Below are 72089 nucleotides of genomic sequence, written 5' to 3' on the forward strand. Positions count from 1 at the left end.
TTTAAGACCAGTAAGGTGCAAGGTGAGGCCTCTACGGATCAGACTAGTTTTTCTAGCACATTCCTCGGATGCTCGTTTGCTTGAGATCTGCAGAACCTGGAGGCCAAGTCAACACCCTGAACTTCGTCTCATATTTCCTCAAACCATTCCTGAACAATTTTTGCTGTGTGACAGGGTGCATTATCCTGCTGAAAGAGGCCGCACGTGATCGTCAACAATCTTTATATAGTGGTACGTGCCAAAGTAAAATCTCTACATAACGGCCATGACCGTTTCCCAGTAGAACTTAGCTCAGAACATCACACTGCCTCTGCCGGCTTGCCTCCTTCCCATAGTGCATTCTGCTTCTCCGGGTAAGTCAAGTCACAGGTATTTATCAAGGCACATTTAAAACAACACATGTTGAACCAAAGTTCTGTGCAAAGGGACAGTAAAATAAACACAATACAATCGATTATATATATATATATATATATCTAAACATGTGTATGGAGCAGTCAGCCACTAGATGGCGCATGCAGGCACTTTTACATTTTTTTTGCTGCTTGAATTCCCCTCACTTCTCACTAGGAAAGACCAGCGTGCAAGAGGTCCTTTGCTGTTGTTCTGGGATTGATTTTCAATTTTCCTGCCAAAGTCCGTTCTTCTCTAGGAGACACAATGTGCCTTCTTCCTAGGCGTCTATGTGGTCCCATGGTGCTTACACTTGCGTATTATTGTTTGTACTGAAGAACGTGGAACTTTCAGGAGTTTGGAAATGGATGAACTTGATTTGTGGAGGTCCATAATTTTTTGTCCCGAGGTCTTGGCTGATTTCTTTTGATTTTCCCAATTATGTCAAGCAAAGAGCCAGTGAGTTTGATTGTAGGCCTTAACATACATCCACATGTCAACTCCAGTGAGGCTAATTGGCTATCAGAAGCTAATTGTCTAATTACCTAAAGGCTTCACATCGTTTTCTGGAATTTTCCAAGCTTTTTAAAGGCCAAGTTAATAAAGTGTATGTAAACTAGACCGACTGGAATTGTGATATGGTGAAAAAAAAGTGAAACACTCTGTCTGTGAACATCCATCCATTATCCAACCCACTATATCCTAACTACAGGGTCATGGGGGTCTGCTGGAGCTAATCCCAGCCAGCACAGGGCGCAAGGCAGGGCACACACACACATTCACAGACACCAAGCACACACTAGGGACGATTTAGGATCGCCAAAGCACCTAACCTGCATGTCTTTGGACTGTGGGAAGAAACCGGAGCACCCGGAGGAAACCCACGCAGACACGGGGAGAACATGCAAACAGCGAACCCGGGTCTCCTAACTGCGCCACCGTGCTGCCTGTCTGTGAACACTGGGGGGAAAAATAACTTTTGCATTGTGGAAAGTAGACGTCTTAAATGAGATGCCAAATGTATAGTTTGTGAGTAGAAATGCAATGGAGGGTTTGGTTATGAAGTGAGTTTTAAAGAATTCACGCCAAGCGTATTTAAACTTCTGACTTGAGCTGTAAAAGTAGTGCATGACTGTTGACTCGACTCGACTAGACGTGAGGCCTACGTCATCCTGTAGAGCTCCTTCATGAGTCTGAATGTTTGGCAGTGCAGCACGAGCGCACAATGGCGGATGCTCAGCTCCTTGGTTAAATCTTTTTACAGCGGGCCTGTTGATAGTGCCAGCCATTCCCTGCTTGTACTCGCCTGTCAGATTTAACTCTTTTCATTGTACCTCTCTAGCTTTTACTAATAGCCTGTTATAAAATACTGAGATTATTTTAAATTTACACATTGGTGGCACAGTGGCGCAGTGGTAGGTAAGGAGACCTGGGTTTGCTTTGCTGCGTGGAGTTTACATGTTCTCCCCTTGTCTGCATGGGTTTCCTCCCACAGTCCAAAGACATGCAGGTTAGGTGCATTGGCGATCCTAAATTGTCCTTAGTGTGTGCTTGGTGTGTGCTTGGTGTGTGTGCCCTGCAGTGGGCTGGCACCCTGCCCGGGGATTTGTTTCCTACCTTGCACCCTGTGTTGGCCGGGATTGGCTCCAGCAGACCCCCGTGACCCTGTAGTTAGGATATAACAGGTTGGACAATGGCTGACTGACATTGGTCCGTTTCTTCCATGTGGTATTGTTAGCATTCATCTCCTTCTTCTGACAGACTCATCTCATCATGGCACAGAGGCAACCTTTCCAAAGGCGTGTTGATTTACATCCAGGAGTCCTTTTTTCCATTTTCAGCCTGGCTGCTGCTGGCTCGTTTTTCCCTGACTTTCACCTGCACACTAGCAAATGAGAAGGCAGGAGATTGCCCAGCTTGAGCAAATTTAATTTTGTTCAATGCCCCCAGGGCATTACAAGGTCTAATTACTGGTGTCCATTTTAAATAAGAGACTCCCAAGGAAAATTAGCAGAGGAAACAGCAGGCGTGTGTGCTACGGCAAACATACTCAACATGTAGTAAAGGGAATGACACATTTAAGAAGATGATTACTGTGACTCTGGGCATGCAGGCCAAATCATCAATCAATTCATTCCATCATTTCTGAGGTCAGATTATCCAGTCCTGGAGGGGGCGCTAACACACTCCGCCGGGTACACATACCCACACATGCTGTGTCACTTTTGAATTGCCAGCTCTCCTAACCTCCAGGACAAAATGCTGCTATTCAGTCTTATGCACGCCAGCCAACTGTAGAAATGACAACTTGGTAGCGAGCACGGAGTTAACAGAAAGCGAATACACGTCCCAGCTGACCACTGGCACGGCACATTCATGGATTCTCAGGCTATGCGGGGAACCTGATCCGCCCCAGAGATATTTTACAGCACTCTGTCTTTTGAAAGTGAGCACTGCCTTATGTAAGAGTCTGATAGATTTACCACCGCTTTAAACTGGAGACGTCGTGGAGGACATATGTGAGGAGACCACCCTCCTTATCATGCTAGCAGGACCTTATCTTTTAGGGGGAAGCCACAGTCTTCAGATTTGGTCATTCAGACAGGGGCACACTTTGTGGTACTGGGAATCCGCATCCTGAACCCTGTCAGTGTGCTCTTTGGCCACCCGACTCCTATTGCGTCTCACACATTCCAATTAAGTCACTGGGCCCCGGTGTCACAGTGTCACCTTGTCTCTCACTTTGACCTCTCAGTGTCCCCGAGTCACCTCCCCTTCAGATTTGTCAACTGCCCTAGCAGAGTCAAATATTCACCTCACCTTCTAACTACCTTGCAGACCCTGTAACTGTCCCCACATGCCCCTCAGCTCATACTTCAGCCACTGGCCTGGCAGTATCTCTAAATCATCCTTTAATTCCACAGGTCAGTCACTGCCCCCCAACGGAGTCTCCACATTATGTTTACCGTCCAGCTCAGTGCCACTGACTCACCTTACCTCCCAGCTCAGTTACTACTCCTCCCGAGTCTTTAAGTCACAGTACCATCCTAGCGTAGACACTCCATTCCCAATGTTCTTAGCTAACTGTCTCTCTCAGTTCAGCCACAGACCACCATGTGACCACTGAAGCAGATTGATGTTGGGTTCATCCTGCTACCAAATGTCCTCAACCTTAAAGCTCCCTTGCTGACCTTTAGACAGCACTGAGTTAACTCAACATCCACCTCGGGCACAAGTTGTCAAACACCCTCCCATCCATCCATCCATCCATCTCTAAACCTGACTTATCAAGATCAGGGTCACAAGGAAGCTGGATCTTATCCCATCTAGCATCAGGTGCAAGATAGGAGCAATTCCAGCCCATCACAGGGTGGACACACAACACACACAACACACACACACACCAGGAGTCAATTTAGCGTTCACCTAACCTTGGACTGTGAGAGGAAACTAAAGCACCCTAAGGCAACCCATGTGGACTTGGGGAGAACATCCCAAACTCCATCTAAAGGAAGGACCAAGGACATGAACCTTGGTCTCCTTGTTGCAAGGTAGCAGTGCTACCACAGTGCCACCATGCTGCCAGGCACCCTTCCTTTATTCTGAATTCTATGAGGCTTTTGGCTCATGTGAGTCCTGCTAGATCAGGAGAATTCAGTAATTTCTTTTAAAAGAACACTTGGAGAGAACCCCAAGAGGTCCTGGACCAACAGTCTCATTTTAAAGTTAAAGCCGATGTCACATTACACCACTTCTACAGTAGTTATTGGGGATGTCATACTCCCCGACTGCTGTTTCTGATCTCGTTGCTGGACCATATCCACTTCACCTGCTGAAAACCAATGGCCCTGTCAGCGACTGAACACAGACTTTGCGATACAGTCGCCCCTTTTTCTGACAGCCAGTAATGTGCTGCCTGATGGAGTCGGTGGTGTACAGATGGTTATCAGGTATGTATTCCCATCCCCTTTTTCTAAAAACACGAGACATCAGACAGATGAGCCTCCCTTCTGTTTACGAGGTTCAAACCTCCCACATTCCTTATTCCTTGTCGCTTCATTCTATGCATCGTATTGCTGGGTGAGCCTTCATTGACTGTCAGATCTTATGCACACAGAGCCCGAGAAAAATCGCAGACTGGTTGGAATGAGTCGCTGTGTATGTCACATGACATGACTGTCATTCACAGAAGCGCACTGCCAACTGCCTCCGATTTACTAAGGCTATGCAAATAAAAGCTACGACTGAAAATCGCTGGAAAACTCATCCAATGAGACGTGGCCTTAACTCGAGTTGAAGAAAGAGGCAGGCATGTGGTGGGCGGGGACACTTTCACAATTGAATAGGGGTGTGGTTTCAAGCCTCTTGTTTTTCCATCAATGTGAACATTTGGTAAAGCTGCAGACTTTGATGAAGGGAAGCTGAGGGCAGTGGGGGTGAAGCTGTGGATGCTTATATTCCCCTGACATCACAAAGTGTAAGCCATGAATTAATTTCACTGTCTTTTTGTGTTCATAAGAAGTGCTGTACATAGAAATGCTTCAAAATTACTTCAGTGTTTTCTCTCTCCATTGTCTCCTGAGTGTACGAGAAAATCCCCACATGTGACATACTGTTTGATGTCTGGATATGCAAGACTTTAAGTTTATTGCACCCAACATACACACACACCTGTTTTTGGCTCTCTAGACCTCACTTATGCCATTTTTGGACCGTTTTTGTGCAGGAAATGACATCCTTATGATAAAGAATTAACTGTTAGGTGAAACTGTACATTACCCATCAACTGACCCCCAGGGGTTCATCCCCTAATGGGATATGAGGGGTCAAGACTTAAAGAAAGATGAGGATCAGTAATACTGGCATGTGAAATGTTCTTTTATGTTATTTCGAGGTTTCTGATCATGAATATGATATTTTCGATATTCGATTCTGTACCAGTTTTCCTAGCCCTGTCAGTAGGAACAAGACAGAATACATGTGTGTGAATGAGAAGGAGGTCAGTGGAATGGTGAGGATGAAGGGAGTAGAGTTGGCGAAGGTGGATGAGTTTAAATACTTGGGATCAACAGTACAGAGTAATGAGGATTGTGGAAGAGAGGTGAAAAAGAGAGTGCAGACAGGGTGGAATGGGTGGAGAAGAGTGTCAGGAGTGATTTGTGACCGACGGGTATCAACAAGAGTGAAAGAGAAGGTCTACAGGATGGTAGTGAGACCAGCTGTGTTATATGGGTTGGAGACGGTGGCACTGACCAGAAAGCAGGAGACAGAGCTGGAGGTAGCAGAGTTCAAGATGCTAAGATTAGTGCTGGGTGTGACGAGGATGGACAGGATTAGAAATGAGGACATTAGAGGGTCAGCTCAAGTTGGACAGTTGGGAGACAAAGTCAGAGAGGTGAGATTGCGCTGGTTTGGACATGTGCAGAGGAGAGATGCTGAGTATATTGGGAAAAGGATGCTAAGGATAGAGCTGTCAGAGAAGAGGAAAAGAAGAAGGCCTAAGCAAAGGTTTATGGATGTGGTGAGAAAGGACATGCAGATGATGGGTGTAACAGAACAAGATGGAGAAGACAGAAAGATATGGAAGAAGATGATCCGCTGTGGCAAACCCTAACAGGAGCAGGCAAAAGAAGAAGAAGAAGAAGACCAGTGGTCCTAGCCCTCTCAAAGCCACTCCCAGTAAGTTAAAAATGAAAATTTCAAACATAAGCATCTGGGTTATCATTTTAGATCATTTCAAGGTCAATAATTATGAAAATGCTGTTATTTTTGAGTTGCAGAGTTTGTCTGTTCTCCCCGTGTGGGGTTTTTCATAAGCATGTTAGGCTAACTGGCCCCTCTAAATGACTCTAGTTTAAATGAGCGTGGATTATGCATGGCTTGGCCCTCTGATGGTCTGATGTACCATCCATGGCTTGGTCTTAGTGAGTCCAGTGCTGCCAGTATAGGCACTACCTATCCACCATCTTGAAATGGAGAAATCAGTTAAAAAATTAAAGAAAATAAGAAAAATGTAAAAAGTTTATGAGACTTATATGTATAAAATCTCAATCAAGATGCCTTGGAAGTATAGAGCTTTATAGATCTTTATAGGAATAGATAGACAGATAGATAGATAGATAGATAGATAGATAGATAGATAGATAGATAGATAGATAGATAGATAGATAGATAGATAGATAGATAGATAGATAGATAGATAGATTTACCGTATGTGATAAACGAATAAAGTGAAAAGTGCTGAAGCTCACATATCAAAGTAAAATGGCAGTCCAGCGATCATCAGGCCTTTAATGAATGGCCGGTGCTGACCAGCTTCATCTGCAGGTGTGTATTAATTTCATGTTATAAATGAAGGGAATGGAATTCCTGGATGTAAAAGTAGAATCTGCTGACATTCCTGCTACTACAGTGACACTTGCAGATTTTTCCCTCATGTAGACACGTACATATGACTCAGACCCGGGCGTGAATGGCACAGCTCTGTCCTGTTGGTGGTCTGCTAGGGGCTCGTATTTCAGACTGCATGTGTGAAAGCCACTTGCGCACAGTCAGGAGCGCCGAGATCTGCTGAGCCTGATGCCACGGCCGTCTCCAAATTAGCGCAATCAGGAGGTCTTATTTCGCAGCCTATTCAAGTATATTCCATGCTATAAAAGGAGCCGCTTATATTTAATAAATCCCCCCGTGCACTATTTGGGGTGCTGCTTTTCCACTTGAGTCTGTACTGAGCTAACGGGAATTAGTTTGTACAGGATGGGGGTCAAGGGGTTAACCTGTTTGGGAAGTCAAACTCACCTCCAGGTGGGCAGCTCAGTTTATGCAGAGAGACATAGAGGGCACCCAAAAAGCGCTACGCATGGGAAGAAATCCTACTGCCTGCTGCTTACCACTGTCCGTATCAAGTTTTTTAAATATATATATATATCTGCAATAAGTCTGCTTATTCACTGTTTATTTTTTTTAATTTGGTTTCGTTTGTGAAGTGCCTTGGGACAGTGCTTGTTGTGATAAACACTAGATAAACACTGAATAAAGTAATGTGGCTTCAACTTGAAGTGCATTTGTTGTTTTTCTGTAGCCACCATTAAAATATATATATTTTTTTGTTTGATCGTTTTTTATCATCGTCTCTCTGTTTGCTTTTTGAAATGTTCCCTTTATGTTCCATGATGCCCCCCTTTCTTTTATTTGTACAGGGTTGCCCATGTCATTTGCCTAATGTCTGCCTGTATTACACTCATGTCGTCCTGTTATTACTGTTATTATTATTGTTATTATTTTGTCCCAGTCTGGCTTTCAGTGATACACGTTTGGGCTCTTCTGGTGCCACACGTGCGCAAAAAAACTGGAGAAGGAAAAACATCTTACAATCCATACAAGCAAAACCTCGTTTCCACCCTTTGACAGTTTCGTACTCCTAATTATATCCTGCACACCGATCACGTGCTGAGTACCAGACAGTCACATAACGGACGCACCCCACCCCGGGTGTGCCAACTTGAGAAACGGGGCTACAAGATCCACTCGTCACATCTTCGGGGGACTCAAACATTCCTTTAAGGTCAGATCACTGCATCCATGTAGAAAAGGGTACCCTTTGGGGGGGGGGGATTGGGATTGACAGCTTCCTCAGAGGGCAATCAGAAACGTGCGGGTTGGATGACAACTCACTTCCGAGGTCTGCACAACAATAATAATGCAACAATCGGGTCCCCTTCGTTTAAGTACACCTGGCAGCTCAGAAACCTAGATTTGGCAAAATGAGAGACGTGTCTTTTAATAACATCAAAGAGAGCAGGGCTGATCAACATCAAACACTTTCAGTTTTCTTTACTGATCTCCACACGCTGGCACTCGCACGCGCCCGCGCATACAAGCACACACACACACACACCGCGCGCATTGCGCACTGCGGGGCTCGCGCAGCGCTGACTGTCACCTCGTCTCGTTTGTTTGTTACTGTCAAAGGCAGCTTCAGACCATACGTGGATATTTACACTTCACAACTACCTACATTGCATCTTATGAATTTACCTTATCTGGCTGGAGAGGTAAGTCTTGTGCCAAGCTGAGGAGCGTTGACCGCCCTTTTATATGTTCGGGAGGGTGGAGATTCAGTCGAGTATTAATAGCACTGCGTCTGCGGATCGCACATGACCCTATTTGGCCTGCCTTGTGGCATCTCCTGGCAAGGGGTCGTGGTGATTGGGGCACCTGATACTGTCAGCCGAGCTCGTGGACATAAGTCATACATTCAGGATTTTCCATGATCTTCAAGTAAAGGTTACCGAAATCGCAAGAATGAGGGCATGAGGGTGTGTGTGGGTGGTCATTGGGGAACGTTTTCTATGCTCAGTAAGACAAACGTCTCGGGATAAAAAGAGCGTGAGTAACACAGAACAGTCGGCAATGCTAAATTAACAGTCCAGTCTTATACTTTTAAGGGTTTCTTTATTACTATTAGAACTCACTTAACTTTTTCTGTGAAAGTGGGTCATGACACATGAATACAACACACAGATACATACACACACACACATATATATATACAGTATACATTCACCCATCAGCCACAACATTAAAACCACTTGCATAATATTGTGTTGGTCCCACTGCTGCTGCCAAAACAGCTCTGACCCATGAAATTATGAACCCCTGAAGGTGTCCTGGGTATCTGTCACCAAGACATTTGCAGCAGATACTTTAAGCCCTGTAAGTTGTGAGGTGGCGCCTCCATGGATTGAATTTTCTTTCCAAACACATCCCAGATAGATAGATAGATTTGAAAGGCACTAGATAGATAGATAGATAGATAGATAGATAGATAGATAGATAGATAGATAGATAGATGGATAGATAGATAGATAGATAGATAGATAGATAGATAGATAGATAGATAGATAGATAGATAGATAGATAGATAGATAGATAGAAGCTTACTGGATCTATACGTATGCTAAAAAGCTGATGCCTAGGGGAAGAAAAATGCTGTTTGAAAGAAGACACAGCTAACGGTAACAACATGATATAAAACAACATGATATGAGCATTTAAGTTTTCAACTTGCAAGACAGACATTCATTTTCATTGATGTCCTTGTGTAAGTGATTTGCTATTTAGTCAAAAGAATTCGGCTGGATCTACTTTATAAAATACCTTTCAGAATCACGAAGACCTTGATTAGATCCTCACACAGCCTCCTCTGCTCATGACTAAACAGGTTTAATTCTCTGAGTTGGCCAGAATAGGACTCCGTCTAAAGAGTTTAGTTTTGTTTTCTCATCAAACCAGAGAAACGTTATTGTCGTGATCTCAGAGTCCTTTAAATGCTATATGGCAAACCTCAAGCATGGTGTCATATATGCCTTTCACATAAGGGTGGCTTCTGTCTAGTCCTCCCAACCAACTAATGGAGGGCTGCTGAGATGTTCATCAGTTCTGACTGGTTCTCCCATCTCAGCATAAGGACTTCTGGAGCTATGTTAGAGTGATTATATGATTGTTGGTCACTTCTCAGTTACTCAGTTAGGCTGAAATGCCAACTCTAGGTAGAGTCCTGGTGGTTTTAAATTTCTTTCATTTCACAGTTATTGAGGCCACTGTGCTCCTAGAAACACAAAAAGCTTTACAAACGGTTTTATCCCTTTGCTCTGATCGATGCTTTACCACAATTTGATCACAGAGGTCTACAGAGAGTTCATTGGATTTCACGTCTTGGTTTTTGTCCTGACATGCAGTGTGAATTGGGGGAACTTTTCTACACAGGCGTTTGCCTTTGTAAACAATGCTCAATCAGTTCAGTCTGACGCAGGTGGACTCCAGTTGTACTCTAGACACAACTCAAGGAGAATTAAAGCAAACAAGCAGCATCTGACAACAACCTGAAACACCATGGCAAAGATTCCAAATACTTGTATGAATAAGAGATTTCAGTTTTTACAACAACAACATTTATTTCTATGATCGCTCATATTGAGATCTGGGGAATCTGGAGGTCAGTTCAACACCTTGAACTCATTGACATGTTTCTCAAACCATTCCTGAGCAATCTTTGTGGTGTGGCAGGATGCGTTGTCTTGCTGAATGAGGCCACAGTGGTCAGGGAATACCATTGCCATGAAAGGGTGTAGGTGGTCTGCAATAATCTTTAGGTAGGTGGTTTGTATATGGGGGCACAGCTCTGGGGAAGGCTACAAAAAATCCTGCAGAATTTAAAGTTCCAAGAGCTCAGTGGCCCCCATAAACACCCAGTTGGACAAACTGAGCAATTGTGGGAGAAGGGCCTCAGTAGGACAGGTGACCAAGAATCCAATGGTCACTCTGGCTGAGATCCAGAGAACCCATGTGGAGATGGGAGAAACTTCCAAAAGAAGGACCATCTCATCAACACTCCAGTATCCTGGGCTTCATGGCAGAGTGGCCAGATGGCGCATGAAAGGAAGTGTGGAATTTGCAAAAGGGCACCTAAAGGACGTTTATGTGCAACAAATTCTCTGGTCTGATATAACCAAGATTGAACTGTTTGGCCTCAATTCTAATCATCTTGTCTGGAGGAAACCAGGCGGCGCTCATCATCTGGTCAATCCCATTCCGAAGCTGAAGCACTGGGAGATCATATGGTCTTGTCTGGAGAGCTATACGGAGCAAAGTACAGAGATATCCTTAATGTAAACCTGCTTCAGAGCGCCATGGACCTTAGGCTGGGCTGAAGGTTCACTTTCCAACAGGATAATGACACTAAGGGCAAAGACAGGAGTGGCTCAAGAACAGCTCTGGGAAAGTCCTTGAGTTGCCCAGATAGAGCATCTCTGGAGAGACCTGAAAATAGCAACACAGTGACAGTTTCAATCCAACATGACAGAACTTTAGAGGATCTGCAGAGAACAATGGCGGAAAATCCGCCAAATAAATGGCTGCCAAAAGTTCTTCAACAAAGTGCTGAGGAAAGGGTGAAATGTAGCACAAGACTGCAACATAATGAAATGTGAAAAAACGGAAGGGGCCTGAATAATAAGGCACTGTATTGTGGGCTGTAGGGGGTCCTTCACCCTCAGACCCTTCAATCCCCAGACAAAAATGATCATGACACAAATCTCAGGTTCAAGTAACGTTTTTATGATGAAGGCAGCACCCACAATGCACCAATCGTTTCTGTCCTTCTTTCTTCCAAAACTCTTCAAACAAACTTTCTCCTCCTCCTCCTCCTATCCTAACTCTGTCTCCTTGAGTGAGGCGAGGTGACACCTTTTATGCCAGATCTAGGAGTACTTCCAGTGTCACAACATTACACCAAGGAAGCACTTCTGGGTCAGGAAGAACCCTGTCAGGAAAGGGACACCCATGGGGGCATCCACAGCACCCAGAAGGGCTGCGCTATGAAACTACAATTCCCAGTTCTCCCTGCTGGTATGTGTATAGATGATCCAGTCAAGGGATGCTGCCACCTAGCGGACTGGAGGAATATGCAACCCTGATTTTGTTTTTTTTTTTTTAGTTATTTTTAATCCTTTATTCCCCATATACCCCCCAATTTCTTGTATTTTTTTGGGATCAGAGTGCTGGGTCAGCTATTTGTAGAATTGTAGGTGAAGGGCCCAGCAGAGTAGCAATCCTTCTGTCCCTGCCGGGATTCAAACTGACAACCTTTGACTTACCAGCCCAGCTCCTTTAGCCGGAGAGCCACCACTCCGCTCTACAGGCTTCTCTTGTCTTTCTATTTCAAAGTCCATCTGGGAAAGGGAACGCCATTTATGCCAGTTCAGGATGTTCGTCCACTTCAAGGGTCCATTGGCCCAGTTAAAAAGCCAGGCCATCCCTGCCTTCCTTTACAATACATAAAGTGCCTATAAAAATATTCAGCCCCTTTGGAAGTTTTCACATTTTATTTTTATACAACATTAAACCACAGTGGATTGAATTTAGAGTTTTTGACACTCATTAATAGATAAAGATTCCTTATTGTTAAAGTAAAAAACAGATCTCTGCAAATTAATCTAAATTAATTACAAACATAAAATACAAAAATAATAAGTGTTCACCTCCTTCAAGCCAGCATTTAGTTGATGCACCTTTTATTAAATTTCAGGAAGGCGTCCTCCTCTGGCTGGGGTGCAAATCCCTGTTCAATGTCTTTTCTTTTCTTTGCTGTGCCATTTATTTATATTAATGTTACTTTTGGTAATTCACTGGTCAACAAACACTTTTCTACTGGGAGTCTTTCACCTGTACTTTACTTTAACAGATTCTACTTGCTGACTTCAAATCTGAAAACCGTTTCCGTTCAACACGCCCCGGTTTTTAGTTATGATGTTCCAGGTCTTGGACAACTAGGGGGACTGCACAGTGAAGGCCATTTTGATAAATACCGGTAATTCCACTAGGGGTGCCATTGAGATAAACGAATTTGCACCACATTATTAATAGATGTGAGTTGCTTACCTTGTCATTTTTCATTTTATTTCAAAAGTATTCATTTTTAATTAGTGGAAAAAATATTTGTTACTAATTACCAAGTCTTATATGGCTCTAAAGCACGGGTGTCGAACTCCAGGCCTGGAGGGCCGCAGCGACTACAGGTTTTCATGCTAACCCTTTTCCTAATCAGTGGCCTGTTTTCACTGCTAATTCACATTTTAATAGCCCTGTTAGAAGGATTCAGTCCCCTGAATTGATTCGTTTCCTCATTAAAATGCAGCCAAACAGAAATGAGACGTGAAACGAGTCAACAGATGACCAGCTAAACTGGGGCTTCAAACAACCAATTTCTAGATGAGAAACCAATTCTTGATGTTCATTAAACTTGTTATTTAATTCCATGGCTTTTTGTTGCTCTCATTCTGCCACAGCTGACATTTCCAAAACTGTTGATTTTCTGTTTTTCATAAGAACATCGTCAAAGTGTTATGGTGACCTGAGAGATCAGCCTTACTGAGACCTTCACCTTTATTTGCAGATATTGTGTGATATGGCGGCTTGTTTTGTGTCTCATTATTGTTTGGCTGCTAATTAAAGAAAAAAAAACATCCATCATCCAACCCGCTATATCCGAATTACAGGGTCACGGGCGGCTGCTGGAGCCAATCCCAGCCAACATGGGGCGCAAGGCAGGAAACAAACCCCGGGCAGGGCGCCAGCCCACCGCAGGAAAAAGAAACAACTAAAGTTAATTAAAAGAAGTAATTAGCAGCAAAAACTGGTCACTAATTAAGAAGATGGTTAGAATGAAAACCTGCAGCCACTGCGGCCCTCCAGGACTGGAGTTTGACACCCCAACTCTAAAGCATAATAACACAACTCAGACATGACGCTGCAGTAGGAAATCGCTTTTACTGTTTCCTTAACATTAAAACCTCACACTAGTTCCACTCCATCTGAATTAGTGTGGTGCTGAGGTGTCACCCGTTGCGTGGCTTAACATGACATTACGTTTCAGGACATTTCGTTCGTTAGATTCACCATTTCTTTGAAAATGTTGTCAAGGCGATGGACGGAAACCGCGCAGTGGCGTAACTAGGGGCGGGCGGAGGGGGAGGTCCGTCCAGGCGGCACACTTTTGGGGGCGGCATTATTGGCCAAAAGGCTCAGTACAATTCGTGTGTAAGCAGCAGGGTTCTCAAAAATATCACTCATGAATGAAAAAAGTAAAATTCTGATTTTTACCAACTAATACTTCCAAAATAAATTTCAGACTGTCCAGCCCTTCAAGTGGGCTCTCCAACCTGCAGGGAAAAACCTGGGGGCTGGTGGCAGAATTGGCACTCCGGCCACCATAGAAAACCTCATGCTGTTCCATTCCATCTGAACTAGTGTGGTGCTGAGGTGTCACCCATCGCATGGCTGCACTCGGGTCCCAGTCTGGGGATCCTGATTTGATTGGTCATCTAGTGGGTACGGCGATGCGCTGTATCAGCACGTGCTCCTAACCTCTCTCTATTCTGTGATGGCGTCAGACACAGCTGTTGAAATGTATGAGGCAATAACAAAAATAAACATAAACATTACACCGATAATAATTTCTAGGAAGAAAAGCAACTAATGTACAATTTATCATTTCGTTTCGTTATCAATCCGAATGCGTTCTTGCTCTGCGCAGAAAACATCCCCACCTATCACTTATACACTACACTGGTTCTGGTTTTCGCAACATAATTATATTAAACTAATAATTAGAACACGGCTTATCATTTATTATATTTATAATCTATTTTAATCTTATTATTATCTATACCACATTCTTGTCTAGTTGATGCTTATAAGTAATTATATGCCAACAATTATTGCTGTTTCTCTATAAATAAATAAATCTATGCAAAATTTACTTCAATTTTTTTTCTCTAAACGTCATTTTCATTTTCTATTTAAATAGATCACTGTAACATATTCAGATATGGTGGATGGCGGCAAATTGAAGCATCGCCCCATCCAGAGCGGCACGAACTCGAGCTACGCCACTGATTCGGCGATGCGTTTAAACATTAAAGAAATAAGTTTGGTCTCGAGAAAAGTGAAGACAAAATTAAGGAAGGTGTTTTTGTTAGTAATGAAATCCGTGAACTGATGCTTGCCGAGGAGGTCAAAAGGAAACTGAAGCCAACTGAATCAGCAGCATGGGAAGCATTCGTGCGGGTTGTCCAGGATTTTCTTGGCAGTCACAGTGCAGAGAATTATGCTGAGCTTGTGGAGAACCTGCTGAAATCATATCAGCTTATGGGAGCCAGAAGGTCACTGAAGATGCATTTTTTACATTCTTATCTCGAGGTTTTTCCACCAAAACTGTCAGCGATGAGCATGGGAAGAGATTTCGTCAAGATATAAAGGTGATGGAAAACCGTTATCTGGGAGAATTCACTCCGAGCATGATGGGTGACTACTGTTGGTTCTTGCAAAGAGAGACGGATGTGAAGTACAAGCGCAAAAGCGAGGGCCTCAAACATTTTTGAGCACGCTGACCTCGCTTTTATATTGAGATGAATTGACATTAACATATTTTAACGTGTCTTTGGTATCGTCTTCTGGTTTATTTTCAAAATAAACACATCAAAACAATTTTGGTGGGACATAGTCCAAACTCCAGATATTGCGCTGATATATTACACCGATATTCAAAAGTGTCAAAACGTCGACGATGCGTATCTCAAAAACCTGACGTGCCGTTTTCATATACTAAATCAGTGTAAAAACTTTAAGAAAGAGCTAATCTGAAATTCACAGTAGCAAACAAAACATATTTTTGTAAACCAGAGTTATTTGCCTGTAATATGTTCTATGTGGCCCCCCAAAAGGAGGAGGGAGCTGCCCTCCACCCTATAAAGCCGGAGGGTCTCCCACAGTCCCTGGTGAATTGAAACTTCCAAAGCACAAGAGTCTCAGCAACTTCCAAAAATGTCCACTAGAGGGGAGTGTTGCCCTCAAAACTCTGTCTTGCAATAGAAACACAGAATCTTTATATTGTATAATAGGAGTTGTATTCTTCAGAAAAATGCTCCTTTACACAGTGAAGCTCCAGAGAGCACAAAAAACATAAATGAGTTACCAGCAAGGCAATCCAAGGTGAACAAAAATGCAATACAGTAATCCGAAGAGGGGGCAAAAAAACTAGAGAAGATTGTCAAACCACAAGCACAGAAAAATGATGACAGTCACTCACCAACTCCCATAACAACAGGTAATTTGTGAGACCCTCCGGTTTTATAAGGCAGAAGGCAGATACTGGCAGTGATTGACTGGTGGCCCTGGGGGGGACCACCCTCAAAACACATGGAACATAACACAGAGAAATAAAATAAAGCAAAGAGACATAAAACATGGATTTGAACTCCAGCCAGGGGAGGAACCCAGGCTGAAAAATAACACCTCTGGCAGCCATGACAGCCTTCAATAAGTGTGCACAGGTCTCCTTCCACTTTGTGAATCTTCTCAAGCTCAGGCAGGTGTCATGTTGACAGCAAGTGAACTTCTCTTTTCAAGTCCAGACGCAAACAGACTGAGATCTGAACTCTGACTCAGACACTCCAGGACATTCCTATTGATGTTATGAAGCCCATTTTCTTTGTAGATTTACTTTGAAATGCTTGAGGTTGTTGTCTTGCTGGAATTCAAATCTTCACCCACGGCTCAGGCTTCTTTCAGACAGTATGAGGTTTTCCTCCAGGATTTCCCCCATTTTTTGCAGCATTCATCTTGTCCTCAGAAGCCTTCGAGTGCCTGCTGTAGACCAGCATCTCCACAGCCCGATGCTGCCACCTCCATGTGTGCATAATGATGCTCATTGTAACATGGCTTTTAGTCTGATGGTCAAAAAGGTCAAGTTTGGTCTCATCAGACCATAAAACCTCCTTCCAGCTGACTTCAGAGTTGCCTTTGGCCAAGATGTTGGGTGATGTTTTTCTCTTTGCCACTTTCCAATAAAGCTGTGGCTGGTGAAGCACCAGGACAAAGTCTCTCCAGTCTGAGCCAATGTATCTTGTAACTCCTTCAGAGTTCTTAGAGGTCTCTTGGTGGTCTCTCTCACTTGTCTTCTTTTTGTGCAGTGACTCAGTTTTGGTGGACAGTCAGCTCTCAGCAGATTTAAGAGAGGAGAGGTTAGGAGGGTTCACTGATGCCAAATGATAAAGCAACTCAAGATCTTGGGACATTGCTGCACCCACTACATGGTAAACCAACTCAGGATCCCAGATTAGGACCCGAGTGCAGCCATGTAGCGGTTGACACCTCAGCACCACACTACTTCAGATGGAATGGAGCCAGAGTGAGGTTTTTTTTATGGTAGCTGGAGTGCCAATTCTGCCACCAACCCCTAAGTTCTTCCCTTCAGGTTGCAGAGCCTACTTGCAAGGCTGAATGCAGATTAACGTCTTACCCAGGACAGACCAATTGCAGGTTAAGAGCCTCGCTCATGGGCCCAACGAAGTGGAGTCACTTTTGGCATTTACGGAATTTGAACTGGCAACCTTCTGATTACCAGTGCAGATCCCTACCTCAGAGCCACCAGATTTAAAGCTGTGGCAAGATCTTTTCATTTCTTCATGATTAATTTAACTGGATATTCAGTGGGGTCCTGTAGCTGTTGGTGAAGAAAGATTCACTGATCTGGACTTTGCTGCCGATGCGGTGATCTTCGCGGAGTCAATGGAGGCTCTGATCGGGGAGCTCGAGAGACTTAGTGAGGAGTCTGAGTGTCTGGGCTTGAGAGGGTCCTGATAAAAACCAAAATCAGGGCTTTAATGACCTCTTGGGCACAGACAACAGCAGTGTGTCTGTCTGCGGAGAGAATGTCAACCTCATCGAGTGGTTTACTTACCTTGGCAGTGACATTCATGTCTTCCTATGAAGTCAGTAGATGGATTGGAAGAGCATGCGGGGGGCCATGAGGTCACTGGAAAGGGGTGTGTGTTACTCCTGATATCGATGCAAGAGGGCGAAGGTCCAAGTCTTTAGAGTCCTGGTGCTTCCTGTCTTGCTATATGGACGCTATCCAGTGACCTCAGATGAAGACTGGACTCCTTTGGTACTGTGTCTCTTTGGAGAATCCTTGATTTGACTTTGTGTTGAATGAGTGGTTGCTTACTGAGTCCCAAATGAAGCACCTTACCTGCATTGTGAGGGATCGTCAATTACGGCACTACGGACATGTGGTGCGATTCACTAAGGGTGATCTGGGTTGTAGGACATTCATTGTTGAGAACCTGAGTGGCTGGACCAGGCCAAGGCGACCCCCACGTAACACCGGGCTGTGGAAAATAGAGGTTCATTTCCATGGGTTGGGACTGGACCGCATGTCTGCTTGGTGGGGTGTGTGTGTGTGTGGAGGGGGGGTTTGCCAACCAGAATCCACGGCTGTTTTGTGGTTGGTGTGGTAAGGTGCTGTACCAGTGCATGTTCCCCGACCTGACTTGATATATTTTCTTGTCCCCATCCTCTGACTTTACAATCACCTTTTTACGGAGTTTCTTAGGCTGTTGTTTTGTCTTCATTGTAAAGGTTAGGCCACCATACTGACTTTAACAGTTAGTTTAACACGGCATATCTTTACGTAGGCACTAACCACTTCACCACTACTTATATAGCAATTAGATCAATAAACACAGTATGTTAAAAGTTCAAATTCTGTATTTATTTTAAAATTTATCAAAATTGCGCCTGACCCCGCGAACCTGAACTGCAAAAGCGCCTTTAAAAGTGGAGGGTTGACGTTTTATTCGCTCCCGACCTTCCCGTCGCCCTGCTTGTCTTCTGGTTACCTGATATTCGTTACTACGTCGCCCCCGTGTGGCTCAAATACGTCATTACAAAAGTGCCACCTAAAGATCAACAAAGAAACATTTTAAACACTTTAGTTTAGTCATTCACCATAAGCGGCTTATAACTGAATATTACCAAACAGAATGCCAATTTAACGTGATATAAAAGTCCATCACATGGCTATTATATTTCAAAATGCATATTATTTCTAATTTATTATTAATAGCCTAGTAAGAATAGCAGATTTATGATGGATATCTCAGTGTGACAGTTTCATTTTTATAGGTTATGAGCATTCCACAGTTGTGTAAATCTCTTTGGTATTTTTGTAGTAAAAGAACATTCAAGGAGGATCTGAAGTGCACCAGGAACACTAAGGGAAAATTTAAAAATACACACCATGAAATAGCGGTTGCGGAGGGCTGGCGCCCTGCCCAGGGTTTGTTTCCTGCCTTGCGCCCTGTGTTAGCTGGGATTGGCTCCAGCAGACCCCCGTGATCCTGTAGTTAGGATATAGCGGGTTGGATAATGGATGGATAGATGAAACAGCGGATGCTCTAAACTCACACTTCTCTGAAGTCTTCACACGTGAGGAAGTCGATAACCTCCCAAAGGTAAGCGGGACTACTAAGGAGGCACCGAGTGATTTGGGAATTGTAGAGGGAGAAGTGCTGCTCAGATTAAATAGGCTGAAACCTAACAAATCACCAGGAGCAGATAATATTTACCCTCAAGTTCTTCTGGAGGTTAGTGAATACAGATATAAGTGCTTGACTCATCTTTTTAGGAAGTCACTGCAAACTGGGGAGTTTCTGAACGACTGAAAAATAGCAAATATTGTCCCATTATATAAAAAGGGTGATTGACTATAGGCCAGTAAGCTCAACATGCATCACAGATAGATAGATAGATAGATAGATAGATAGATAGATAGATAGATAGATAGATAGATAGATAGATAGATAGATATGAAAGGCACTACATGATAGATAGATAGATAGATAGATACTTTATTAATCCCAAGGGGAAATTCACATAATCCAGCAGCAGTATACTGATACAAAGAAACAATATTAAATTAAATAGTAATAAAAATGAAAAAAATGAAAAAAAATAAAAATAAAATTAATGTTAGTATTTACTCCCCCGGGTGGAATTGAAGAGTCGCATAGTGTGGGGGAGGAACAATCTCCTCAGTCTGTCAGTGGAACAGGACGGTGATAAAAGTCTGTCACTGAAGCTACTCCTCTGTCTGGAGATGATCCTGTTCAGTGGATGCAGTGGATTCTTCATGATTGACAGGAGTTTGCTTAGTGCCCGTCTCTCTGCCACAGATGTTAAACTGTCCAACTTTACTCCTACAATAGAGCCTGCCTTCTTAACAAGTTTGTCCAGGCGTGAGGCGTCTTTCATCTTTATGCTGCCACCCCAGCACACCACCGCGTAGAAGAGGGCACTTGCAACAACTGTCTGGTAGAACATCTGCAGCATCTTACTGCAGATGTTGAAGGATGCCAACCTTCTCAGAAAGTATAGTCTGCTCTGACCTTTCTTACACAGAGCATCAGTATTGGCAGTCCAGTCCAATTTGTCATCCAGCTGCACTCCCAGATATTTAAAGGTCTGCACCCTCTGCACACAGTCACCTCTGATGATCACAGGGTCCATGAGGGGCCTGGGCCTCCTAAAATCCACCACCAGCTCCTTGGTCTTGTTGGTGTTAAGATGTAAGTGGTTTGAGTCGCACCATTTTACAAAGTCTTTGATTAACTTCCTGTACTCCTCCTCCTGCCCACTCCTGATGCAGCCCATAATAGCAGTGTCATCAGCGAACTTTTGCACGTGGCAGGACTCTGAGTCGTATTGGAAGTCTGATGTATATAGATTGAACAGGACCGGAGAAAGTACAGTCCCCTGCAGCGCTCCTGCTTTGCTGACCGCAATGTCAGACCTGCAGTTCCCAAGGCGCACATATTGAGGTCTGTCTGTAAGATAGTCCATGATCCATGCCACCAGGTGTGAGTCTACTCCCATCTCTGTCAGCTTGTCCCTAAGGAGCAGATGTTGGATGGTGTTGAAGCCGCTGGAGAAGTCCAAAAACATAATTCTTACAGCACCACTGCCTCTGTCCAAGTGGGAGAGGGATTGGTGTAGCATATAGATGATGGCATCCTCCGCTCCCACCTTCTCCTGGTATGCGAACTGCAGAGGCTCGAGGGCGTGGCAGACCTGTGGCCTCAGGTGGTGAAGCAGCAGCCGCTCCATGGTCTTCATCAGATGTGACGTCAGAGCAACAGGCCGGAAGTCATTCAGCTCACTAGGACGTGATACCTTTGGGACAGGAGTGATACAAGATGTTTTAAGGTAAACTAATGGAATGAATTACTAAGGGAAAGATTAAATAGGACATGGCAAACAGCCAGCATAGGATCAGAAGAGGGAGGTCGTGTTTTACTAACATGCTGGAATTGTATGAGGAAGCAACAAAAGGATACGATAAAAGTGGAGCAGATGATATTATTTATCTGGACTTTCAGAAAGCATTTGATAAGGTGCCACATGAGAGGTTGGACATCAACTTAAAAGAAGTGGGAGTTCAGGGTGATGTTTTTAGATGGGTGCAGAATTGGCTCAGACACAGGAAGCAGAGGGTGATGGTGCGAGGAACCTCATCAGAACTGGCCGATGTTAAGAGTGGTGTTCCACAGGGGTCAGTGCTAGGGCCGCTGCTATTTTTAATATAAATAAATGATTTAGATAGGAATATAAGTAACAAGCTGGTTACATTTGCAGATGATACCACAAGAGGTGGATTGGCAGATAATCTCAAATCCGTTCAATCGTTACAGAAAGGCTTGGATAGCATATAGAATTGGGCAGATTTGTTGCAGATGAAATTTAATGTCAGTAAACGTAAAGTGTTACAGGCAGGAAGTACAAATGTTAGGTTTGAATACACAATGGGCGGTTGAAATTCGAGAGTCCACCTTATGAGAAGGATTTAGGAGTCGTAGTGGACTCTACGCTATCAACTTCCCGACAGTGTTCAGAAGCCATTAAGAAGGCTAACAGAATGTCAGATTATATAGCGCCAAGCTTTATAACACACTGGTGAGGCCTCATCTGGAGTCCTGTGTGCAGTTTTGGTCTCCAGGCTACAAAAAGGACATAGCAGAGCTAGAAAATGTTCAGAGAAGAGCGACTGGGCTGACTCCAGGGCTACAGGGGATGAGTTATGAAAAAAAATTAAAAGAGCTGAGCCTTTACAGTTTAAACAAAAGAAGATTAAGAGGAGACATGACTGAAGTGTTTAAAATTATGAAGGGAATTAGTCCAGTGGGTCAAGACTGTTATCATAAAATGAGTTCATGAAGAACACGGGGACACAGCTGGAAACTTGTTAAGGGTGAATTTCGCCCAAACATTAGGAAGTTTTTCTTTACACAGAGAACCACAGACATTTAGAATAAGCTACCAAGTAGAGTGGTAGACAGTAAGACGTTAGCGACTTTCAACATTCGACTCGATGTTTTTTGAGAAGAATTAGGTGGATAGGACTGGCGAGCTTTGGTGGGCTGTTCTCGTCAAAAGTTTTTCTATAATGTTCAAAGAAATGCCCCATTTTATGAATGTTTTTAATTGTACTTTAATATCAAATTACTTACTGTATAAATTATAAATAGATTATATCTGCTACGTGAGCCATTTTCAGATTTGCTTAATCTAAACCAGAGTTGTGGTAAGCTAAATGCCATTCTCTTGGCCCCCTCACTCAGCTAATTGAATCATTTGAACGCTTGCAGCATCTTTGGTATCTGGGAAGAAAACCTAAGAGACAGGGTGACAGCGCAAAGTGCACAACACGAGCGACCAGGGTGTCCTCCATGTCATGACCTCTACCAAGGCTCTGTGCCCTGGATGTTATGACTTTGGCCTACAGGACCTGAGGATGGGGGTTCAAATGCTGCTACTGGCACTGTGTGGCCATAAGGGGGTCACTTCACCTGCCTGTGCTGCAATTGGAGGAGCACAACAAATGTAAGCAAACGTAACTCAAATTTTGTATGTTGCTATGGATAAAGGCATCCACCAAATAAATACATAAATCAATGAAGGCTAACTGATTGCCCCATTGACACCATCAGAGCTCATTCATGCCAGGCGTCCCATTCAGGCTGACAGAGTGCTGGTCAGACATGCCGCTTGGGTGTGCCCTGCTGGGTTTACACTTCTGTTTTTTCTTTCCAGCCTTGCAGTGTCTGGACCGCTGACAAGCACTTCCATTATTATCCATGCCGACGCTGCTGCCAACATTTTGAAGTAAGGAGAGCTAGTCTGTTGAGCCCCTCTTCCCTGTCACACCTTTAACGCATCTCTCAATATGCCATCAAACGTGGGTGTTATAAGAATAGCACAAGGTTTGTCTGTCTCGCTGTTTTGTTTCATAATTTCCTGCGTAAAACTTGGAAAGCGACTGTGCCAAGGTATGTGGTGTTAAAATAAACCTAACTTGTTTGCTTATGAATATGGACTTCTAGGTTGAGGAAGAGGAGTGGTGGCTATTGATGGAAAGATGACTCAGTATCCGCTTTAAAAAACTCTCATCTGGCACTCTGCACCTTTCAGAAGGCTCTCAGACGAACGAGCCGTACTCAGTATTGCACAATGGGAATTGCTCTGAGTGTCCATTCTGAACGACACCCCGGTCAGCAGATTTACTAATGCTCTCTTGATCTTCGGCCATTTCAGCGCACCTCTTAACATATCACAATATTCTCAGTAACTTTATTAAATTATACCATTGTCAAATCCTAAGGCAAAAACCAACCCTGGATAGAGTGCCAGTCCGCCACAGGGTCCACCCAGGCGAGGACAACTCAGAATCACCGAACAACCTGACAGGCGTTTATGTGAACTGAAAAAGTGAGTCGGAGAAAACCCACAGAAGTGCAGTGAGAACATGCAAACTTCACAAGAGAGTCTTAAGAGGCTGCCCTCCTTCACATGGGCAGTGACATCCATGCCATGCTCTACAGCTCTGTGGTGTGCTGGGGAGGTGACATCACTTCAAGAGAGGCCCACCGAGTCAACAAGCGCATTCAGACTCAGTTATGGGGGAGAGAAGGAAGACAAATGTGACGGCCATGATGAACAATGCTGCACATCCTCTCTCTCTGACAAACCAGCATTGTGGACTTTTAATTAATGAATCATTCATCAGAAGTGGGTGAGGAAACATCAGTGGGGCTGCTAAATGCCTCCAGCACTACACCTGCATAATTTCTCACAGCGACTGCTCTGTTGTTTTCAGCCAAGTCAGAGGTTTTGTCTTCTTTTTTGTAATTTGTGTGTTTTTGAGGAAGGTTGTAATATTTTTACAGTGCATTCAGGAAACCCCATCCCTTCCATCTTAATAAAAGGATAAGTGTCTGTGTATCTGTGGCCATGTCTCTGATATTGAAACAGATGGCACATCACAAACATTTGTAATAATAAAAGGCATTTGTCATTCCAACAGATTCCAAATGGCATATAAGCGAGACATGTGTTGCATTCGTCATTCCAACAGACGGCGATTCACAATACTAATGCTTTGGCAAATCTATTTTATTTCATTTCAGATTTTTTGTTGCTTCTACCTTTGTTTTTTTTTTTTTAAATCCTTTGAAATCTTTCCAATAAATGATTCAACCACGTTTGTGTCGTTTTTGGGTTAAAGATTTTTTTTTTTAACAGTTTCACTCGTACTCTTTTTTTGATATTTGCTTGCTAAAAGTCTTTGCCCCATTTTTGGAACCTGGGCTGATCTGAATCCAGCCTGTTGATTCTGGGGCTTGGCTGCCAGTGGTGAGGCCAACTCTGGTGAGGTTCTGGTCTGGTCTGAGGTTTGGACCACCTTTTTAGTGCTTCTTGGTGGAAGGATTAACAACAAATCCAATGAGCAAAACAAAAACAAAAAAGTCAGGAATGAGGAACAAAGAGACAAGAATACCTTAGCTGCAGTTTAACAATGAAAACCTAAACAAAGAGCAACAAAAAACAAATCTGAGTTTAATTTATGAGCCTAATGAACAAAGAGGAACCACACAGGAAGAAGGTTTGACAAGCGAGAACAGAATATTCAGTTCATCAAGTCCGTCTGTTTAGCTAATAGCTAAGGTGTTGAAATATTTCATCCAGACACTTCTTAAAAGTTATCAGGGTTTCTGCTTCAACTCCATACCTCAGTAGTTTCTTTCAGATTCCCACAATTCTTAGAGTAAAGCGGTGTTTTCTGGCTTCTTGCCCTTAATTTGCACTGATGTCCACTTGTGCGGTCAAGCCCATTTGAAGCCCTAGGTGGGGATAAGGGACATCACCCCTGTCGTCTGTAGCCTAGTGATTTTTTTGTGATTTTTTTTTTATTTGATTTCAAAAAATAGAAGACAATAACAAAGTTGTTGAAAGGACATTTTCATATATGGACTCGAACGAAACCCCCCACTACCCCATTCAAGCAGCCTGCGCCCTCCCCAAACCCCACCCAGGAGCGATATAAATATAGTGAATTAAATTAGAATTAATAAAACATGCGGGTCAATGACAAGTCCCAGAGCGTCTGGTCGTTATAATAAGAATTTGATAACCTTGTGTTCCTCATCGGTGTCCGGAGCGCGCGATCCTTCAATAACAGAAATGGTGCCCTTTTGTGGATAAACAGCGCATGCGCCCCTTGGTGTACGGCGCGTGCGCACTTTTACTTTCATATCAGGCTGCTTGAAGATAACAACGCCACCTCATTATCATCAGAGTTCAACGACTGGGTGGAGGCGTTGGATGGGGCTTGTCCCTCTCGGGTTTACCCACTCATTATCGTTATAGTTTGACGAGCCGGGCGGTCTCTACTGTAGGTTACCCTCTGGAACGCACGCGCCTTCAGCAGCAGATACGACGCCCCTTTTGTACATAAAGCGGAAATTATTGTCTTGCTTCTACGATCTATTAGGATCCCGCCAGGATTCCGCTCGTGATCATCAAATAGCAAGGGACAGATGAGATCAGATTTTTCGTTTTGTTTATAATTTTTATAAGGTGTTTGCCAAAAGAAGTGGAGAAAACTGCTAGTGTGGTGAAATAATGATACTGTAAAGTAGAACAACTTGGGGGCTCGACTCGCAACACGCGTCTCCGTGAGAATTACTAGAAGAGGTACAGTATTACTAAAGGAGATGCAAAGCTGCCAAAGCACCAACATAAAAACAAATATTGGGTTCCGCTTCATGGTTGAGTGCTTTTTATTTTATTTTTTTTAATTTCAGCTCCAGTCGCGCCCCCTGTTTGTGGTGCCTACAGACAGAAATCATAACTCACTATGAGGCGGTGAGTTGAGGCCCCAGATGCACTTCCTTCTGGCGTCTGAGGTGCCGTCTGGATGTCTTGCTTTGTGCATCCATTATATTTTGTGCCAAACCAAATGCTTGTTTATTATGGCTGACTTATAAAATTACTCGATATTTTATTCATTTTTTCAGGTAGTTTTTGGTTCTTGGAAATCTTGTGAAAAGTGCCACATCATATAAGATGACACCTGCAAGCAAGAGCAGTTTTCTTTTTCACAGTGACATTTTCATCAAATCCTTTTATAATAAACTCAAGAAAAATGTGGATTGAATGAACATATATCATTCTCAAGCCATCGTAGTAGCTGAGGTTCATCCCAGCAGAACTCACACAAAGCAGGAATCAGCCCTGTACAAGGCTGCAGGTCCCAAATGCCATCATAGGGACAATTTGGAACTTTTCATTAAACCAACTAATATGTCTTTGGAAATGTGACAGGAAAGCTGCAACAACCAGAAGTAAACCCACAAAGTCACCGAGAGAACATTCAGACTCCAAATTGACAATATCATGTATGAGACCTGAAACCAGGATCTGTGAGGCAGCAGCGCTAATCACTGTGCCACCTTACCATTCTGTATAAGATATGTATGCAACAAATAATGGTAATGCACTGCAGCACCACACATTTAAGTCTTTCCAAGCACTCACTGAATATTCTCATAATAGATTTAATGTGCTGGCCGGTTTTGACAATGAGCTCACACCAGTTTTAAGAACTGATGCTTTAGTGTGGTTAGACAGTTATATGTAAGAACAAAGGAAGAACACGGTTACAACATGCTTCACAATCAATGTAATGAATCACCCAAACCATCCATTGTCTAACGCGCTTACTCGGTTCAGGATCTCAGTTAGCCGGGGGCTTTCCAATTTCTTTGAACAGCTTTGCTCCGATTCACTCTTCAGAACCTGCAGGCCTATATGTAGGTCAAAAAAACTCTGTGCCTACTTGCAACCTGTCATCTCAGCAATACATCACATCTATACAAATTATACCACCTAAAACATACAATAACAACCTGATTAGGAAGACAGGCTCCGTTATGGGATGTATTCTGGACCCCTTAATTCAGTGCTTTGTAGCAGCCCCTTTTGGGAGTAATTCTACCTTGGAGTCTTCATTGGTAAGTCTTTACAAGTGTTGCACACCTGAATGTGGGCAATTTATCCCATTCCTTCTCAAGCTTCGTTAGAATGGATGGCAAGTGTCTGTAAACTGTCATCTTCAGGTCTCTCCACAGATTTAAGTCTGGCCTGTGGCTGGGCCACTCAAAGACAGTGTGAGACTTGTCCCAAAGCCACTCCAGCGCTGTCTTGATTGAATGCTTCAGGACAAGTGTGAAGAGTCACCCCAGTCTGAGGTTAAAAGCACTCTGGTCCTTTTCTACAAGGACCACTCTCTGTATATGGCTGCATTCATCCTTACTTCAATTCTGACCAGTCTCCGTGTCCCTGCTGCTGAGAAGCACCCCCATAACATGAAGCTGCCACCACCATGCTTCACCATAGGGCTGGTGTAAGGCAGCTGAGGAGCACTGCCTGGTCTTCAGCAGCCAAGATACTTGGAGTTTTGCCCCATGAGTTCAGTTTTTGTCTCATCAGTTGAGAGAATTTTTTTCTGCAAACTCTCAGACCTTTAAATGCCCAGGCGGGTGTTAACCACTATAGCTCTGCGCTAAGGATCTGCACTGGCAATTGGAAGGTTGCTGGTTCGAATCCTGTAAATGCCAAAAGGGACTCTGCTCTGTTGGGCCCTTGAGCAAGGCCCTTAACCTGCAATTGCTGAGCGCTTTGAGTAGTGAGAAAAACGCTATAGAAATGCAAAGAATCCATTCATCCCTCATCCAACCTGCTATATCCTAACTACAGGGTCACAGGGGTCTGCTGGAGCCAATCCCAGCCAGCACAGGGCGCAAGGCAGGAAACAAAACCTGGGCAGGGTGCCAGCCCACCGCAGGGTGCGCACACACACACACCAAGCACAATTTAGAATCGCCAATGCACCTAACCTGCATGTCTCTGGACTGTGGGAGGAAACCCACGCAGACACGGGGAGAACATGCAAACTCCATGCAGGGAGGACCCGGGAAGCGAACCCGGGTCTCCTAAGTGCGAGGCAGCAGTGCTACCCACTGTACCACCATGCTGCCATGCAAAGAATTATTATTTAATATTATTACCATAGACGGCTGTCTGATGGAGTGTAGAGCAGAGAACTTCTGAAACTCTGTTAGAGTAACCATTGGGTTTTTGGTCCCATTCCCTGACCAATGCCCTTATTGCCCAGTTACTCAGTTTGGATGGATGGCCAACTCCAGAAAGAGTCCTGTAGGTTCCAAATGTCTTCCATTTCATAACTGTCAAGGCCACTAAGCGCCTGAGAACATTCAAAGCTTTAGAAATGGTCTGATCCCCTGATCTCCACTTTGGCTCTGGAGGTCTACAGACAGCTCCTTGGACTTCATGGTTTGGTTTTTGTCCTGATATGCAGTGTGAATTGTGGGACCCTCTATTCACAAGTGTGTGCCTTTCAGTTCAGTTTGCCACAGGTGGACTCCAGTCAATCTGGGGAATACGCCTGAGCATAACTTGGAGTGCCATAGCAAGATTTCAGTTTTTAGCTTTTAATACATTTGCCAACCTTTGTGAAAAGGAGTGTTCACTTTATCATTATGGGTTATTGAGTGCAGATTGATGGGCAGAAATGGCAAATGTATCCGTTTAAAATCAAATCTACAAGACAATAACGTGAAGGGGTCTGAATACTTTATGAGTCCATTGTATACGTCTGTGCTCATGTTTCAAATTGTTTTTTAATTGTTAATGTTTTATATCTCTAGGAATTCTGAAACGCTGCGTGCCGTGTATAATCTCAGAAATATTTGCCCTTTTTTTTCTCCTTAACTTCAGTTTCCTCCTTCTGTGTAAAGGCAAGTGACTCCAGATGTTTAGTGGATTGAAAAAGTTTTCAGACCCCTTTACTTTCTGCATACTTTATTGCATTGTGGATTTAATTTGAAACGGATAAAGTTGCAATTTCTGCCCTTCAATCTTCAAGTGAAACATACAGTACGGTGCCCTCCATAATGTTTGGGCCAAAGACACATTTCTCCTTGATTTACCCCTCTGCTTCACAGATTAAAATTACAAATCAAACAATTCAGGAATGATTGAAGTGCGCAATGTAGACTTTTAGGGGATTTGCAGACGTTTAGGTCACAGCATGTAGAAATGACAACACTTTCTGTACACGGACCCCCATTTCAGGGCCCCATAATGTCTGGGACACAGCAGTGGCAGGTCTATTAAAGCCCTCATATTCAGGACTTTGTCGCATATTCTTGTCATGCAGTGACTCCATTAAGACTGCAATTCATAGGAATCAACAGGTGCTGAGGGTCTTCTCTGGTGATGCTCTGCCAAGCCTCCAAATCCGGCCATCTTCAGCTCCTGCTTGTTTCGGGGGCTTGACATCTTAAATTTTCTCCTCAGCATATGGAAGGTCTGCTGCATTGGTTATAAATCAGACGACTGGCTTGGCCATTCAAGAATTTTCCATTTTTTAGCTTTGACTAAGTATCCTGTGTTGCCTTAGCAATATTTTTTATCATGATCTTGTTGATGGATGAAGTGCCGTCCAGTGAGTTTGTAAGCACTGGGACTTGAGCAGATCAGATGTTTCTACACGCCTCAGAACTCATTGGGCCACTGCGGTCAGCAGTTACAATATCATTGAAGAGAAGTGTGCCCGGACCTGTGGCAGCCATACAAGCCCAATCCATGACACCCCACCACTATCTTTAGCAGATGAGGTGGTCTACTTGGATCCTGGGCAGCTCCTGTTTGTCTGTATACTTTGCTCTTTCTATCACTCTGATGCAGGTTCATCTTTGTCTCGTCTGTCCACATAGGGTTGCCAGATTAGAAAATTAGAAATACGGGACACTCTTAAAATCTCTCTCTATATTACTATATATAAAAACATACCCAGACCAATATATTATATAAAAGTAGAGACATAAGTGAAAAACATAAAGCAAGGATTTTAATGGGTTATGAGAAAAACAAAAGTAAAGTCATTTGAAAATTATTTAATACAAGCTAAACAAAATTCTGTAAAAGTGAAATCATTTGAAAATATTTATTTAATACAGACAACAGATAAATATTATTATAATTATTTGATACAGGCAGTTAGAAAAAAAGTGGGCCGTGGCAAGTAGTAACGACACACTTTGCTGGCAGTCACTGTGTGTTGCAATGCTGATCCAGAACTGCACAGCAGCGCGGCTGGAGAGCGAAACGGCAAGAGTGTCGCTGTCCTCAGCCAACCATCGCAACTGAACAAGCTGCAAACAGGCAGCAAACACTCGTTTCCTTGTTACATTTGGGTCATTTTTATCAAGAGAATCTGAGAAAAGAAAGTGCTTATAAAGTTACAACCAAGTATCCTACCGTAAGAAGGTAGTAAAAATATATTTTTATTACGAAATTTGAACATGAACTAAATACGGGACATTTGGGTGTACCTGAAAGGTCAGTACGGGACAGGGGACAAAATGATCAAATATGGGACATGTCCTGTATATAAGGGACGTCTGGCAACCCTGTGTCCACAAGACCTTTTCCCTCTTCCCATCCTGTTTTTGTGGTTTGCATCTTGCAGTGTGTCCTCTGTATTTCTGTTGACAAAGTCTTCATCTGATAGTCATCTCTGACACACGTACACACATTGACTGTTTCTGTTCTGTCAGACAGATGTTTGGAGCCTTTTCTTTGCCATGGTGAGGATTCTTCTGTCATCACAGTTGTTGTCTTCCTTAGCCTACCAGTCCCTATCTGAATAATGAGCTCACCAGTATGTTCTTTCTTCTTAATGATATTGCAGTTATTTCGGTCACCCTGAGGTTTCACTGATGTCTCTAATGATTTTATTCTCATCTTTCATCCTCATAATGGCTCTTTGACTTTCATTGGCACAGCTCTCATTTACATGTTGAACAATGGCAACTTCAGACCTCAAAGGGGAGAAGCCAGCTGAGGTATCTGATGAAGCAATGAAACCCACCTGAGGAATCACAAACACCCGTGACACCAACTGTCCAAAACACTGTAGTTCCCTAAATTGGAGAGACCATGGTGTGACTGAGCCACGTGCAAATCCCCTTAAATGAAAGTCTTCAATGTGCACTTTGAACCCATCTGAACTGTTTGATTTCTAATTTTAAATTGTGGAGAAGAGGGGTAAATCAACATTACACAGGGCACTGTATAAGCTGGTGTGCACTCCTAAAAATAAAGATGCCAGTGTGGTTCTTCAGGGCAAAGCCTATTGGGGAACCATTTTATGTTCCTAAAAGGCCCATCAACATGAAGTTTCTAGAATGATCTGACACAAACACACAATGAGACTTGAGAAGGTTTGGGACAGCCACCCGTGTATTATATCCCGGCTGCAAAAAAGTAATTCTTTTAAAGAGTTCTTTACTCATGTGAGTCGAAAACAGAACTGATTATTAGGAACAAACATGGCGGATTTAAAGGCTGGTAGAGGAAGTGATGTCGTCGGGGCCGGAACCAGAAGTGACGTCATTGGCAGTACGAGGATTTTTCCCAAGAATGGTCTGGAAGAGATTGAGAGAGACAATCAGTGCACCTCGCCACCCCCTGGTCAGGCATGGAATTACAACTATTCAGGCCCTTTAGTTGTCTCCTATTCGCACGTGTGTGACAGATCCTTTAGGTACTTCGATCTGTAACAGGCTCCATACAGTAAATAAACAAATTTAACAGATTTGTGAAACACCAATGGGCTTGTGATTTTAAAAGACTCTTGCTGCATATGATACCACGGGCTAAGTTCAGGTTTTCTTAATCTGTTTGTGTCCTGCAGGGTAGCCCACCATACATTAAAGATATTAGTTTTTTCCTGCAGATTGTGAAGTTTTTCAAAGCACAAACCCTTCCCTTAATGAAATGGTGCATTGTCAAGCAATATCTGTATGAGGACCCCAACAGCCCAGTAAAGACCCATCAAGTGCCATTAAGAGTGGGGGTGAATGTGCCATGCGATTAATTCGGTGTGCCACCCAGAGGTGCTTCCTGCTTAGCGGCTCCTCTGCTTGAAGGCTTGCTCAGTGGATTTCCAAACAACCAGACTGTTCTCTTTCTTTGCTATCGAGAGATGTGATTAAAGCCCGAGATGGCTTTTTAGGTGAAGTGCGAGGGCTGGCTTCTTGTAGGCGGTCGGTCCTCCAACTCACACACACACACACACACACACACACACAGAGCCCACCTCGCAGCTTCCAACAGAGGGGTTTGTATCTCCTGCGTGCACCCTCGTGGACCTGCCCCACTGCACGCAGCTCCGATAGGTTCAGCACTTCTCACTTGGACAGCATGGCGAAGGGCGCGCTCTTCTTCTTCTTCGTCGGTCTGCTGAACGGCGCTTTCTTTTTCACAGCTGGGCAGCGGCAGGCGGACCGCATCGGGCCAGGAAGTCCGTGGAGGCAGAAGATCCAGTGGCAAAATAACGGACAGATATTCCGACTTCTTACTACCGGCACAGAGTACCACCCGCCGTCCTCCGTGGTGTCAAGGCGCACTGGACCCCACAACGTCTACCTTAGCTCGGACCTGGAAGAAGAGGAAGCCCCGATCAGTAGACGAACTCCCCAGTCTGTCTCAAACCAACAGGCACCGGCCGCGATCCGCCCGTCGGGAGCCAGACAGGCTCCCCAGACCCGCGCAACCTCGGGATCCCCTGGGGCCCGTCGCTTCGCTTCTGATTATCACCGAAAAGTCAACGTCACGTCAGTCACCGAGTTCACCGAGTTCTCTGGCAGCGGGGTCATTCGCGCGGGTACGTTTTCACGTGCCCGTAATGTCGAGCCACTTTTGGAGAGATTCAAGACGGGGGCTTCCAGCCAGGGCACTCTTTCCGGACAGATCGAAGCTAGAGGGCGACAGCAAAGAGAGAACACCGGGGGCAGCTTTACAGAGGAGGTGCCTGCAGTTGATTCTGTGACCCTCAGAGGGGAAGATCTATTGCAGTATTTGCCCCCAGCAGGTTCGCTGGAACAACCGAATGGTGACGCGGGACCAGGCACACGGGATGAGACGCAAGTTCCTTTAGACATGGTGGGAGACGATCCCCGGAGCCCCTACAAAAATATTAGAAACAGCGTCCTGTATAACGCGTACCCCCCTCCTCCTGCTCCTAGAAGCCCGGCTCGACCGCGCAGACCCTCACTATCCGGGTACGGAACCAGGTATTTCCAGAATGGTAAGTTCTTTTTTTGACCAATTTGCCAAGTTCGTGAGGAGCGAGGACTGTGATTGTGAGAACAAACTTGGAGAAAGTAAGCCCTGAAGAAAGACCCTCTGATGAGACGTGCATGCGCACCACTTATTCAGGCAGTACACCTTAATACAAATGCTTTCCTAGGATTTCGATATAACTTTTGGTCTACATGATGATTTGTCAGAATGAAAGTACATTACAATATGCCCCTTAAATACGATTACATTATTTCACTTTGGTAATAAAAATGTAGGACTGCGTTACCATCCACGTTGTCCGCACATGTACGCGTTTTACACACATGAATTACGAATGAATGCCACATAGAATATAAAATATAAAGCAGCCCGCAGATTCAATGAATCCATCGAAATACGCGGAGTGGATCGGACGGAGAGGGCAGCAGACTAAGCTGGAGGGCGAAATAAGAGGACTGGGGATTTAATGGTCAGGTTTAACAAAAATTGTTGCAGTCATCTGAAGGAAAAGTACACACATGGACTGGCATCTTATCTTATCTTATGAACTTGTCTTGAGTGAAGATTGGAAAGCGAAGTTATGGAGTACATTAGCACTTTAGTAGGCGTTTGTCACAGTCAGTTTTCATAGAGAACCTTTCACAATGAGCCTCATCTGCTCTATTAGCTGTGGTAATGGACGGGAATCCGCGGTGTGTCCAGGTCAGTGCCCTCTATGTTTCGCCGTGTAACCCTCAGACAGTCACGTATCTTGTCTGTGTAATAAAGAGGCGCAATACATAACACATTCTCAAGCTTAATCCCCACCACTGACACACCGTGCCACCCAAAATCAACTCATTTAACCTGCACCTGTATAAATGATGGAACAAGCACATCTTATGGTTAAAACATAAATTGCAAGTGAAAGGCGCTATATAAAACAGGAACGTTTTTCAATCAGTACTGGACAATATTCCCAGCACCGTCCTCACTACTCTCTGAATCACTGGGACTGGTTGGTGGTGTGTGTGTGTGTCCATGTTGGAAGAGCTAATCATTCAACTAAAAAGGCAGAAATACGGAAACAACTGAGCTGTACGTGAACAGTGCCTGGGAGTGAGGCTGAGTATTGCAAACTGCTCCATAAAATAAAGCACTTTCAGTAGATATGACAGGCGGTGTGGCCTGATGGTTTGCCATTAGATTATTAATGGCTGTGTTTTCAGCCCAATGCTTACCACTGACTTGTGTGTCTGTACACTCACTGAGTAAATTATGAAGAATACGTGTACCCCTGCTTATTCATGTGATTATCTAATCAGGCAGTCATGTTGCAGTCAGCACCATTATGCAGATCCAGGTCAGGAGTTTCAGTTAATGTTCACATCAAAACCCAGATTTGGGGAAAAATGTGATCTCAGTGATTTTGACTGTGACACGATTGTTGGTGCCAGAAGGACTGGTCTGAGTGTTTCTCTTCCTTCTGATCATCGGGGATTTTCATGCACAACAGTTTCTACAAAAGAAACCTGATAGGGCAAGAGGCCTACAAAAGACCTGACAGTGTTCCAGTAGTTGAAGTAAAGGCGCTATAAACAATAATAAGGTTGAAAGGTCAATTTCCATCATTTACTTGCTATATAATCCTGAGTAAGTCACAGTGGGGAAAGTTGGAAATATTCTGCCAAATACTGTGACCTGATTGTCATTATTGAAAAGCACCATTTAAAATTTGAGTTTGTCTGATGGCGGCTAAGGCCCACAACTATAATCCACCACCAAATTAGTGTGTGACTCACATAATCTGCCTGTACTCCAGTTCAAGTAATATACATTAAAAATCACCTTAGGATTGCTCTTGCTATAGAGAAGCACTATATCTACCTTAATAAAAGAAGAAGTGTCAGTGTGTTTTTATATCTGTGTGTCCATCCAATTGCTGTTTCTATCATTCCAACAGATGGCTCATCACCAGTATTAACACTTCTTTTACAAATCCAGTACCAAATAACATATAACAAAGACATATGCATTGCTTTTGTCATTCTAACAAATGGCACATCACAAACATTAACACTACTTATACAGACCCTGTATCAAATGGCATATAACAGAGATACATGAATTGCATTTATCATTCCAACAGATGGTGCATCACAAACATTTGTAAAAATAATTACTACAAATATTTGTGATGCACCATGTGTTGGAATGACAAATACAATGCATTTTTTTTTGCTTCATGCATTACAAAATACATTCCAGTAGATGTTTCAATGCGAATGTCATGTTACTTAGACTTAAACCCGTCTTAGATGGGTAGCACAGCTAGTATAATATTATTTGTTTGATATACCGCATGACATTCTGGTAAGACATTGCATTGTAAAGCACAAGGATGCCAAATTATTTTGAGTGACTGACACAGCACATATCCGCAAGCAGGTCACCTAAATGTAATCACCTGAGATGTAGAAATATGGAAACAATTGGACTCTACTATTGTGAGATAAAGGATGGCACAGTGGCATAGTGGTAATGTTGCTGCCTCACATGAAGGAGACCGGGGTTGGGGGTTTCCTCCTACCATCCATTGACATTCAGGTTAGGTGGATTGACGATGCTGAAATGGCCTCTGATGTGTGTGGAGTGACGCTCTGAATTGTTGTGCCCAATGCTTGGAGGGGTTGGCTTCAGCGTCTCTCCAATCCTGTTCAGGATATATGTTTGAAAATGGATGGATGAATGGATGGATGGATGATTGCTGCAATTTATGACCTGAATTTCATAGAAGTGTTGTAAGTGTATAAATGGGCAATGTGGCCACTTTACAAGGGACCACCATTTAGATGTAGGCCTTACTTTCATAGAACATATCATATGTGTAGCTCATTTACTTACTCTATTGGACGTTCAGGCGAGGTTTCACCCAAAATCATGACTTTAATTTTATCGTGCGCCCAGCGAGATTTTGGCTGAAATGTCTAAGCAGATGGGACAGCCTGGATCCTCTTGTTGTAGCGGGGATTTGTCAATAGGCTGACTGACACAAAGCTGACAAATGGCGCAGCTTCATACAGTGCTGTTAATGCAGGGTCTGCCAAGCAGGATGTGTGCATTGGTGGATCAAGCGAGCTTCATCTATAGCCTAACAAACACGACCATGTCAGAAGTAAAGTAGGATCAAAGGGCTCCGAGGAGAGTATAAGTGAGATCACGTCTCCTGTCAGATGTCATATTTGTGTCTGAGCCCAGTCACTTCAAGGTGTGTGCTGCTTTCCATTTGGTGATTCTGTTGGCAGAGCTTGTTATACATCTGGTCGGCAGCAGAGGGCAGCATACTGTATACTGTACTGTAGGTATGCACTTACGCAGATTGTGCAGATTAGCATTTTGTAAAACTCTGCAGCACTCCCATCGAAGGTTGCAAGATGCCTCCAATTCCTTTTTACTGCTTGAAAATGATCCTCCTTTGACTTCCTTCATCTCTTCTCAGGGCTACCTGACCTGGTTCCAGATCCCTACTACATTCAGGCAGCGACTTACATCCAGAGGATGCAGATGTATGCACTGAGGTGTGCTGCAGAAGAAAACTGTTTGGCCAGGTACAACACCACACCCCATACCTGCCATGTAACCCATCTGGGCTCCTTCTCCTCTTCAAGCCTTCCTTCTTTCTTTTTACATTTTAGGTCGGCGTACAGGCCGGGTGTGACAGACATTCAGTTCAGAGTTCTGCTACGATTCCCTCAGAGGGTCAAAAACCAAGGAACTGCCGATTTCCTACCCGTCAAACCTCGCCATCAGTGGGAGTGGCACAGCTGTCACCAGTAAGAGGCCACCACTGTTCTGTTCTATTATGGGCTTTACTAGTAGAGTCACTAGGGGGCTAGATGTTTGGGGTTAGGTCATCTATTCATCATTATGTTCTCTAGGCCGCTGGACTGAAACTCAAATATGGTTTCACAAAGAGTAAAGAGAGGAATATGTTTACCCACTGAACTTCTACTGATGCCTCAGGTTGGACAGCAAATCTCTATGTAGACTTTGTCTGTCAGTGACCCAGTCGTTGCCTTCTTATCCTTTTCTTTTCAGACACTACCATAGCATGGATGCATTTAGCAACTATGACCTCCTGGAGGTGTCAACGGGCCGCAAGGTGGCAGAGGGTCACAAAGCCAGCTTCTGCCTGGAGGACACGACCTGTGACCCAGGGTTCAGGCGCCGCTATGCCTGCACGGCGCACACTCAGGTGGGACTGCCTGTTGAACAATGGGTAACAGTTATAAAATGAATTGTGATACCTGGCATTGGTGGTGGGGTCGAGCTTTTGGTGCTAATTATCAGGAGTAATGACGACATGAGATTTCTGAATTTGTCAGAGTGCACTCTGAATGCGCATCTTTCATTAATGTGCTACTACAGGGCCTGGGACCTGGCTGTTACGACACCTACAATGCTAACATCGACTGCCAGTGGATTGACATCACTGACGTTCGTCCAGGAAATTATGTACTTAAGGTAAGGCCACATCGTCCCTCAAATCAAATCAGATAAAACCAAATGGAATTCATTTACTGTAATTGGCAGGGCAGCATGGCAGCACAGTGATTAGTGTTACTGCCATGGATTCACTTTCTACCCCTGGCACTGCCTGTAAGGAGTTTGCATGTTCTCCCCATGTACTCGGCTACTTGCAAAATCCCAAAGATACGCCTTGTAGCTAATCTGGTGATTATGAAGTAGCCTCAGGGGCTTCGACACACCCATCCACACTGCTAAGATTTTGCTTAAAAATGCATACGTTAGTCTCTGTTTTTGCCTTTCAGCCACACAAACCTGACATTTTTAACCCTCAAAAATGGAGACTTTTGAAAATGCTCTCCAGAACTGTATAATCCTGAAAACGCCAGCTTGGAGCTGCAATGTGGATAGGTGTAGACGTTGACTTCTACAAATGCAGTGTAATTGCACTCTGATTGGTTAGTGCTTATTATGTGGCCTTTCCCTGATTGGATCCTGCTCATTACAACGTCTGAATAGTCACCCTTCAGAGATGAAAATCACATTCCACCATAGCACACTTAGAAGAGTTGCTTTCCATGGCGCTTGTTGTGTTGCTTACCTGTATGCGTCTAAATTGTGTTTTACACTGTTCAAATGCTGCTTACATGCACAGAAGTTCAAATAATTTACCATATTATATCATTATATTTACCATAAAATTTGAGTTTAAGTGTCTCCTTCATGAGGTGTTGGATTGGTTTAGAAATGTGACAATCAGGGAGCCATCTTCTTGTCCCCACTCAATTTTAAGCAAACTTCACTCCTGGTTGTCTCCAGACATAAATATTATACGTCTGGCTCAGCGAGACTATGAGGTCCCCAATGCACAAAGAGAAAAGGGGAGAAGAAGGATGGGCCACAAGGCACCGAGTGGTCACTTTTGCTGAAAAGCCCAAGGTAGGGTGTGAGTCTGTCTCAGAACACCTGCCTGCGCTCCTTACAGTGAGGCCAATTTAGAGGAAACAGCGGACTTGAATGACTTTGGATTGTGGGATTGTTTGGAAAAACAAAAGACCATGTAAGAGTTTAATCAATTATATTTTTATCTCTTTTAAACTTTATTGTTTGGAAAGCTTTCACTGGTAATGTCTCAACCAGTATCATTTCAGATTTGCATTGCCGTGACGCCATTTGTTTGCAATATTATGTGGGCACCTGTGCAGTGCAGGCATTGACAACACGACAGATTATTTAAAAATGAGACATATTCAGATTGGAGTTTGCAAATACTAGAAATAAAAGAAAGCCTTATCTGCAAGAGGAGGCTAGCTTCTTGTGCAATCTAATACTTTTTAGCTTTAATGATCTCCTAATCCTCTGCTTATTGTTCACTTCACACATTTGTCTATCCCTCTTGCTTGGTTGTGGGTCTAGTTTAAGTGTAACAACCCCTGCCTGTCTGGCTATTCAGAACTGGCCTTAAAAACCTCACATCACTCGCTCAGATATTGTAATCCCATCCACAGGCAATCATACAAGCATGACAGACTCAGGGAGAATAAGCAAGCAGCATCCAGACCAGGATTTGAGCCCTGGACTCTGAGATGGCATCAATAACATTGTGTTGCTATATTTTATTTACTTAGTAATTTATTAATTGCTTACATAGGCTGAGAAAATGGGCTGATAGAGTGCATTGCTGCATCCACCACCCGATAAACATCCCAGATTGGGACCCAAGTGCAGCCGTGCAATGAGTGACACCACAGCCCCACACAGGAACAGTGTCAGGTTGTTTTTCACAGTCACTTGAGTGCCAATCTTGCCACCAACCCCAAAGTTTTCCCTGCAACTTGTAAGACCTGCTTACAGGGCTGGATTCAGGTTACCATCATACGAAGCAATTGCAGGTTATGGGCCTTGCTCAAGGGCCCAAAGGAGTGCAGTCACTTCTGGCATTTACGGGATTTGAATTGGCATCGTTATGATTGCTGGCGCAGATCCCTGGCCACCACAGTTATTAATTAATTGAACAAATCAACAGTATGTACAATTTTTATCAATAAGGAATAAAGAAGTCATTGATACTATGGAGGTTGCACCTACAGTAGTTCAGCTTAGGTCCAAAACAAGAATGAGCTCCTTGGTTCAGTCCCCATATTTGAAAAGCCAGGTGGTATCAAACTTGAGTACTTCATTCAAAGGCATATCTGCCATCAGGGCATTCTCGGTGCACGTCCAGGGGCCCATGATGGCAATGGGCCTTTTCACTTTTGGAAATGATCAAAGGCGAAAAGAGAACTGAACAGAATTGACTATCCATGCATTGGAATGACCAAGTGAACCCAAGAGAGGTGACAGAGTAATCGACTTTCATGACAAAATCAAGAGTGAGAAATGCCACACTGCATTAAACAACCTGGTGTCTGTGTGCTGCATTGTTAAAGGCATGAACAACCTTCAATTAAGGAGCAAAGTCACCCAGGGTCCTGTGGTGGTCTTAATCTGCCCTTGACTTCATTGACAAAAGGTTGTAGACCATGATAAGCATATTTAATCAAAATGGGAGACAGGGGCCAATGGCAGGGGCACTGGTCCTCATTTCACAGCAATTTTAGTAGTGGTTACACAGTTTTCAGTGGCATAATCTTCACTAGACCGTCCCACTATGTCCCTGTCCAAGGTGGTGCTCTCATCGCCTTTCTAGCATTCTGTGACAAACTCAACAGCTCCTCCTGTCATGCAGCACCACACCAGCTGAGCCTCTGAGCTGAGTTGGCAGAAGTTAGAGATTTTCCTGGAGGACCATAGGGTGAAAGGGACCAATGACCTGCATGTGTTTGGTATCTCAGTCTTTCCCTTCCCTGCCACATATCAAACATACAGGGGTCTACCTGTAGTCTCCACCTGCCTCACTATATCTGTATCAGCTCCACATCTTCTTGTTATTCATATTGGTCCCTAGGGTTCAAATAGCCTCTGTTCTGAGTCCTGATACACTCCATATTTTTCTGTTGTTGTCAAAGGCATCAGTCAGGGTGTCCACCTTTACCTCTAGTTGTATAGACTCTTTGTGCAATCAGTGTGAATCTTTGTGTCTTGATGAACATGTAGCCTGAGTTGTCCATTGTGGCCGCCGTACTCCTACATCAAAGCTCTATGCTCAATTGACCCCGGTTTAGATACCCGTAGGTGCCACTTAAATTCAGGGAGTTTCTTCTGCACTGAATGCCGCAATTGCAGTCAACCGAGCAGCCATTGTTTGGGCAGTGTCTGTGTAACTGCAGGACATATGAGATGAATTCAGCATGAAGGACTCGTGTGGAGCTGTTTACCCATTTGTCAAAGGCCTCAAAGAGACGATGCTTCCAAGAAGTTTGTTTGAGAGCCCTACACAGCAGGCCTGTGACTTTTGTCATCCAGAAGTTGGAAAGCAGGAGTGCGGCAATTGGGGAAAACGATTAGAATGTATTTTAATATTTCACGTGGGCACGACTATTTTTAAAGTTAGTTAGCCACTGTCCCAGAATGAATTTCTTATGTAAATGGTGAATGCTGTAAACAACGGACAGATCCATGGAATAAATTACTTTGAAGGAGTTAGCTGGTAGCAGAGAAAAAAATGGCCAAATGTTCAGCCTCCTGTTTTTGATGGCAGTTTGCCTGACCCTTATGTTAGGGACTGAGGTGTAGTGTCACTTGGGTCCACCAAAGTTAGCTGAACATGAATGACCTCAGAAGTTTAAAGGAACATTCATGAGCCCAGGAACAATCCCAGGTCAGGAACCAGCAGTAGCCTCAACGCGAAACTTAAAAGCTCCTTCTGGTTCTATTTTGAAGAGCTTGGAGTTTGAAGGAGGAAAGCGGAGAGGAGGTCAGAGCTATCTGAAAAGCAAATGAAGAAGGTGAGAAAGAGAGAGGTTTTGTGCTCATTTTTACAACATTAGAACAAGGTTTTTAAAACTTGCCGTGACCCAGTCTTGCCTTTCTTAGTGTCTTTGAGACTCATTCCTTGATGATTGTCAGAACTTTGTAGGGTGGGTTCCCCTTGGAGATACACAGACAATCATCATGGTATTCCCCTTGAAGGATTCTTAGAGCAGGGGTGGTGTCTTACTTGGAGAATCACCGCCTATTGTCAGCTCATGGGAATCGAGGAAGACCTTTAGAGCAATGTCAATTGCTTAATCAACCCGTGACTCATTCACATTAAATACAGCAGTGACTCCCTGCCCACAGGAGACAACCCACGACCCAACCCATAGTTGAAGAAACCCAGCATTACAACATTAGAAAAAGTTTGACAATTTCAGCCCAACAAAGCTTGCCAATCCATCTAATTTCTCCAAAAATTAAAACATCAAGCCAACTTTTGAAGGTCAAAAGTCCTGCTCTGCACCACACTACTTGGTATCTTATTCTATATGTCTGTATGAAGAACAACGCCCAAACATTCCACAAATTTATCTTTAACAAGTTTCCAACTGTCTCCCCGTGTTGGAACTTGCCAAACTCATTTTAAAGTAACAGACTCGATCCACTGTACTAATTCTTTTCATAATTTTAAACACTTCAGTCATGTCCCCTTTAATCTCTGTTTGCTTGAACTGAAAAGGTTGGAGCTCCTTCAGTCTCTCCTCATAGCTCATATCTCTCAGTCCTATCATCAGTCTAGTCACTCTCCTCTGGACTTCAGTGCTGCTATGTCTGTTTTAGGATGTGGAGATCAACCAATGAGCACAGTACGCCAGGCAGCCTCGTTAGTATTTTATAAAGCTTTAGCATAACCTCACTGGACTTGTACTCTACGCATCATGCTAATAACCAGACAAACTTTTAGCTTTTATTATCGCTGCTATACACTGCTTGGATATAGATAAAGAGGAGTGCACTATGGCTCCAAAGCCTTCTCATAAATGGTACTTTCAAGTCTCAAACCTACCGTTATGTATTAAAATCTACCATTTCTGTTTCCTACACATAATACTTTACATTTACTTACATTAAATGTCATAGTCAGATGTCAATGTCAGAGGGGACTGGGCGGTCTCATGGCCTGGAATCCCTACAGATTTTATTTTTTCTCCAGCCGTCTGGAGTTTTTTTTGTTTTTTCTGTCCCCCCTGGCCATTGAACCTTATTCTTATTCGATGTTAATTAATGTTGATTTATTTTGTTTTATAATTGTGTCTTTCATTTTTCTATTCTTTAATATGTAAAGCACTTTGAGCTACTGTTTGTATGAAAATGTGCTATATAAATAAATGTTGTTGTTGTTGTTGTAGTTGAGTAACTAATTAAGGTACTCTTATTGTTGATGATGTCCACTTATGTTTTTCAGTTTCCACTGTGTGTTTAAACAGATCCATGTCTTTATGTATACTAATTCTGCATTTACATTTACATTTATTTTCACAGCAAAAATATTTATCCAAAATGGCTTACTAAGGGGGTCATCATAATCGAGTAACATCAGTCTAGGGACTGTTTTGTTTTGAGCAAGTGTAGTGAGACAGGTTACAAAAGTGGATCACCACAAGTTGAAGAGCTGTAAAGCTAGCATAACAAAAAAAAATCGAAAGTTTGGGTCCATGGCCAAGAAACTCCCCAGACCTTAATCCCATTGAGAACTTGTGGTCAATCCTCAAGAGGTGGGTGGACAGACAAAAACCCACAAATTCTGACATGCTCCAAGCATTGATTATGCAAGAATGGGCTGCCATCACTCAGGATTTGGCCCAGAAGTTGATTGACAGCATGCCAGGGCGAATTGCAGAGGTCTTGAAAAAGAAAGAAGGGCCAACACTGCAAATATTGACTCTTTGCATAAACTTAATGTAACTGCCTTTGAAACTTATGAAATGCTTGTAATTATACTTCAGTATACCATAGAAGCATCTGACAAAAAGATCTAAAAACACTGAAGCAGCAAACGTTGTGAAAACCAATACTTGTGTCATTCTCAAAACTTTTGGCCACGACTGTAGGCAAGCATGAAAGATCTGAATTTAACGTGTGCTGCTACAGGGAGCCTGCTAGTGGCAAGCTGTAGTAATCCCGACATGAAAAGACCAAAGCCTGGATGTGAAGTTGTGTTGCATACTCAGTCAAACAAAGTCTGGTTTTGCAGATGTTATATGGAGTGAATCTGCATCAGCAAGAGACAGTTGAAATGGGATCCGAGAAAGATGGCTGCTCATCGGTCTTCACCACGAGGTTGTGTACTGACTTGGCAGGTCTTAGTGACAATGAGCCAAGATGTACAGAGAAGGGGGCGCCGAACAGACAGGGCGGAGGGGATAACAAGAGATTTGTAACATTTCAATTTGACGTTTCACCTGAGGTCTCGTCACATCACTGTGCGCCTGCTCTCAGTGAAGAGTGCTACATTAAAATAGCGAGAATTGAATTTAATCAAATTAATGCTCAAAAATTGTACCACCCAGGAAAATAAAGATGGTGCCAGAAAAAGTAACATCAAATATAAACCATTAGAAAGCAATGTCGAATCCAAAAACTGGTGCCAAAACTGAGTTCTGCAACCTCCAAAACCCAGTATCCAAATATTTAGTGTAAAAGCTAGAGCCCCAAGAGGTAAGTAGTTAATTTAAAATGAACATAAATCATAACAGATTACTATTTAGGAGGTAAAATAACATCATTAAAAAGTCCAGGTCTATAGCTGCATAGAGTAACATACATAAAGTCAACTTTTTTGTGTTCTGTGGGGTATTTTTTATTGCTTTTGACCTTCAGTTAGGTTGTCACTATGGAGTTTATCCCTGTGGCTTTGTTTTCTGTAGGTTTACACACCTCACAGCTTCTAAATGGTATGTACAAATCTACCAACGGGTGCATTGTGCACTACATTTGTAAGTCACTTTGGATAAAAGCACTATCTGAGTACTCAAATATAAATGTAATGATTAATGCACATAAGGACCTGTGCTGCCTCTTCACTAGCCGGTCTGAAACCTTCAGCAACCTTTCAACTTCGAAATTCCTGTATAAATTCACGATGTACAGACTGTCTGATGAGTCAAGTCGGGTCTCGACTCCCGGGGCTGAAAACAGATGCTGGCATCAAGCAGCACTCCAGACAGTGGAGCTTTGCTGCAAGAAAGAACGAAGGAGCGTTGGGCAAATATTGACAAGCTGGTCTATAAAGTGTGGGTAGACATAAGAGGCGTGCGGATGTGTGCTCAAGAGAAAGAAGTCGGAGCTTTCACACGGTGGCCAGATCTGCCTTGCTAAATGAATGCACTGAAGTGCTCATAAAACTGCCACAAAGTCTATTTTAAAAGTATTTAATCTCACAGTGATGTTCAGGAAAAGACTTTGGAATATGTGCACCCATTTTTACTTTACACTGCAGAGTGCCAGAAGGAGAAGGTGCATTTGACGGAGCTGAAATCTGACCAACTTTCTCTCTTTATTTGCTCCAAACAGGTCACGGTGAACCCCAGTTTCGTTGTGCAAGAGCTGGACTTCTCAAATAACATTGTGAGATGTGACATCACCTACACTGGCACCTACGTGTCAACGCGTAACTGTAGGATATCCAGGTGAGTGCCAGGCCAGAGACACTGGCAGTGCCAGGAAACACTGGGGTGGTGATACTGTTACTAATGGGGAAGGTTCCAGAACAAATGGTGCTAAGAGGCTCTGAGAAAGCTAAAGTTGGATAGTAAGCACCAGAGGTGAAAGTAGTGAGAAAAGCACTATATAAATGTAAAAAATTATTATTATTATCATTAAGTGGGTATGAAGGCATTGGTGCAAGTGCAAGCTGCAAGGATTCTCAATGTTATATTCTGTGTACAAAACGAAGCACAATCACTGGGCAATAGTTCACCCACATGAACACACAAAAACTTGATCACAAAAATTAAATATATACCAGAAAGAGCTTGTCAGTCAGCACACAGAATGTAAATCACAAGTATATGAAGTAATGCTGAAGGCAGAGGGTGTCACATTAAGTTAAAGGAATACTCCATCCAAACATGATATTCTTTATATGTTACTTACCCCGTGTAGTTATTAGTGGTGACTGACAATTTTTAATCTCATGTTTTCAAGCAAAGTGGAGAGAAAAGGGTTTATGATCTAATCGAAGGCAATAATGAACAAAGCTGTGCAATGGCAAAAAATGTGAAAAACATCCTTGGATAAAAGAAAAAAAAAAATCTCACGTTACCTGCGTCACATAATCCACATGTCAGTTATCCAGTCTTATGCACAAGATATGAAAAATGCATGTTTTTTTTTTTACTAAAATATTTTTAAATAGTTGCTTCCAGAGTAATTAAAAGAGAAAAATGAACGTGCCATGGGAATGAAGACAGGACTCTTGACCGATGAATTAGGAGGAGAGGCGGGTCTTCAATTCTAAAAGTCAATCCGATGAGGCTTTAGTTTTCTCCTTATGACCAGCACTGATTATTCTGGAAGCAACTATTTACTACAAATAAATAATCAAAATAATAAGTAGAGCAAAATTAACAAAGCTGATATGGACTGGCAGAAAATGGTTTAAAATGAATGAAAAAGATAAGAATGTATATATAATATGCATGGAAGTATGTATATACATACACAAAGGTACACCAAAAAAGAGCTGGATCTCCATTAGGACAACCGTTTAATGTCCTGATGAAAATAAAAATAAATAAATAAATAAAATGTTTAATGTGGTGATCTGTATGAGGTGATGCCCTGAGGTTGCGATAAATGGCCTTTTCTTTTGTTAGGAGTTCCATCTGTCACTAAAGCAGGTCTGTGAGTGATCAACATCCTCCGGGTGTGACGTTGGTGAAGTGTCCTGAAGACCAGCAATGGCAGGACTTGTGCCGTTTGTACCGGGAAGTGATGTCAGTCATCCTCTGCTGACTTCTCTTCCATTGTAAAGTTAACAGAAACTGTGTTAGTTCGGGTGCATTGTTCTTTTTTCTTTCCTTTTAAAATAAGCTGAACATCTGCCCATGAGGCACTGCCCATGATTCCCTGTTTGACTACATGTACTAAATATAGTGTACTGTCCAGGGAAGAAGAAACGCCTGGCTGAGACATGGCATGTGTGACATATCCCATCATCACACGATGGCTATGTAAAATGGTAAAGCAATACACGTAGCATCCAGCCTGATGAATTAATTCTGAAAACACCGAAATACTGGATAGGTTGGGATTCTCAGATTTGATGTTTTAACTTTGATATTTTGTGCTTTTACTGATCAGTTTTCATTTACTAACTTTCAAGTTTTTTAAAACTTGGTGCCTGTCCTTGCTTTTGGTTTTCGCTTTAGCTCAGTGGTTGCTCTCATTTGCTGGTCTTTTATTCACATATTTGCTGTAAGTCATGCCTTTTTATCCTTGTGTCCATATTGGTAGCCATATAATCATAACCCTGTTTAATCGAAGTGAAAATTAAAAAAAAAAAAAGAGTTAAACTAGTTTATTCACTAAGACGAATTCATGATTCCACTATTACTGTAAGTATTTTGATGCATTCACATTTTCCAGAACTGAACTCTTAAAATTATTAATTAAAATAGCACTTTGCAGCTGGGAATGATAAAGCCTTCTTAATGGACACAAGAAAAGAAGACTGCAATCCCCTGCTATGTCCCCCATAAGGTCTGGTTATGCAGACCTTCACTTTGAAGGGTTTATTGGTTTATAGGGCTAGTCTTGTCATTTTTGCACAATAAAATTCTTACTTAAATGTGCTTATCAACATGCAACACGTTCCCATTACAGAGTACAGCTATCTTACCTTGAAACTTCTGTCTTCCACATGTGAAAAATCTCACAACGCAATTTTGAATTCTACAGATAAACCTGTGTTTGGATTAACTGTATGACAACCGTAACCAAATTGACATAACGCTTAAACAAAGAGAAACATATCAAGGGCTAAGACAGGCAAAGATGTGAGAATCCCTTGTTGGGGGGCAGACAGTCTTTACTTGTAGTCAGATTCGCTTCTCTTTACTGAGCTATTTTTAATTATTTTAGTGTATGTATCTTAGTATGCTTTCCAGGGTAAACAAAAATGGAACTCTTCTTTTGAGTAAAGTGACCACTTGTTACTTTGAAACAATCCACAGAGAAACAGTTATCTCCCAGCTTAATGTATAATGTAATGTAATGTAATGTATAATATAATGTAATGTATAATCTCCCAGCACAGTTACAGATACCACAGATCAGGTAGTAAACAATAAGGGTTCATAGACGCCTCCAGTGCTGAAAAGACAAACTGCTAGTGATTTGCAAATTTCAGGGGCAGACTTGGAAAAAATGTCAAGCCTCTTATATACTGTACATCAAGTTTCAGATCAAATTTATGAGCAATTTAAGTGCTTCAGAATCTCCATTCATGAGATGTGGTCTGAAAGAATCCCCCATTGAGACTTTATATCGGTGTCTGGTCGAGATTTTTAGAGTGAAAACGAAACTGGCAATGCCAATGGGCTGTGATTATACTTTATATAACATTTTCACGTATACACTTTAGTTTTTGTTTGACTTAATAGAAAGAAAACAACATTGTACTCTGATTCTTGAAAAATAAATAATAATAAGTTACATTTCATGAGCGCCTTTCACAAACCCAAAGTTGCTTTACATACAGAGTAAAAAAAAATTATACAGATGACAAAAGTTTGTAGAAGAGGAAAGTTTTCAGTTGAGATTTAAAAGTGCAGAAAGAGGAGCAATCACGGAGAGACTGAGGAAGAGAGTTCCAGAATTGGGGGGCCATAACATTGAAGGATCTGCCTCTCAGGGTGCGTGGGACAGTAAGGAGATTACTGCTTGAGGACCTGAGAGAGCGACAAGGAGTGTAAGGAGCTGGTAGCTGAGTGAGGTAGAGGGGGACAAGCAAGGTAATGTAGGGCTTTGAAGGTGAGAAGCAGAATCTTGAATTTTAATCCTTGATTGAACCGGTAGATAGATAGATAGATAGATAGATAGATAGATAGATAGATAGATAGATAGATAGATGAATGACACTATATGATAGATAGATAGATAGATAGATAGATAGATAGATAGATAGATAGATGAATGGCACTATATGATAGATAGATAGATAGATAGATAGATAGATAGATAGATAGATAGATAGATAGATAGATAGATAAAGGCACTATATAATAGATAGATAGATAGATAGATAGATAGATAGATAGATAGATAGATAGATAGATACTAACCAGTGAAGCTGGGAAAGAACAGGGGAGATGTGAGTAAAAACGCTTTGTGTGGTTGAGGACTCTGGCTGCGAAGTTCTGAATAAATCTTAGTGGGACGGTGGGGTCACATGCAAACAATAGGACAACCATAGAATCAAAATCAAGGCATCTTTAAACAGAGCATTGCAAACCTGCAGGCCCCTGGATTAAAGTAATAAAATGAAAAGATGCAGCAACCTTTACAACTCTTATATTTATTTGTACTTGACTCCTTTGTAATATTGCACCTGTGATTGTATTTTTACTTTTTACTGCTGGTCATCTACTTTTGTCCCGTCTTAACGTCTGACCACTCTCTTCACTTAAAGTTGTCTGGTGAAATCTTTACACTTGAGGTTATTAAAGTTACTTTTAGGGTTTGTAACAGTCATCTAGGGCTTTGTTACTTGGTGCTTGAAATTTATTTTATGGTTCTTCATTTCTGTCTTGATTCAAATTATACACCCTTATCACTGCCTACTTTAGTTATGCCTGGCCATTGCATGGGTTTTTCTTTGTACTCTCATTCCAATGTCACTTATGATCAGGGCCGGCACCACTATTAAGGCAAACTAGGCATTCACCTAGGGTGCAGATCATATGGGTTAATCCAGCCACACTGTTTAGTTACCGAACAGTCGGTTGACGCACTAATAAGCTTGGCCTAGGGTGCACAATAATCTAGCATGGGCACTGCTTAAGATTATTTATCTTGCTTTGTTTAGATCGTATCTGCACATTTGCTCATTTGAATTTACTTTTGACCTTTTCTGCAATAGTTCTATGACACTCCCTACTCTTGCCACTGCCTATGCCAAGTGTTTTGTCGTCTTAGGGTCCTAGGGTGATCCTATCCTCCCCTTTATTAAGCAGAATACTCCAAATCCCACACTCTTGACACACTGCCATGACAGAATGCTATTGTAGTTCAACACTTTCACCTTTCGTTTACATCTGTAACTCCAAGCAATTAGATAGAGCACCAGAACAGACAACGAGAAGCTGCAAATGTATTAATGCCCAAAATATAAGAGAGGACAGTACAAATGTTGGCAAAATAATGATCAAATATTTAAATTTTTAGACATCAAAAATAAAAACTATACCTATGCACTAAATATTAATTTCTCTTATAACTCATTTGAATTCACCGTTGACCTTTTCTGTAAGGGTTGTATGATTCTCCCTGCCATTCACCCCACTTTATTCCCGAGATCTTAACTTGTGAGTGATAGAAATTATTCTTTTACAGGCAACTGTCCATATTCACAGCACTATTGAGTACCTGTTGTTAGGACACATAATGGTTGTTATGGGCCTGTCCTGGGACGTTGAGACCTGGGAACTGTGGCACAACAGATATAAACGGTCTTCCATGACAATCTATCCTAATCTGAGCTACGGATTAAAAAAAAAAAAACAATCTTTACACTTGCTAAAAACCTTTGTGCTTCATTTGTTTGTGCATTGATGTTTTGCTTGTGTCTTTGACTTTTTTTCTTGCTCATCATTTTGGCCTTGACACACATACAGTATTTCTCTGATATCCTGGTTTTGGCCTATTTCTGATTCATGTTCTTGTCCTGGTCAATCCATATCTGCCCTGCAGATATAACAGTGGGTAAGGATTGGGGTTCCAGTTATGGAGATAAACATCTGCCATGAAATGACATTACACATGTACAGCAGCCTGACAAATACATGCTACTAGAGAAGAATTGTTACATTTATAGCCCATCACGCACTGCGTCATTGCTGGTAAGCATTGTGCTGGTAAAGCAAACAGTGCAATAAAAACTTCCAGAAGAGTTAGAACATACTGTCCTCATACTGTACATTCATATTTGTATTTTGTGGGCTTAGTGTTCTCATTATTCATTCCCATACTGCTTTAAAGAGTACACAATGCTGAAGTGCTGACCTTTTTTGTATGTTGTTTTGCATAAAGGTGTCTGCTAAGTGAATAAATATAAATGTAAACATGTTATAGTTCCAATCAAGTGTTTGTTTTTTTGCAGATTTCCCAATTTTTATCCAAAAAACATTTAGGTCAGGTTGATTGGCTTTTCTAAATTTGCCCAGTGTTTAAGCATGAAGGCCAGTTGATCCATCCATATTTGATTCGTGTTTTGTATGTAGTGCTACTAGCCTCCCACAGCTCTACAACTGGACTCATTGAATGGAAGGATAATCATGAATTTATAAATACTAGGGGGCTTTGCCCCTTGCTCACTTCGCTCACTTCGCTCACCAGTCCCCAGGCCACTCGCGTATGAGGATGTGGATGTACATTTTAATACGAATGGCATATCAAGATCTCGTTTGGTGTCCATGTTATCCACGGTATATGTACTACATTACCTTTCTTGGATACATCCTTCTTTCAATAATAATTTGGGTGGTGGAAGACCGTATGGTGTTAACAGTTGTAGATATTCTACGGGATATTGAAAGTTGATGTTTTCATCTTCCGTACGATCACCACCAACTGTTTCAGCATAGTCCATTGATACGCATTTAACCAATTTGCTGTGTAACTGATCGACAATTTTGGCGTTAATTCATTTAAGTTCATCGTTTCTCGGTGCTAGGATTGCTCGTGTACTCATTTCTTCTGTTGATAACCCTTCGTGATGAAATTCTTCAATAAGATTTGGACATAATACATCTTCTTTTATTGGGAACTTAAAGTGAAGAAAACATAAAAATTTATAAAAGCTGAGAGAGCAGGAACAGTGTCTGACAAAAGCAACCACACGAATAAGAGGTGAAAGGACCATGGTCTTGTTTGAATATGGTTGAGAGGAGGACGTGACTTGAAAAAATCTCATGGCCAAAGTCTCGTCTCGTGGGACTTGAAATTATCTCTTTGAAAAAGCCTTATCTCAGGATTTCCTTTTATAATAGAGAGATATTTAATGTAGCACATCTGACATGATGGATGCTGCTAAAGCAGATTTCAAGTTATTCATATTTTTCCCTGATACCTATTGAGTGTTTTTCGATGCACGGAGGAAAATTCTAGAAATTATATAACTAATCTGTGACACAGCCTTGGTCATACAAAAAAAAAGTGGTGTCAGCATAGGCTGGTAATTTGGTTTGTGCTCCTGTCACACATTTCCAATGTCCATGTTTAGTTGTGGCCTGTGTGAGTATCCTGGGATGAAGACATCATGTGGGTTATGTTGTATGTGTGGGGGTGAGCGGACCCTATAATGGACTGGAGCTTTTTTCATGGCCCTTTCCTGCCTTGAACCAAGTGCTGTTGGGATAGGCTGCCATTTCCTTGAATTGTATTGGGATGTTTTATATTACATTAAAATATGTAATGTAATGCAATATTGAGTTATATTAAGGTCATAGAGGCCTTTAATGACCTCTTGGGCACCGCAATCAGCAGTCTGCGGAGAGAATGTCAACCTTGTCGAAAGGTTTACTTACCTTGGCAGTGAGATTCATGTCTCTGGTGACTCTTCCTATGAAGTCAGTAGAAGAATTGGGAGAGCATGGGGGGCAGGTGGGGTCATCAGGTTGCTGGAAAGGGGTGTGTGGCGCTCCTGATATCTTTGCAAAAGGACAAAGTTCCAAGTCTTTAGAGTTCTGGGCTTCCTATTTTGATATATGGTTGAGCGACATGGATGCTATCCAGTGACTTGAGACAAAGACTGGACTCCTTTGGTAGTGTGTCTCTTTGGAGAATCCTTGGGTACAGCTGGTTTGACTTTGTGTCGAAGGAGTGGTTGCTCATGGAGTCCCAAATGAGGCACATTATCTGCATCATGAGGGAGGGTCAGTTACAGCACTACATCCATGTGTCGCGATTCCCAGAGGGTGATCCAACTCGGATGATGCCTATTGTTGAGGACCCGAGTGACTGGACTAGGCCAAGGGTACGCCCACGTAACACCTATCTATGGCAGATAGATGGTCATTCATGGAGGGTGGGACTGGACAGCATGTTTGTCTGTGGGGTTGCCAACCAGAATCCAGAGCTGTTTTGTTGTGTGGTGGGTGCGGCAACATGCTGTACCAGTGCAGGCTCCCTAACCTGACCTGACCTGTAAAGTGCATTTTCTGATTGCTATATAATATGATGTATCCATAGATTTCTCAATAAGAATTATAATGCAACATGTCTATAATAAATGATATTTTTTAAACTAATGGCATTTAATACTATGAGTGACAATTGCAAACACTTCTTTCACATGAGTACATAAGGCATTGCACAGTAAGGGTTGCTCCCATGGCTCTGCAGGTTAAGTCATTCCATATTCACTTTGCAAAAGGAAAGCACTAAGAAGCATTAACCTGTGGAACTGCATCCTGGAGTAAGAAATGACAAGTCGTGCATCCCACAGTTCCACCCTTGATCAAAATGATTTTAAATGAACAATGCTGATTCTTCTTCCTTTGCTTTTCTTGCTGGTGTCTTTGCAGCTACTGAACTGGAGGGAGTGGTGGCCACTGAGAAGAGACAGGCCAGAGAGCTCATTTTATGCAAGGCTGGTGAATATAAGTAGCATGGAGACAGAGCTCCAAATCCACAAGACCCTGTATCCCTACAATGTCAGCCACTGTGCAAGTCCCAGCTCACTGGAGCTGTATTTTTTTATACTTTGATGACTTTGTTTTTTTATGGATTTTTGAGGTTGTGTGTTTGAGTGAAAGTCCAATTTGAATCCTCTACTTAAGCCTCACCTTCTTGGTTTCAATATTTTCCTCTTGATTGAGCACTGATACACAACTTTTCCATTCCTATATTTTTTTTTAATTATTTGCATATTTCAGTAGGTAAATAATAGCAGATGTCAAGTAACCATGACCTGCGGGGTAGCAGTCATCTAGAGAATGGTCATTATTGTCTACAATCCCAGTTGGTGGTAAACTCTAAGCACAATCCCAATCTGGAACATTCCTGTATCTCAGTGGTGCAGGACACCAAAGCCTGTGGAAACGTCTACCCACCTGATTATCATGATAGACCCTAAGTGCTTAGCATCCATCATATCCACGTGTGAACATACTGTTTTTGCACAAGACAGTACCATCCCAATAAAGGTGTATCGATGCCCAAGTAAGTGTCTCAGAAGTGTGCTAGTCCACACCTGCTCTCAGTGACAGTCATTTAAAATGATAGCATAGCCTATTGTGAACATGAAATAACTAAAGATTTCCACTGCCATCCCTAACTTTTGCAATTTCAGTCTTTGAGGCCAGCTAGCACGTCATTGTTTCTCCATTTAGTTCATCCATTTGGTTCCCACTGACTTTCAGTACAGTTAAAATGTGTACTCCATTCTTGGTGATTCTCACTTTTACAGTTGGTATGGCCACATATTCCCATCATTTTAACAGGTGATAATGTGAGTTCATTCTCACTAATTCCCATTTCATATCTTGCATCATCTATTTCTAGAACTATTATGTATTACACATCTAATTGGCAATTCACTTTTCAGTCCTTTTTACAATTCTTACCTGCACTTCCATTCTACCAATTTGTATTCATTACAGTCCATGTTTGCGTGGCCATTCCTTGAAGATCACCTGCTCACATCCATTTTTATTCATTAACTTTCATTGATTACAGTTCAGAGTTGTGTGTCCCTTTATTTTTCAATTTTATTTGCACTCCTTTTCCCACTGATTCTTATTTCGTAGTATTCATATTGGAGCGTCCCTTCCCACTAATTTTCCCACACTCCAGGTCACATTTACATTTCCTGTAATTCTCATTTTTAAATTGGTGTGTTTATTTCCATTCATTTGCAAGTGTCTATTAATCTGAATTTGTTGCAATTACAGTACTGATCTTCTTGACCATTTCCACTGATTTTCACCCATTACAGCTCCAGTTTGCATATCCATTTCCACTAATACTCACTTTTAAAATTCTCATTTTAATGTCCATTCACAATGATTAGCACTGATTACAGATCATATTTGCCCATCAATTCCCACAAGTTCTCTTTTCCTTTATTTTTTTTTAATAATGCATCCCTTTCCATTAATTGTTATTCTTTACAGTCCAAAGTTCCTTGTTTATTTCCCATGGTTTTCATTTCAAATGAAATGTTGGGGACCAACCGGTTCACCTGGTTTACTAAAATAATAATCCAAACCAAAATAACAGGCGCATGCGGTCTCTTCGGCCGTTGGCTGCCATGTGACAAGGCTCTGAAGAGCGGTCAGCCTTTAAGACTGAGCTCCATCCAGTCAAATGAGACACCTGCTTCCAGGAGCGCCCAGCTGTTATAGTTCGTAGAGCAGAAGGGGCGGAGTCAATTGTCCTCATTGGGCATCTTCTCAGAGCTGTAGGTGGGAAAAAAGACAAGACAGTCAACAATTGCACCCCTTGTGTTCCGGGGTGGTAATGCAACCTTTAATGAGCCTGGAGGATGACACTCTGACGTGCATAAGTGACACCATTGATTGCACTAATTTATCCCAGCTCATATTTACCTGACTGTTTCTGCTAATTCCCATTCTAAAATGTGTTATTTAAATTCAATGCAGTCCAAATCTGATTGCCAATTACCATAAATTCTGATTAATTATATTTGCATATCTTTTCCTCAAATCCTCATTTTCACAATTTTTTTAAAAAAATTGCAGTTCGTGCTTACAAGTAAATAACCTCAGATTGATTTTTTTATATGCTTTATTAATCCTTGAGGGGAACTTGTCTTGTCACATGACCTTTGGAGTCAGAGCACAGGGTCATCCAGATTAAGGGCTTTGCTCATAGGCCCAATAGCATAGGATCCCATCTGGCAGTAACAAGATTTGAACCAGCAACCTTCTAAATACCAGTGCAGAGCCACCACTGTGCCTTGTCAGAAAGCAATTGTCAGTTTTAAAGTTCTTCATGTACAGTTATATCAGCTGAATTTCCGACTTGTGTCCATTAATTCTTTTAAGTTCCCTTCTTATATGTCTGTCTTTTCCCACCAATTATTCTCTACAGTTTATATCTGCATTTCCATTTGCAATAATTCTCATTTTAAAGATGTAATCATTTAATAATTCCTACTTATTCTCATGGATTACAGTCCTCACTTGCATGACCATTTCCACGCATACTCAGTTCTAAAGTTCCCATTTTCATATCCATTCACATTTATTTTCAAAGGACTGCTCTTCAGCTTTGTACATTCAGTTCCATTAACTCTCATTCATTACTGCCCACATTTGAGTGTCCATTCCGAACAGTTCTTATTAATTACAGCAATTCTTTCTAAAGTATTTTCCAGTAATTCTCATTTTTGCAATCCTTATATGTTCATCTGTTCCTGTTCTCACTTTTAAAGCTGTTATTATGCCTACAAGTTGAACTAACTGGCATTCCTTTCTGTCCTAATTTGAGTGTCCTTTTCTATTTATTTATTTTTGTTCCATTCATTGTAAGCTTTTCATATGCACACTTCTCTCCCAGTAATCCTCACGGTCTCTAAAGCTCCATTTTGAAATCCAACTATGAACGTTCTGACTATTGCAGTGATTTATAGAGACTGTAAACTGACTCTACCCAAACACCTCCAGCATCTAAAGCCCTGAAGGTGCCCATAACCAGAAATCCTACACATTCAGAACATTCTCGACAGACACAAACAGCTGCCTCATTGTCTCGAACCCTTTCACAACATCCATCAGCCCTTTAGAGCTCCTTCATCGTTTACATTGTGGCTAAAGGCTTAATTCTTTCATTTACACTCTGAACTAGGCATCTTTAAATTCTTAAAACAGTCAAAGATTATGTTTTATCCCCTTGTCTATATCTGCTGTTACGTACCTGCCATGCATTATGTCATCTTGTACTGTAATGTTTATTGCAATGTAAAGTTTTTTTGCTGATAATACTCAGTGAAAGGTGCTATATAAAAATAAAGTTTGATTGACTGATATCAGTACGTGTGATTTCTTATTCACTTATCATGTTACCTCTCTGCAGAACTGCTAGTTAAATTGTCCAAGCACAGCATTTACATCTTTTATCCAAAATATCACTTCACCTGGCTACATTTTCAGCCATCCATTTTCTGAATCTGCTCAGTTCAACTTTTAAAATACAAGAAAGTGAAGCTTATTTCAGAAGCAATGGATGCACAGCAGAAGTCAACCTCGGTGAGGGCAGCAATTATGAGAACATTAGAACAATGTGGATGAGGACAGGCCGTTCAAACCAACAAAGCTCACCAGTCCTGTTCACTTAATTCTTCTAAAATGACATCAAGTTGAGTTTTGAAAGTCCCTGAAGTCCTACTGTCAAGCAGGCTACTTAGTAGCTTATTCCACGTGGTTCTCTGTACGAAAAATAACTTCTTGTTTATGTGAAATTTACCCTTAAGAAGTTTCCAACTGTGTCCCCATATTCTTGCTGAACTCATTTTAAAGTCTCGATCCACTGGACTAATTTGCCTTAATAAATTATAACAGGATAGACAGCACAAGTCATACTGGTCCACTTCACGCACAAGTTTTTCTAATTTGTCTTTGGCATGTAGAAGGAATACCTCAGTATCTACAGGAAGCACACGTGCAGACAGGGAGTAGGTGTGTGTTTCATAGGAATGATGCCCAGCCTGCAATTGGGAGCTCATCTATTGGAAGTCTGAGGCTTCAGCTGGGGCAGCATTGAGCTGCCACCCTGCCCCCTGTATAGCTACTCTTATTATTGTTTCTAATGTCTATAAAAATTTAATAGACCATTTAAGTTTACATGGCATGGACCAAGCCACCAAGAACAAAACGCAGAAAAATGAGAGCTGCGCACCTTAAGATCGGGATGGGTAGTGGGGACTCAACGAGAGCCAATATTGCAGTTTACTGATAAACACCAGGATTATAGAAATAGGTAATTACTTCTGTATGGGCACAGCAAATACAGGACAGGTGACTTAGACACGCACATAACACAGAATACCGTAGATGTATTTTAGTTCATGAAGATGTTTCCTGGAGCTTCTTGATTTTCCAAACTTTTGTTTGGGGTTTCTTTTAGAACTTTAGCACGTTGCCACAGCCAGCTCACCTTTGCTTTAATGTACAGCCATGGCGGAAAAAAAGGCTTAGGTGAGGGCTATTTAGTTACAGATTCAGTTGGGCCAGACAAATTAATATATTGAAAAAAAAGTAATGTTTAGTCAGTTTCCCATTTAAATTTGGTCACATCTTACCCAGGCTCATCAAAAAACAATAAAAAAAAAATGCTATAACTGAACAGAATCTGAAGTAGTTGCAATACTTTTTTTTATACTTTTGAAGTAAAAAAATTAAACATTTTGCTCACAGCTGACCCAAGCACATCTCAAAGTGCATACAAACAAAATAGTGCACAGCAGTGGCAGTAACATCTCTTTCTCTTTTGAATTAAAATAAAAAAAGTGGTCATATTTGACACAGGCACATCACAAAGTGCATTTAACAGAATAAAAAAAAGAACTATCAATGCCATCAAAGCTATCAGTGCACAAACTCCTAACAAGTGATAACAGAGACTAACACACATGAATTGAACGTCTACTGCATGCTGGGGGAACATACAAAAGGTTCGTTTTAAATCGCCACACGTATGACTAGCAGTGCTAATTTTGTAAAGAAAAAGGTGGCACTACTAATACATTACGTTTGCATCAAGTTTGAGGTACTGAGAGTAAGCGATACATGTTTGTTTATTTTATGAAAAAATAACGTTTAAAATTTGTAATTTACAAATCCAAATATTATAATAATAATTTTCACATTTATATAGCACTTCACTCACTACTCAAAGTGGTTTGTAAACTCCACGGAGAGAGAGGACCTGGCATGCAAACCCAAAACCATCCTGTTGTGAGGCAGCGGCGGCTACATAATATTACGCTTGATAGTTTTAAATGCTATAATACTGTGCTTGTAAGTTTAAAATTGCACAGAATTATTGAAATCGAAGAATATTAACGGCAAGTTAATAGGGAACTCGGCATTCTACAAAACAAAAAGTTGTTAATGTAATCCCGCAAAGCAATCGGTGCTTAATTTGAACGAGTTTTAAAGAAAATTCCAAACTTTTTTTTTTAACATGTTCCTCAAATGCAATTGTTTTACTTCGTTCTTTGCTTTGGGTGTCAATGGCTGATCTTCGACTTCCTACCAGCCACGAATCCACCAGATCTAAGCGTGTGAGTGGACAGCCAACCAATCGCAATGCGGACACGGTGCTTATCAGTAACAAGGCTCTGATTGGAGTAATAATTAGATTCATTTGTGAAAGTCCACGTTTGCACGTGCTTAATGAAACTGGAATATAACTAAGACTCTGCACACAACTTATTATAGAACCATTTAATACGTAGTCAATACAGCAGCTATCGCGGCTGCACACACAGTCACAAAAAAAGCAGCAAAAGAAACATAGTAAGAAAGAGAGAGGAAGGAAGGATATCCAGCTGCAGTCAGGAGAGTTTTAGGTCTCCAACAGATCCGTGTACTTCAGACACTATGAGGCCCGGAACCTCTTCGTATGCATGTGAGAAACACGACGACGTTTATTTTTACCTGTTGTATAACTGTCCAATTAAATAATTTACTAACTGGATTTAGTAGACATTTTATGCGATGTGTTGCAGAAAAGTTATTTAATTTTTTCACACAAAAATGTCACGTTGACTTATGAAAAAAATACATATACTGTATATGGCACAGGGCCTGCTAAATAATACAAAGACTGCACGACACGTGTTTCGCCCTTATTGGGATTCGTTAGCTGTACGCACCTTTGTCATCCCATGGGGATCGAACCACGGACGTCAGCGCCCGTGGACAAGCCTCGGACGTTGCCACAGCGGCGGCTGGTTCGCTTATTTGACAGCTTGAAGACTGAGGTATTACATTCTTGGGTCTGCATCGCTAATATGGTTATTTCGATGGTTATACCAGTTAATGCTTGTGGCTGGTTTGCCAGTCGGCAAACATATCTATGAGCTGCTTCTCGCAACTGAGAAGACGTGGCGGGTGACTGCCAAATGGCTGACCAACTACAAGTGTTACCTGGTACGTAATCACCTAATAATAATTCAGACTTAAAAAAATGTGTATATATACAGGTATATATGTGTGTGTGTGTGTATATATATATATATATATATATATATATATATATATATAGTTTAGAAGTTTACTAAAGCCTCACAAGCCTCTATTCCACAGGTTTAGGAGCTAAATCGATATGACGGGCATGAAATAGAGGCGTTAGTTCACCGGCGAAAAGATGGGGCGTGTCTCTTCGAAAGTGGGCGGAGTCAAAAGATGTCGCTGAATCGGTCTTGGGTTTCAGACTGTCTCGCCTGCAGGTGGACTCTGTTCGAAAAAAAAACACTATTATAAACGACTAACACCACGAAACACCGCGCTGCATTGTGGGTTGAATATTGCTGGGCTACACTGAGTGTTGCGTTCATGGTCTGTACTACTGTTGGAATTTATGTAGGTTGGGGAGATGCGCAGATAGCGCACCACACCACCTGGATTGGGACCCTCAGCACCACACTGGAACAGTATGAGGTTTTTTACGATGGCTGGGGTACCAATCCTGCCACCAACCCCTAATTTCTCCCTATAAGTGTTCATGAAATTTATGTAGGAATTTCTGCAATGCGTTTTTCTGTGCGTTTCTGGCAGGACCACAGGATGGGTCAGTCGGAGGTGGATTCTGGCCCCCATGTAGCCCGGGGTGCCGCCATTTGAATAGGCCAGACTTAGGTTGTGCACTGCCTGACTCGGTTATCACCGAGCTTGTCCCCCAGTAGCAGCTTATCAAGAGGTAGCAGCACTTGGCTGGCTGTTTGCTAAATACCATTTTTTGTTAAAACAAAGCAAGCTAAGCACACAAAACAATGCACATATAAAACTTTGTGTTTTTTGTTTCAGTATCATGACTTTAAAAAATATTACAGAGAACAACATTTCAGTGTAAAATTTGTTAATCAGTAAAATTAATGAACCAGTCAGGGGTCTGAATACTTTAAAAGGTTACTGAATATTTGTAGGGTATATCATTGTTTGATGCTATTTATGTTTATGTGATGGTATACTCTGTATTTTTACAGTGCCTTCACAAAGTATTCAGACCCCTTTATTTTTCACATTTAGTTATTCTACAGCCTTATGTTAAAATTGTTTAGAATATTTTTTTTTCCCTAACAAGCAGCATTAATACTCAACCATGACAATGCAAATACAGAATTTTAGCAATGTTTGCAAATTTATTAAAAAAAAACCCTGAAATATCCCATTGATACAAGTATTCAAACACCTTACTCAGTACTTCATTGACGCACCCTAATAAAGAAAACTAAAAGAAAAGAAAAGTCTGACTTGGCAGTTATAGGCACATCCTACCGATGATGTGTTGTCGCAATGGCAGTCCTGCTCAGTATGAGAAGAATGGCAGAGTCAGAAATTTGGTGTATTGGCTTGCCTGAGGAGCCAATAGTGCAAAGCTAAATCAGAATCCCTCCTAAAGGTGATGATACCCTAGTGGCATGGAGCTTCAGGGGACCAGGTATAGCCAGAGGCTGGCCTTGTGGTGGACAACTGTGCAGAGAGCCAAGCAAGACAGGGCCATTGATGAGCAGCTCTCTCTCTGCCTCTTCTACATCAACGTCCATGGAGAACCCAATATTAAATCATCCGTAGTTGACCTGATTCTGGGTCCACAGCCCAATGCAAGCACAAGGAGAAAGTACAAAGGTCATACAAAAGGCAGCCCAAATGAGAATGGGACTAAGAACTGTGTGGTTGCATCACCACACTCTGGACCACTGTGCTGCTTTCAGGGGTAGATGTGACCAAAGCTGTTAGTGTTGGCTCTTATTTCCCTTGACCATGAATTAGAAAAAAAGGGTAAGTAAATTAATAATACATACAGTCCCCTCTATGATATTTGGAACAAAGACGCATTTTCTTTGATTTACCTCTCTCTGTTCCACAGTTTAAAATTACAAATCAAACAATTCAGATGTGATTAAAGTGCATATTGCAGACTTTCATTCAAGGGGCTTTGCGGAGATGTATTTTCGTCACACCAAATAGAAATGACAACACTTTTTCTATGTGGTTCCCCTACTTCAGGGCACCATAATATTTGATACAATTGATGTCACAGGTGTTTGTGATTCCCCAGGTGGGTTTCATTGCTTCATAAAACAGCAAGGCTTGTTACTCCCCTTTGGAATCTGTAGTTCCCATTGTTTAACCTGAGGACAAGAGCAGTGCCTATGAAAATCAAAGAAACCATTATGTGGCTGAAAAACAAGAATAAAATCATAAAATCAGGTATCAGTAAAACCTTAGGGTGACCGAAATCAACTGTCAGGAATATCATTAAGAAGAAATAACTCACTGGTGATCTCAGTAATCATAAATGGACTGGTAGGCCAAGAAAGACCACCACTGTGATGACAGAAGAATCCTCACCATGGCAAAGAAAAAGCCCCAGACACCTGGTCTTCTGAAGTGGTCTTCAGGAGGCAGATGTGAATGTGTCAGAGACGACTATCAACAGAAGACTTCATGAACACAAATACAGAGGCTGCATTGCAAGATGCAAACCACAAAAACAGGATGGCCAGATTACAGTTTGAGAAAATAGACTTAAAAGAGCCTGCAGAATTCTAGAGAAAGGCCTTGTGGACAGATGAGACAAAGATGAACCTGCAACATAGTGACAGAAAGACCAAAGTGTGGTTGCAAAAAGAAGCTGACCAAGATCCAAAGTAGATCACCTCATCTGTTAAACATAGTGGAGGGGTGTCACGGCTTGGGCATATTTGGGTGCCACAGGTCCTGGCACACTTCTCTTCAATGATCTTGGAACTGCTGACAGCAGTAGCACAATGAGTTCTGAGGAGTGTAGAAACATCTGATCTGCGCAAGTTCCAGTAAATGCCTCCAAACTCATTGGATGGTACTTCATATTACAACAAGATAATGATCCAAACATACTGCTAAGGCAACATGTGATATTTTCAAAGCTAAAACATGAAAAATTCTTGTAGAGCCAAGCAAGTCACCTGATTTAAATCAATTGAGCAGGCATTCTATATGCTGAAGACAAAACTTAAGGGGTCAAGCCCCTAAAACAGGAGCTGAAGATGGCTACATTAGAGGCTTGGCAGAGCAACACCAGAGAAGATCCTCAGCACCTGTTGATGTCTATAAATTGCAGACTTCAAGCAGTCATTGCATGCAAAGGATATGTGACAAAGTACTGAATATGACGGCTTTAACAGACCTGCCATTGCTGTGACCCAAACATTATAGGGCCCTGAAATGAGGGGGCCATGTAAAAAAGGTCCTTTCATTTCTACATACTGTTACAGAAATGTATGCAGATACCCTTAAATGACAGTCTGCAATGTGCACTTTATTCCCATATGAATTGTTTGATTTGTAACTGTGGAGCAGAGGGGTAAATCAAGGAGAAATGTGTCATTGGCTCAAACATTATGGAGGGCAATATATTTTTAGTCAAACAATCCCCCCTCACATTTCAGAAAGTCATAATTTGAAGGATAATCTACATACAGAGAAGGTCTTTCTCAGAATCCCAGACTCATGAATCACATCACATTGTTTTTCATGCCCGGCACTGGCCACCTAAAGTGCCTGAAGTTGACCCCTCTGGACATTAACCCCTCAGCCCGCCGCCTGTCAGTCTAAAGGACTACCGCGAGGTTACTGTTGCTGGTAGCAACGTGTTTACTGACAGGAGGCTGTGAAGCCTGGGTGCTTAAGGATATGAAGCGGTCATGTGATGTTTGTCAAGCCGGCAGGCTGCCTGAAAGCTGAGATGAATGTGGCTTTTTTCCTTTTCAGCTGTAAAAACAGTACCTGATGGGGGCTTGTTGAGGAAAAGGATGTAGAGAGGCTGCAGCGTGAGTGCGTGAGTATGTGCACGTGTTCACACATCAAAGCCAGCAGCAGAAAAAATTGCAGATTAGACATGAAGAGCTGGAGACATGGGACGCTATCTAGGTTAAAAAGTGTAAAAGTCTCCTCTTTTTACCTGGTGTCCCTTCAGTTTGCACTCCTTTCTAGTTTTTATGGTTGTTCTTCCCTTTAAGCCACTTGTTCTGCCCAAGCATTTTAAAACAATGATCAGGTTTGGCTAAGCAGACAATGCCATCTAATGGGACAGTGCCATAGCCATAAATCCCTGCCCTATAAGCTTATTTTTTTTAGAAAAGGTAAAGTAAATGAATGACAAAAGAGTCCTCCCCTGGCCATTTCACTTTGGAGCTGACAGATACTGCTGCTTGCCAGTACTGCTTGGCATGTTTTTTCAAGTGTCTGGATGGCCTTCCCCCTGCTGACAGACTCCATTCCAACAGGTCTCGGCATTCCAGGCCCGTGTTTGCCAGCATGACGCATGCAACCAGAGGGATGCGCTTGAGTTACTTTTGTCTAGAATCCAGACTGAGGAGGTCTCTTCCTGAATGGGGAAGGGTGAAGGCCTAAAGTGGGTAGTCTGGTGATGTGGCAGCTTTATAATGAAAGTTCAATAAAGAAAAATTATGCAAAATATCTGAAGTAGGCAAAGCTGGCTAGGCTAGGCCACTTACACGTGCTGGCCACACGATGACCCTTGACCCAGCAATGGTAACCATTGCTAAACACCACATACTATTTATAATACATTTAATGGTCTCCATGTTTCTGCTGGCCCTGTGCCCCCAAACTGTGGCCCCTCATCATTGGCTTATACAGACAGCCAAACTCTGTGGAATTTAAAACCAGCCAGGATGAGGAAGTGTGCATGGCACAGCTCACAAACCAGAAATGAGAGCAAGAGCACAACTGTGCAGGGTACACATTACGTCGTGGCATTTGAGACAGCTCAGCCCTGGCCAATTTGACCTTACAGTCGGGGTGATGCACACCTTGACCCAAAATAAAGTCCAATCCTCAAAGCTTGATTATGATTTACTTTTCAGTCAGGGAGCTTCTCTCAATAAAATTCAAATAAGTGCATGGCAATCTTGGATAGACCACGGCCAAAATTCCTTAAAGGAATACTCGAACCCATAAATAATGATATTTGTACGTTTTACTTACCTCTGTTGATTGTAATTGTGGATGAAAAAGAAGTTATTTTATGTTTTAATAGAGGAAGTGCATAACAAAGATTCTAACAGAATGGTGACCAATGCTGGTGTACAACGGCAAAAAATTCCTTTAATAGTCCTCACGCATATAGTGGAACTGAAATGGAAATGAAGGCTGCAACAAAAATAGCTTAAAATTTAATTTTGTTTTTAAACTCTAGAACAAAAATAGTGAATTTTCAGTATTTCAGAGCATCCTGAGTTTTGAATATTTCTCCAAATGTTACAGAACCATCATTTTGGATTTGAATCTTTGTCTGTGACCCATTTGCACGTTCTTCGAAAGTATTACAGATCCGAAACAGCAGACAAGACTCCTTTCTGCTCTCTGCGAGAATAGCTCTGCTACAGCCGCCCATAAGAAGTCTGCTCACATTGTGAAGGAGAGCCAACGGTTTCAGGCCTGTTGGAGATCGGAACTGTTGTTGTGCTGAGGTGTCACCTGCTGTATGGCAGCACTCGGGTCCCAATTTGAGGTGGCCCATCTAGGTAAGCACGTGGAATGTTTTCTCTGTTTGGCATGATGATCATCCTCCTCTGCTGTCGGAGGAGTTTCGTAAACTCCTCATTTCAGTGGTAGCCCTGTCTGAGGTATGCAGACCTGGGACTGGCCATATTTCTGTAGGTGTGTGCACCTTTTATCGGTTTCGTTGCTCTGATGGCTGTTGTAAGGGAGTAGATGTTGCTGTGGCTCCACCTGGTGGTGTCATATGTCACTCCTTTCGACAAGTGTGTTATGAGACTCAGATTAAGGTACTCTCTGGGTACCTTATCTGTTGTCTCAGTGTATGCTCCAACCACGGTGAGTGATGTCTCCATGAGGGAGACAATTTATTTGCAGTTTCACTAGGTGGTTGATGGATGCTTTCGAGGTGACACTTCCCTGGTCATGGGCGACTTCAGTGTGACCACTGGCACTGAGAGGGCTGGCTATGAAGATCATTTTGGTCCCAATGGGTCTGTCAACCGTGGTGAAAGTAGCTCCATGTTCCTTGACTTTACAAAAAGTCAGGGGAATGCGGATCACTGGATCCTGGTTCCAGCACACTTAGCTGCATAATTGGATTTGGTACTCCAATACTGGTGGTGAGGTGAAGGAGATGGATCACATCATCTTGGGCAGACACTGAACACTCTTACAAAACTGCAGGGTCTACAGAAGTGCCCAGTTTGTGAATTCTGACCATGAACTTGTTGTTGCTACTCTGAAGATCCAGCTTAGGTCCAGTAGTCTACCACCTACTAGGATAATGAGGCTGGACCTGGCCAGACTCCAAGATCAGGCTGTTTCTAATGCGTTTGCATGTAGTTTGTGTGAGGAACTTGCAGACTTGGGTGTTACTGCTTATTCTAATATGATATGGGATACTTTCCATGACAAGGCCCTAAAGGTTGCTGAGGGTTGTGTTGCTGTTGCCAGTGGGCCCAGAAGGAGGTGTTTCATCTCACAAGACACCCTGGATATCATTGAGAGGAGCTGCAGCACACAGCTTAATGGCAACTGAGAAGGCTCTGTGGGCAGATAAGGAGGCATTTGTTAGAGGAATCTGTGACCAAGTGACACACCATCTATGGTTTAGTGACCGACATCCTGCCGATAGAGGAACAGAAGCATTATGCACATTCAAATCTGTTGCTTGGAGAGTTGCAGTCTGGGCAGGTGATGGAATGGTCCTTACAGATGATGGTGCAAATGTGACTTGCTGGGCTGGCTACTTTGAACAGCTGTTCAAAGCTGATCTTCCAGCTAGGACGTTGGACATCTCTGGGTCCACGGTTCTTGAAGCTGGTCCTCCAATTTGCTGTGAACCACCAAATCTCACTGATTGCACAGGAGGTCAACCAGCTTATGGTAGGGAAGGCTGCAGGGATCTGTGGTATCCGTGGTGAACTTCTCCAAGTTGGTGGTAAGGCTGTCCTTGCATTGCAAGTAATCTTTGCTTCCATGTGAGAGACGGGCATCATCCTAACTGACTGGAAAACAAGACTTATCGTCCCAGTCTGGAAAGGAAAGGGTGATTGTCTGGATTGCAGCAACTGCAGGATAACACTGCTTTTGGTGCCAGGTACTGTCCTGATAAGGTCATCCTCAATAGAATCACTTGCTCATCTACCAGTGACCAGAGCAGTCTGGTTTTATGCCTAAGAAGTTTACCATCGACTGCATCCTGGCACTGAGGGTTCTCATGGAGCGAAAACACAAATATCGGCACAGTTTCTTTGCAGCCTTTTCGTATAACATTTGACTCAGTTGATCAAGCTGCCCTGTAGGACATCATGAGACTTTATGGAATTCCCCCAAAGTAGCTGGATGTCATGGCAGGCCTGTGAATGCTGTTTCTGGGTTTCATTAGGTGTGTGTTCTTGCTCTTACTCTGTTCAATCCTTGGGGTGTTGGGCAAGGTTGTAAGGTCCAGTGGCTGTGGGTCATCTTTTGGTAAAGAAAGATTCACTGATCTCGACTTTGCCGATGACATGATCTTTGCAGAGTCATTGGCGGCTGTGATCAGGGCTCTGAAGAGACCAAGCGAGGAGTCTGAGTGTCTGGGCTTGTGAGTATCCTGGATAAAAACCAAGGTCCAGGCCTTTAATGACCTCTTGGGGATAGCCATCAGTGTGTCTGTCTGCAGTGATAATGTCAACATCATCAAGAGGTTTACTTACCTCAGCAGCAGCATTCATGTCTTTGGTGACTCTTCCTATGAAGTCAGTAGATAAATTAGAGCATGGGAGGGTCATGAGGTTGCTGGAAAGGGGTGTGTGACACTTCCCAATATCTTTGCAAAAGGACGAAGGTCCAAGTGGTTAGAGTCCTGATGCTTCCTGTTTCACTATATGGTTGAGAGACATGGACACTATCCAGTCACCAAGACAAAGATGACTCCTTTGGTACTGTGTTTCTTTAGAGAATCTTTGGCGGCTGCTCACTGAGTCCAGAATGAGCCATATTACCTGCATTGTGAGGGAGCGTCAGTTATGGCACTATGGCCTTGTGGCACAATTCTCTGGAGGTGATCTGGCTCACAGGATTCTTATTGTTGAGACCCAGAACGGCTTCACTTGGTCAAGGAGATGTCCACATAACACCTGGCTGCGGCAGATAGAGGCTCTGCAGTGTGGGACTGGACCGCAAGTCTGCCCTGGGGGTTTGCCAACCCGGATCCCAAGCTGTTTTGTCATGTGGTAACGCGCTGTACCAGTGCATGCTCCCCAACCTGACCTGACCTGACCAAAGCCTGCATGAGGTTTCCATTGGGTACTCCAGATTTCTTCCCATATCTCCAGAAACATGTTGTATAAGCCAATAGGTTATTCCAAATCCAAACTGGTCTTAGGTAGGTGTTCACATGAGAGAGCCCTGTGATTGACAAGTATACTCTTAAGGGTTGTGCCATGCTTCCCACCCAGTGCTGCCTGGATAGGCTGTCATCCCAAGTGACCCTAAATTGGATTAAGTGGATCTAAAAGTGTTACACACAACTGTTAATGTATACACAGACTAGATGCCACTGGTGCACAGCAGTATAGATTTACATGCACACATGTGTTCTGTATGTGTTAGGGTCCTAGGATGGCTCTATTTCTCTTTATATTCTTTATTACATAGACATTAACAGAATGCCCAAAATCCCATACTATAGTCCTTATATGTTACACTACCTTTTATATTTAGAACCTCAGGTACTCACATAGAGTATCATAACATGCAGAAGAAAAAGTTACACATTTATCCATACATACTGTAGATTAAATTGATATTTTCAATTGTGTCCAGATATGAGCAAAGTAAAAATGTGGGTTTGACACTAATACTATTGCAACCTAAGTAGCAATTTATCATCTGTCCATATGCTTACTCAAAATGAAAGTCAGAAAAAAGTTATGAGGAAGGACCAGGAGAAGCAAAGGTCAAAACCAGTGTAGAAATGCTGACCCAAAACAGAATTAAAGTATAGAGCAAAAGCCTCCCAAAATTTCAAATAAAAACATGTAGTGCTCTAAATGGTGGCACCTGTTGGAAAAACAAAATATTGTCTAAAATAATGTTACAAGTGTTTAAATAAAGTCTTCAAATGAAAAGCATGTCAGAAACACGTTCTCTGGGTCAGGAAAGCCCAGAAAATATGTATATTAGATTTTAAAGACGCAGGAAAACCCCAAAAAATTAAATATAATAGTGAACTACAACAACAGGTGACTGTCATATTAATTTCTGGTCTGGCATAGTCTTTGATCCAGCATACCACCTATAATGGGCCAGAGAGCATGGCCTGTTTGAATATGGTCTCTGAGAGACAGAGAGACTGTCTCCTCAGGATTGAAAATTTCAAAGAGAGGGCATCTTTGTTACCCCTGTCTTTATGTTAGTCTGGCTTCCTTCATGTACCCCCCAGACCATTGGGTAATGATAGTGTAAGAAAGTGTCATACTTCATTCCAGTCTTATTTCAGCAAAACATAGTCTCATTCCATCCCCAGTCAGATGGCTCTTCATCTCAGCCTCCTATATTCCCCCAGGTTAGCTGGCCAGTGAGTTTCTACTTTGCTTGCAAAGGTTTTATCTGATAACTGGACTGGCTTAAACAGACAAATCTAAAGTCAGCTTTACACACAGACAATATACAAAAATATTTGTCATCCTAGACATTACCATTTTTTCCTCTCTACTTTTCCATGTCACTACATACCTGCTCAAGCTCACCAAGACTTACACAGTGTGAAAGTGAGACAGATAACAATAGATTTGTTACCTTTGTCATTGCCCCGCAAACCACTAGAGGACACTGGGGGTTAGATTTGCAGGAGTGATGAAGAAGACAGACAGTCTGGCCCTCCACAGTCACACTCAATGAAACCCAAGCTTGTTAATAAGAAGGCGATTCTATCTTTCAAAATAAAAAAGTACAGAAAGGGTAAAGCAAACATTTGTAAGCAAGGGAATTCAAACAAATGCTTGACAAAGCATTAACGTCGAATCTTAGATAAATTAGAACTAAAAAGGGCAATCCTTCAAAAGTAACACTGTCCAGTTGAACTGAGGGAACCGTTATCTAGGTCAGTGTTTCTCAATCTTTAAGTATTTGCGACCCGAGTTTTCATAACTGTTTTAATTACACCCCCCTAACGTTATTTTGAAAGGAGCCCACTAATACCAATTTGTTAATTAATGATATATCATAGATGCATATTTTATTATACCTACTTAACTTTTATCAACATTTATCTAACTCAGTATTTATTTTTCTAGTATCAGAATGTAGTTTAAGTTAATTTGTTTTGGCTTCAATAGAAGTATTTTTCATATTTTTGATTCTTGTTTTCTTTTTTTCACATCTTCGCGCCCCCCCTAGGGGGGTCTGCCCCCACAGTTTGAGAACCACTGATCTAGGTGATGAACAACGCAAAATCCACAAATTACCAGCACTTGTTGCCCATAAAAAAGAAAGATAACATAAAAACAAATTAACTTTTTAATAAAGCCTTCAGGTAAAAAACAAACTGCAGAAATTACTTGGGCCTGAAAGACCCTCACGAGACAACGAGAAGACCCTGATCACTTTAGAAAAATCCACAAAGAAATCCAATCATAATACGAGCTTAATTACTGAATTAATTATGTAATTACTCATAGCTTGGGTTTGTATTTTTTCAACCCCTATGTGTTTATTGGGTATTTGCTTGTTAATAAAACCCTTTTCCTTTGTTACTTTTGCTTTTGTGGTTGTCATTTGGGTTTTGAGGCAATGCATGAGTGCCCCCTACAGTCCACAGCCACCATGTCAGCACGATGGCTTGCGCTCAGAATCACACCTGTGCTGAAGTGTACTGGACCACTAAAACGTACACAGGCAACTGAGTACAGCCTGATGGCTGAACAGACTCCATAAGACTCCATACACACATCCTGCATGCACTCTCATTACTCTGTTACACGTCTGCATACACACAGACACAGACATACCGTAGACATCTCAGGTTCAGGTTTAAGTTTAGATATGTGTACATCTTATGGTGAAATTCTCACTTGCATGTCTCCCATAGACTAAAGACAGTACAACACCAAGAACATAAAATGAATACAACACCAGACATTAAACATGCAGTTAAATCAGGCAATATATGCACTTGTTCATGTACCAACATATTTACCCATCAGCTCATATCTTCTCTCTCTCTCTCTCTCACACACACACACACACACACACACACACAAACAAGCCATTACACACAGGCATGCATTTCCAAACTTCAGCCATGAACACACATGTGCACACAGGTTTGATTTTGTATGGCGGAGTAAGTGCAAGTAAAGTTTAGTTGGGGTGGCTGAAGGCTTCCTGAGCAATCTCACTAACAGTGGGGAGAGAAATTCCACAGCTGGCGCCACACCTGAGACCTGAAACTGCTGAGGTCAGCGACAGACAGGCGGCCGAGTCGAGGCCTAGGGTGTGCTCGCTTCTGCTGCTAAACAGTCTGACCCTTCACCAGCTGCTTCACTTTTTGATGTGTTCTCTTAGAGCTCTACTGGTGGCACTGGTGAGTAGGCTTTTATACACCCTGTTGTCTTTTTTGCCTTCCATGGTAAACTGAGAGCAATTGGCACACCCTGGCTGGAGTAAGCAGGAGGATCCAGCCTCGAGACTGTGTAAGGAAGGGGGGACAACTCTACATGGTTACCAAATGTCAGGCATGCAGACTTTTCACCCGTACTGTAGTTGTGAGAGTTAGCCTGTGACCTTACAGTGCCCTCTATCCGCTTGCAAAACATCAGGACTAGTGGGAGGAGGGCACCATGGTCTCAGAAATCAGATGGGGCTTTAGATCACAATCATTCATCTTTTCCAGTTACCCAAGAGCTGTCTTTTAGGGGAGCAATAAGGAGGGAAACTAAGTAGAAGAGGCTGGAA

General features: G+C 42.3%; 1 protein-coding gene and 2 long non-coding RNA genes across 3 annotated transcripts; 2 read left to right on the forward strand and 1 right to left on the reverse strand.

The window, feature by feature from the left end:
- The first annotated feature begins 8319 nt into the window (after positions 1-8319).
- LOC120537643 lies at positions 8320-24101 on the forward strand. Its single transcript, XR_005635364.1, has 3 exons — positions 8320-8447; positions 22885-23054; positions 23175-24101. It is a non-coding gene; the product is annotated as an uncharacterized LOC120537643 (long non-coding RNA).
- A 533-nt stretch (positions 24102-24634) lies between these two features.
- Positions 24635-25309, reverse strand: LOC120537644. Its single transcript, XR_005635365.1, has 2 exons — positions 25263-25309; positions 24635-25011 (listed from the first exon to the last, which is right to left on the reverse strand). It is a non-coding gene; the product is annotated as an uncharacterized LOC120537644 (long non-coding RNA).
- Positions 25310-32361: 7052 nt separating this feature from the next.
- On the forward strand, positions 32362-56905 carry LOC120537645 (protein-lysine 6-oxidase-like). The gene is made up of 7 exons (XM_039766737.1): positions 32362-33307; positions 36782-36890; positions 36978-37115; positions 37381-37537; positions 37711-37806; positions 45241-45356; positions 53475-56905. The coding sequence occupies exons 1-7, from the start codon at positions 32422-32424 to the stop codon at positions 53479-53481; spliced, it is 1509 nt and encodes a 502-aa protein (XP_039622671.1). The 5' UTR covers positions 32362-32421; the 3' UTR covers positions 53482-56905.
- Positions 56906-72089: the final 15184 nt, after the last annotated feature.

This window comes from Polypterus senegalus, chromosome 10 (genome assembly GCF_016835505.1).
Source record: "Polypterus senegalus isolate Bchr_013 chromosome 10, ASM1683550v1, whole genome shotgun sequence".
Taxonomy (NCBI): Eukaryota; Metazoa; Chordata; class Cladistia; order Polypteriformes; family Polypteridae; genus Polypterus; species Polypterus senegalus.

Bases quoted from the DNA above. Each gene is read 5' to 3' on its own strand.
- LOC120537645 (XM_039766737.1), top strand. From the start codon at position 32,422: ATGGCGAAGGGCGCGCTCTTCTTCTTCTTCGTCGGTCTGCTGAACGGC. The intron at 36,891-36,977 runs GTACAACACCAC...TTTACATTTTAG, and splicing joins GAAGAAAACTGTTTGGCCAG to GTCGGCGTACAGGCCGGGTG. The intron at 37,807-45,240 runs GTAAGGCCACAT...TGCTCCAAACAG, and splicing joins CAGGAAATTATGTACTTAAG to GTCACGGTGAACCCCAGTTT.